The sequence below is a fragment of the Lepidochelys olivacea genome (genome assembly GCF_965140295.1).
Source record: "Lepidochelys olivacea isolate rLepOli2 genome assembly, chromosome: 7".
Lineage (NCBI taxonomy): Eukaryota > Metazoa > Chordata > Testudines > Cheloniidae > Lepidochelys > Lepidochelys olivacea.
In genome coordinates this window covers 42,562,561-42,634,649 of record NC_140417.1, presented here as the reverse complement: position 1 = coordinate 42,634,649, position 72,089 = coordinate 42,562,561, and the positions used below count along the sequence as shown (strand labels likewise).

Here is a 72,089-nt window from a genome sequence, read left to right as displayed (position 1 = left end):
CTAGATACTACAATGGGATTAGCTAGTGTGGCTGTGTGTCAGTGGGACTCCACAAGGTTCTATGCTATCATACTCTGCCTTTAAAATTTTGTTTGTATAACCATCTAAAACCATAACGTACAATTAGAGCTATAAATCAACCTGTGTAATTTATACAAAATTAGACTTCTAGAATTAAAAGCAACATACACAGATAGCTAGATCATACAGAAATACTTTGATATATATAAAAAGGGGAAATGCATTCTTACTGTCTTGTTAAGAGCTCAGATTTGTAAGGGAAACAGTACTGAAGTAATGAGGACTGAACCAACATGTTCCAAGTATTAATACTACAATGTTGGGAGTGAGTACTAAGTTTCAGAGCAGCTGCATAACAGCAGTTAATAACATGTTGGGGGTTTTTTTTAAATGTGTTTTAAATATGTGATTCTTTTTCCTGATTATGCTGAAGGTTATTTTCCTTAATTGGAAAAAAGCCTCTAAAAAGAGTCAATATCCTTTAAAGATGGTAGCATTGAACAGTAACTGTATAGTAAAGAACTACCTGGTAAGTGGCAAGAGGGTGGGAAGGAAACGGGTGGAAAGATTACATAGTAGCATTTGAGGCTTAAAAAAAAAAACAAAAACCTGATAAGCCAGGAATGTTCAAATCAACTGTATTCTAAAAATGTGCAACTCAAATTGGAATACAACTCAAAGTCATAGTTTGCTTCCTTGATGTATGATGTAATCAAAATGACATCAGTGGGAGTTTTGCCTACATGAGGTCTGTAGGAAAAAAGATGAAATATAGTAGTGTGTATAATTAGTTATACACCGAAGACACTAACCAGTTGTCTGTGTCTCAAACCACAGAAAAAACTTAGACTGTTGTATTAATTTAGATGGAAAATAGGTTATAGTAACACCTGTGGCCCTAGTTACGATCTAACATTAAACAGTGTTAAATTCCAGGGTTAGGTATACAGAGACCCCTGTTTGCTTAGTACCATGGCAAACACACTATTAAAAATCTTTTTAAGTCTTTTATTAAAGATACAGAAAGGAAGGAAAAACAGGTAAAGCATATGAAATGTAAAGTATTAAATAAGGCATTCATTTTAACAACCTCCCTTTGTTCCTTTTCCCTTTAGCAGAAGTGGGTTTTAAAAGGGAAAAACCCTTTGTTTGACAGTCTCCTAGATGGTATTAAATATGGTAACTGTCCTTTTGAGGAAAAGATGTTTGAGATGAGCTGGAGCTGTTATTGCGGCTGTTGTTAAAGTCCTTTCACCCCAGGTGGTGTTTGAAAGGCTACTGGAGCTGGTAGGGGTGATGTCGTCATCTGGCTCCCTGGGTCTGGCCAGGGCATTTCTTAGGATCAAGATGATGAAGGCCTGGGGTCCCATGGGGGTGGCAACCATGAATTGGTGAAGCTTGCTCCAGTACCCTCCCTCTACTCTTCTTTTTGTTCTTTCCTACTTTTCTCACATCATCTCTTTCTTTTAAGGACTCAGAAAGGAAATGATAGGTGGAATAGCCCAATCCCTCGTTATTTTGTCCATCAATTAGGCCTAATATTCTACACCCCAGTTCTGGTTCATCAATTTCCAGTTCCACATCTGTTTCTAACAAGCATAATTTCAACAGTCCTTGGATTATATCAACATAGTCTTTTTGGTTTAGACTAGTCCAGTTTCTCTGCCGGTTTTCTTGTACCTGTTCCCATCCACTTTTGCTGTTATACATTGTGACATTTTATGAATTTACAATTACTTTTTACAACTATCAGGGAGTAGCAGTGTTAGTCTGTATTCACAAACAACAACAACGAGTCCAGTGGCACCTTAAAGACTAACCAATTTATTTGGGCATAAGCTTTCATGGTTTTTTACCCATGAAAGCTTATGCCCAAATAAATCGGTTAGTCTTTAAGGTGCCACTGGACTTGTTTTTACAACTAAAATCATTAAGTATGTAGGCCCAATTGTCACAACATCTCTCTTCACATCTAGGTGAACTTAAACTAGACTCCTGATAACCTAAGGCACCTTTAACTTCAGTACAAACAGAAGAAATACAGTTTTAGCCATGATTAAATATTTTATAGATACACTGTAGTATAATATAGAGAAAGGGCTGATTCTCTGATAACTTCTATTGCTGTGAATCAGGAGTAACTCTACTGCTGTCACTGATGTGAGAGAGAGAGAGAATGAGGTACAAAGTACTGCTAGTACAGGGCTCAGCAACCTTCACCATGCGGCCCGTCAGGTTAATCCACTGGTGGGCCGCAAGACATCTTATTTCCATTGACCATCTGCAGGCATGGCCCCCCACAGCTCCCAGCGGCCACGATTCGCCGTTCCTGGGAACTGCGGGAAGCAGCACGGGCCGCAAGGACATAAAATCACAGACAGGTCACAAATGAAAAAGAAAAATTCACGGAATCAGTGATCTGTCCATGACTTTTACTAAAAATATCCGTGACAAAAATCTTAGCCTTAATCATAACCGATAACATCACATACTTATTCTTTTTATTCAAATAAATCAAGTCACCTTAAAATGGTGATTAAGTCATAAATTGTATACAGGAAAGAGATATATTCATTCCATAATTATCTCCAAAACAGCTATTTGGTAGTCACAGGAGTCTGTTAATAGTTGTATTAGTAATACAGAGCTCCTGCTTTATGAGAATCACAAAGAAGTTTTAAATTATTATAAATTTGACTATCACAAAAATCCCATAGGAGCTGGGGAAATTTTATTGCATCCATTTTATAGACAGGGAAACTGAGGCACAGAGGTTAAATGACTGGCCCAAGATAATTCAGAAGTCAATAACGGTCTGAAATATAGTTCTGTTCTCCTAGCCAACACAGTCTTACACTTTACACAAAATTGGGGTTGGGGTGCGGGAGAAGGTGAGGGTTCTGGATGGGGGTGTGGGCTCTGGGGTGGGGCAAGGGCTCCAGGGGGTCCACTGGGGATGAGGAGTTTGGGGTGTAGGAGGGTGCACTGGGCTGGGACCGAGGGGTTCAGAGGGCAGGAGGGAGATCAGGGCTAGGGCAAGGGTACGGGAAGGGGTGCAGGCTCCGGCTGGGGGTGCAGGCTCTGGGGTGGGGCTAGAGATGATGTGTTTGGGGTCCAGGAGGGTGCTCCAAACTGGGATTGAGGGGTTCAGAGGGTGGGAGTGGGAGATCAGGGCTGGGGCAGGGGGTTGGAGTGTGGGGAGAGGCTCAGGGGTGCAGGCTCTGGGCGGCATTTACCTCAAGCGGCTCCTAGAAGCAGCAGCACATCCTTCTCCGGCTCCTACATGCAGGTGCGGTCAGGCAGCTCTGCACACTGCCCCATCTGCAGGCACCACCCCTGCAGCTCCCATTGGGATGCCGGAGCAGGGCCATGCCGCGGTTTCTAGGAGCCACATGGAGTGGCCCCCAATCCTGCTCCCCGGCTGGAGCACCGGAGCAGGGCAAGCTCCAGACCCCACTCCCCAGCCGAGCTCGAGGGCCAGCTTAAAATGGCTGGTGGGCCAGATCCAAGCCGCAAGCCGTAGTTTGCCCACCCCTGTTCTAAAGGAAAGTTTTACAGACACAGACATAGCAGTGTTACCAGGCAGGTACCACTGGAAGCACAGCCTGTTCTGCCAATGCTAAACCACATGGCAGGGTGAGTATGAAGGTCACTGCACACTCCTTGAATTCTCTGCATCTTACAGAAACACCTCAGCTTAATAACTTTGTTTACTTTTACGGTGGATAGGCACAATAATTCGTTGAGTGTTCAACGCCCTTCCCCTGCATGGGGGAAGGGCAACGTTCTGGAGGTTGCTTTCCAGGATGCAGCGTAAAACAGGCAAGCATGCTTGGTTCACAGCATTTGGTGGGACTTGAGGGGATGGGGGGAGGATGAACTGAGTTGTTCTGTTCATTTGAGAATGAACCTTTTGTAAAGAATACCTGTAATAGCTTTTGGGGTTCATTACCAACTTAATATTTTGGTTACACTCACAAACCTGAGCAGAAACTAACACAAACCAGCTCTAGGGTAAATAAATGGAGGAGAATATCTTTTGTCTATACTTTTGGAGGGGAAAGCAGCATTTTTCTACAGTTTTTGATCAAATCAGGAAAAATTTTAAAAATACACAAACTGTATTTAGTGGCATGGAGCATATTAGGTTAAAAGGATATTTTTTTAAAGTTGTTTTCAGCTCAGAAGTGGTTTATTTTTCTGGGAGGAAGGATGAGTACAAATCTGGTTTAAAAAAAATCTATATGACAACATAGAACTTGCAGAGGGTTGATGAACAACTGAGTTATGTATGGTTAGAAGTACCTTCACTTGTAAATTGTACACTTGTTTATCGAATACAGTTAGAAAAGCTGTTGTTTATTAGTTATCTTGCAGCTTTGCACTCGCTGTTAAACATGCTATAGAGAGACTCCTACCACAATTGCTTATGCACTTTTTTAAATAGTAAGTGCACCAGACAACCTCAAATGCAAATAAAGGTGTTAGAAAAAATTAATAGACTTAACACTATTCATTTGGGACAATAGTCCTTGAAAATGCTTTCAGTGACAGAGCTATTTAAATTTAAACTAGACACCGGTGCTGGACAAATGGAGAAGATTATTTGCAAACGTTTGTGCAAATACTGAATGGCACTTTGATTTAGCAATGTGTGTTTTTCACATTTACACACATTAAATGCTCTCCATACAACTATTCGCAGAAAGTAGATGATCTAATAGTCTTCTGTTACAGGCATAATCAAGAAACTAGTTTTGGAATTAAACCAAACACAGTTCATGCAGAAGCCTAAGTAGTGGGTGAAGGCAGAGTCATCCAGTCAGAGAACATAAACTATACCATATGACTTAAGTGACCAATCATACATCTTGAAGAGCAAATTCTAACTTCTGAATGAATCATCTCTTTCAGAACCTCAAATGGCTCCTTTTGAATTCTGTTCTAAAAAACAAGGACAAAAAAAAAACAACCAGAGTATGGAGATGAAGATTACTAAAAATAGATAAGCAGGCTACCAAGACAAAGAGACACAGGAGAGACTTCCATGTAACATTCCTTTCTCCTCCCCACCACACACCCAGTAACAAATATCCACACAGGTCTTGAAAATCAGAAAAGTAAGCATACAGAAAAGTGAGCAACTAGAAGGATCTCATACTACATGAGACAGCTGCATGTCTGAAATGAGATGAGGAAGATATTCAACAGAGAGCTGGATTATGCTGCGTCCTTTAACTCTACCCTCAGACTCACTTGTAGTTTCTTGTTCACATTTAATAGGTTCAGGAGGATAACCTCAGGAAACTTGCTATAAAATATAAGGAATTACATTGTCAATATTTAGGTTTACAAGACAGACTTGGGCATTCACTCACATCCTTACTACAAACAAATACCACATTTTAAATTGCACCATAAATATTGCAATATCCCTTTAAAAAAAAAAGATGCCAACAATCTGATCTTTTGTCTCTAGGGTACATTTTATATATATATATATATACACACACACATACATATACACACACACCATATTTAAAATATACCTTTCTTTTGGTCTGATCCTGCTTAAATTCAAAGGCAAAGCTGCATTATTTCAATGAGGGCAGGATCAGGCCCAGGCCCATATACCATGATATAATATTGCTGGGTGCTGTTAAATCACTGATGTGCTCCCTCGCCCCCACCGCCACCGCAGCTATATCTCAGTGGTAGAAATTCTTATCTACGTATTATAGACCGAAATTAAAAGCTTTGCCCCAGACATTCTTTAAGTTTTGCAAGGGAGAGATGTTCAGAATTCAAACTAGGATCAAAATCAGAATGTTGCTGTTAGTCTTAAGCTCCAGTTCTGAACACCCAGATCCTAGTTTTGTATCTGAAGCACATTTATCTAGCCACAGGGTGTGAAATGCTTTGGGAGAAAACAAATGCAATATAAATACATATATTTTGCTAAGATAGTCTCTTCAATCACATCACTTCTACAATGTCTTGACAAAGCTTCAGGTCAATTTCCAAATATACCCACTTAGGCAGAAATTGGAAGTTGATGAAATACAAGGAGTTAAATCTTCATCTCAATGTATGTGAAGAAATGTTTCAGAGTAACAGCCGTGTTAGTCTGTATTCGCAAAAAGAAAAGGAGTACTTGTGGCACCATTTGTGCTGGAAATGGCCCAACTTGATCATCATACACATTGTAAGGAGAGTGATCACTTTAGATAAGCTCTTACCAGCAGGAGAGTGGGGTGTAGGGGGGTATTTTTTCATGCTTTGTGTGTATAAAAAGATCTTCTACACTTTCCACAGTATGCATCCGATGAAGTGAGCTGTAGCTCACGAAAGCTTATGCTCAAATAAATTGGTTAGTCTCTAAGGTGCCACAAGTCCTCCTTTTCTTTATGTGAAGAAAGTTAGGTGTTATACTGCCCATTCCATCCACACACTGAAATGAGATTGCTTGTATGCTGCTTACAGTAACTAAGTGACACTACTACTATTATGTTAGAGAGACCAAAATACATCCCTCAGATAGCCAGCCCAACCAGTGCTTCTAAAACAGCCCAGTATTATACGAAGTACTGCAACAGGCACATCCATGTCTTCGATTTTGCTGTTCTAGACACAAAATGCATCATTTGCTATAGGGCAAGGAGGACAAGTTGTCATCTCCCCCTCTCTCCCCCCTCCCCTTGTTTTGCCTCTCCAAGACTTTGGACATGGTCACTAGGCAATTATTGCTTTCCTAATTTTTCTCATTCATGATGGTATTTGATGAAAAAGACAATGTTCTTTAATGCTGACACCACTTCCCCTCCCCCTGAATTTTTCTGAAGTGATCCCTCTGCTTGACACAAGTTAGTCAGGCAAAGGACAGAGCAGAACTAAAACAGAATGCGATTTTATACAGCATTTATCCTACTGTGGTAACTATCACAACTGTATATACACACTAATCTGCTGATTAAATTTAGACAGGCAGAAAATTTAGACAGGCAGCTGTCAACTACCTCTGGACTACCAAGAATTGAATGTCATGCTATACATCACTGGAAAAGTAATTTTTTTTCTAGATTTGCAATGGTTATGACCTCTATGTCAAATATACTATACTAATGATCTCCATTCCAGCAAACATTTCCCACGCTCTACATTCCTCCAAAACCCAAAAATATGAAAGGAAAAAAAAGGGGGGGGCATTGGAATTAGCTATATGCTACTTCATGGGTTCTGGGGCTTTGCAATCATCCCAGACAATTTTGGGATGTCACATAAAACGTTTAACTTCATGGGTCAGTTTTTCAGTTGTCTTTTTCTTTAAAACTTTAATTTAAATCTATTCTCCTCCCCCCCCTCCCCCCAAGATTGTTAGACTGGGGTGTTTTTGTTTGTCTGTTTAAAATCAGTCAGCACCATGTTTTTCTAACTAATCCAAAGATTTTGCTAATCTATGTGTTAACAGAACCATCTCAAAGACTGCTCAATGACCATTCAAACAGATATCCAAATGAAAATCCGATTTTAAAAGTAACATATACATCAAATTACACCATTCATTCTACTGTTTTCTCTCCTTTCATCTCTTTTTCTTCCTTCCATCTTGGCACACACAAGTCAAGCATTTGAATCTATTATTGTTTAAGTTGATTCATCCAACCAGTTATATTTTGCATAGGATACGTGACAAAGCCAAAATATCCTATATTCCATGCAGAAAAATGTAATGACAACACCACTAAAAAAGCTTTTTTGGAAAGGGGTAAGTCATATGCAAATGTGATACTGTAATCTCTTGGAGAAATTGGTTATCTTTAATATCAAACTAAATACAAATTTTCCACATCCGTTGTACATGGATGTCTAATACGTGAACCCATTTAGTGCTTCACCCAATTCCAGCCATCTAGCTATAAGTAATCATGAAGCTACATCTTAAATCTGATATAAAAGGGTGTACAAAAGTTAAATAAAAGTCTTACAATACAACAGAAGCAGCTAACATTTATAGATTTGCCACTCTTTACATGCAATATCTTTCATTGGACCAACTTCAAAGATATTACCTCACCCACCTAGTCTCTCTAATATCCTGGGACTGACACACCTGCAACTATACTGCATAAAACTCTCTGCATGTATCAGTCTGTCATTCTCCATCATCTGTTCACCTAATTTGTTGTCCACAATATTGGGAAGGTAGGGTTTTATACAGTGCATATTTAAAACACTATTGTAAATTACTCACCAAGACTGTAGTCCCACCATCTTGCTCCTCTGAAATACAGAAGTAGCACTGCAGAGCAGAAAGAGATCTTTGGGCCTATCTTACACATAGTACAAAGCAAAAAGAAACGGAGTACTTGCGGCACCTTAGAGACTAACCAATTTATTTGAGCATAAGCTTTCGTGAGCTACAGCTCACTTCATTGGATGCATACTGTGGAAAGTGTAGAAGATCTTTTTATACACACAAAGCATGAAAAAATACCTCCCCCCCACCCCACTCTCCTGCTGGTAAGAGCTTATCTAAAGTGACCACTCTCCTTACAATGTGTATGATGATCAAGGTGGGCCATTTCCAATCATACACATTGTAAGGAGAGTGGTCACTTTGGATAAGCTATTACCAGCAGGAGAGTGGGTTTGTGGTGGGGGGGGGGGGTTGAGAAAACCTGGATTTGTGCGGGAAATGGTCCAACTTGATCATCATACACCCTGTAAGGAGAGTGATCACTTTAGATAAGCTATTACCAGCAGGCGAGTGGGGTGGGGGGAGGTATTTTTTCATACTTTGTGTGTATAAAAAGATCTTCTACACTTTCCACGGTATGCATCCGATGAAGTGAGCTGTAGCTCACGAAAGCTTATGCTCAAATAAATTGGTTAGTCTCTAAGGTGCCACAAGTACTCCTTTTCTTTTTGCGAATACAGACTAACACAGCTGTTACTCTGAAATAGTACAAAGAATGTGCCAGCCTAGTTTGTTTGCATGAAAAAATATAAAATACCCAGCCTCTCCCGAGTGCTTCCCCCCATTAAACTAATCTTGCTTTGCCTTCCTATCATTCATAGCCCACTGCCTCAAATTGAGAGCAGCTGACTGAAAAGGTTTAAAGTAATACTGTCAGCAGTCCCATTTTGAGACAACTGAGAGTGCTAAAGGCATTAAGTAAGACAAACAAGATCCTAACAAGTCACGAGAGGAGGGAAGCCCACATCTTTCATGTGAGGATACTTGTTTGCCAAAATCTGACAGGTCTAGAAATAAATGAAGGAAATGTAAAACTTTTCAGAGATAGTCAATGTCTGTCCCACTGCACTTACAGCAAATGAATCATTTTCCTTGTCAAAGAACAACATGCTATAGGAGTGGTCCAAAATGCTGTGGTAGCACAAGAGACAGTTTATTCCTCCAGCAACATGTGTTTTTTCTATAGGGAAATCCCCTCACCCCCCAAAACCCCCACCCCTTTTACACACAGACACACAAAATAATTTAAATAAAAGAAAGCAATAGATTCCTATTTAACCCATTTGCCACTAACAAGTTTGGCCACTTCATTAAGATGGCCTGTCTCATTATATCAGAGACATATGAAAAATATCAAGCACTTAAAGCAGTGGTCCCCAGCCTTTCTGTGGGAATAGCACATTCCTATTCCCACAAGACTGTGCAGGGCGCCATACACCTCGCCGTCAAAACGCGGCCGAGAAAGCCTGCGGTCGCACATAACGGACCCCTGACTTAAAGTGTAAGCCAACAGAAAGCCCCTGCCTATATTATACTCGTCCAATTTGCCTAGAAAACCAGTTAGCAACACAAGACTATCTTACGGATCACTAGCTCTACCTTTTGGCAAAAGGAAGGATAGCAGTTCTATTGTATTTTCCTATTCTGTCTACCAGTTGTTGGAAACCAAGCCTGCTTAATATACAAAAGAAGCAATGACAGTACTAAGTCCTACTATTTGCAAGCTTAGCACTGAACACCTTATTTGTCATACTCAGAGAATAAAATTAGGTGTGCAGGATTTGAGCCTATCTGCATTAATATAGTCAGAGCTAGTGAAATAATTTTTTCATGAATAATCTATTCAAAAATGGCAAAATTCATTGCATAACTACTTAAAAATAACTTAATTTGCTCTAATTATAGTGAACAATAGGAGCTATAAAGTACAGAGCAGCAGATTGATCACTGCTGAGTCAGGCAGCCATCATTCATGACCAGGGCACAGAAATGTGTTCTCATTGAGAGACATGAGGCACATCACTAATTTACAAATAAAAGTAACAGATAATATTAGTCTTTACCGCACTTGTTACTGTCCACTCCAGTCTTTTCCCTGAGACAAAAAACAATTACAAAATAAATTGACTCATCCATAGTTAGGAGTGGCAGACCCCCTGCCAAGGATTTAAATTTGGGATTTAGCAAATAAGTGCAAAATAAAAGAGCTCCAAACTAAATGCATTTCATATCACTTTGACAATTCTAATGGAACATTTCACCATGTACTAGTGTTCACTAGTGCAGTCTGTAAAAATCTTGCAGGATTATGTGTTTTCTGGAAACAAGAGTCACATCTGAACCACACTGAGTAAACAGATGCCTGCTTGTCTTGGTTTGGTTTGTCCTGAAGCCAAAGCCATGGATTCAGATCTGAAGATTCAAATTCTAGTCCCATTCCACAAATTCAAATGGGCTCAGATTAAATCATTTGGATTTTGTCCCTCTTTATAATTTTAAATTAAACACTAAATTTTGGTGTAGATCCTTACCCAAATCTATTGTTCATACTGCCCTCAGAACTGCCTAATCGTGAAACTAAAGTCTTAGGTTTTATTCACAGCACAGAAACTGACCCATTTCCCTGGCACAAACCCCATCATTTCAATCTTTCTGCATTTTTCTTGTTTCTGATTTGCTGTCTTTGTACAATATTGAGAACTACTGCAGTCACATCAGTTAAAAGAAATGCATGCAATCAGAAAGAAAAGAATTTCCAATGCCTGAAAAGAGATGTCAATAGGTCAAAATGCTGGTTAGTAAGAGAATCTGTATCTTGATAAGAATGTCAACCATTTTCCTTTACCTACTACGCTGACATTTTCAAAAAAATTCTAATAGATTAGTGAGAGACAATTTTCTTTTGCTCCTTTAGAGAAAGTCTTATAACTATCTTCTAGGTATTTTATTATCTACCAGGTACAAATGTAAAGCTTATGATCAGTAATTCGCTAGATCGCTCCTAGAGCTTTCTAAAATAAAAGCTAACATTGGTATCCTTCAATCCTCAGGTACAATAACAGTTTTTGAAAGATTGAGATACTAGCAAAAATATGCAGTCACTTCATTCTCAACTTCTATCAGAACTCTTATGTGTATACCATCTGGGCCCGGGGACTTTTTGTATTTTTAATTATGAGTTTGTTACATCAAATCATCTTATGACACCTCAGTTCCTGATAGTATATCATCTTATTGCCAGAAATATACATGTCCAGGGTAGAATCTCCCCAAAATCCACTGTGGCAAAGAGTGATGCAGAGAATTCAGCCATGTATTGATCTTTAAACAGTGATGGAGCAGACCCTCTGATTCTTTCGTGGGCTTCCTGCTTCTGTTATACTTAAACAAATCATTTTTGTTTTATATGTATAACTACTGGCTCTTTGAATTTCACTTTATCACTGGCTTCACTAGGTTTAAGTTTCCAAATTCTGAAGGATCTCCATGTGGCTTGAATACCCCGCCTTGCTATTTAGCTATACTTGGTTATTTCTTGCCCCTCTATCCCCTTTTGTTTAGCAGCACACATGCCTTCTAACACTATTACTGTTTCTTAAAAACAGCATCCAGGTCAAGTCTAAGATTTTTGATATGACAATGAGATGACAGACTCAGAATCATGGAGGACTTCACAAAGAGACAAACATCTTGAATTCCATCACTGTTTAAAGATCAATACATGGCTGAAATCGGCCCTTAATAAAGGTCAGTAAAATTATAAAAACTCCAAGGGCAAATAAATAAAGAAAAATACCTCCTTTCACAGTCATATGAAATATTTTAATATGGTTAACAGTACGTTTTATTGTATTTCACATTGGCATATTAATACAATTTATGATCCTCCATAGCAAATAAACAGTTTATATGGATATCTTTCATTGTTTTCTTCATTGTTTGTTCAGCACAGAAGCTTTTTAGTTACAAAAGTCAAAAACATTTTTGTTTATCAAAATGTGTAAAAATAAAAGTGTTTCATTTATAGGATGATAAAAAAAGTTGAATGTTTTAGATTTCAATTAAAGTTCCATTTTCATTAATCCAGGTCCCAAAATTTCAGACATCCTTAATTATGCACCAGGAAACCCAGGAACAAGACTCTCATTGACTGCAGTAGAAGTAGAAACAGGGATGTTATCCACACTGATCAGGATTACAGTGCTTGTTTGTGCCTTCCTTGTGCACCTTAAACTTCCATTAGAAAACAGGAGACTAGGGTACCCAAAGAAAGTATGTTAGGCTCCAGTGGTAACTTTAGGTCAACAAGGTAAACGGAAGGTCCAAATTTAGGCCTGTACTTTTGTATATATAATGAAATTTGTTGACTCAGAACAAGGTTTTTTTGGTGAGACACTCTTTGGATTTTACAGCTACAGATCAGACCACCTCAATCAATAAAATAAATAAATATCAAATAAGGTTTCAAAAGATTTTCCTGATAAACTGAGTAGCAGAATGTACATTTAAAAAAATCAGTGGTCACACAACACAGGTAAATCACTGAACCATACCACATATATGAAATCAACAAAGAACACATAGGTCTTCACACTAAAGTGAACACAGTAATCAATAAACAAGTTATTGAACCCATCATAGTTATACAGAAATCAAACGTTAAATAAATAGTTATTTCACAGGCAGGTTACAGGTAGGCAGTAACTCCTTAGCAACAAGGGAAGAAGAGAACTAAAAAGCAATGCAAAACATGCGGGGGACAAGGGAATCAAGTGGCAGGCAACTATATACAGCAATAGAGAAGGGGGACAGGCTAAAAGAGATGTGTGGAAGAATGAGGGGCAGGGATATAAAGAAGGAAGAGGGAAACACAACAGATGGGCTGGGGAAATGAAGAGAAAAGTAGCCACATGACTAACTGTTTCAAAGAGAACTAGACACATCACTTAAAGCCACTAAAAAAAAAAAATAAAAAAAAAATGTAGCTGTTGTTTTTCTAATAAGCAGTTGTGATAGATGTCATAAGCTATTATGGGATTACAAATGGGAAAGATGATCTGAAGATTATGTAACTAATAAGACTTACTCCACACAATGAAATATATAAAAAACACTGGCCAAATATATTCTGGTGAAAGCTCCAAGCAAAGAAAAAAAAATAAAGATACTGAGATATGTTCCAAAATTATTTAATCAGGCATTTTTGTATTAATGATAATTTATTATAAGTGCCAGTTTGCTCATTATGCGACAAACAGACAATCCTAGCCCTGAGAAGCTTATAGTTTCTTTTAATCTTTCAAGTCAGTTTTCCCTAATCCCATAATTAATTTTAGCTGCTCTTCTCCAAATTCCCCCATTTTGTCAACTTTCTGGTAAAGAGGTGCCCAAAACTGAAAGCAGAACTCTAGAAGCAGCCTCACCACTGTATTCAAGAGGCACCGTACTGGGACTCAGAACACACAGCTCCACCACAGACTTCCTATGTGTCTCTGAGGAAGTAACCGTCCATTACTTTCTCTAATTGTGTTGTGTTCTACATATTAGAGATTGACCTGCCAGATAGTCTTGTCATGCCTATCAGCAGTCTGTACTGCTTTAATAATATTCAGCTTTAAAACAAAAAGTGGCATACATGAACCTAATGACAATAATACATCTGGATTGTTCCCATCCTAACTAGGAAACTCAGTAGCATGCAAGCCAGTCATTTTTCTACAGAACAAAAAAGTCATAACTTGAGGCCTAAAGTCTCAGAGTGTGTGTACTGTTGAAAGTTCAAATAGTGCAGGGGGATGCTCTCTCCCGTACTAGCCTCTTCCTTTCAGAAGTTATCCTTATCACACTTCTACCTTCATTGGGGATCTCAAAAAGAAAAAAAAGTTTCTGCACTTCAGAGATGCTAAAGTAGGCTTTGGCTTTTCAAGGATTCATAACTAATTTGAGTAAGGAAATGCACCAATTCAAGTCACATCCGGTTTTAAATGCATCTGTCCCCCATTTGAAATTGAGATTAATCACATGCAGTATAAACCATTAAAGAGGGAGACTTAACAATGTGAACACAGGATATTAAAAGTAACAAATGGCATGCTAAGTCATTTCATAATAGTAGGAAATGGCAAACACATTGCAAAAGAAATGTAGAGGACAGTATCCTTATACAAGATTTGCTTAAGCATATAAGAAATGGTGTCCTCTCAGAAGGGGTAAAAGCTTTCTGGTCTCTTCCTTAAGCCATTGCTGGTCACAGAAGGGGCCATGAGGGTGAATGGTCTTTAAAATTCTGGTCCTACTCAGCATGTGTGGTGAACAGAGTGGCAGGGATAACCCTACTGTTCTAAGATACCTAGAAAGGGATCGGTCACCCAGCAATAGTGGTACAGCATTATCCTATGGCCTGTAGCATTGTGATTCCTTGAGTTTGTGTCACACAGACGCAGCTATCCACTGCAGCTGAAGCCTGCTTGGAGATTCTGTGAGGGAGCGTTGCTCAGAAGAAATGGGCTAAAAGTTTTGATGCTTATCTTGAACTTTCCAATGTTGTGGGTGCTTATCTGACCCACACCACTGACCCACTGGAGGCTCGCTGGGAAAAAATAAACATTTAAAGCGTCACAGATATAACTTGAAAACAGGTATAAAATGTACTCGTTTCCTTGGTCCTTCCCAGTAAAAGCTACATAATTCACCTGTGATTCCTATTGAGTCCAGTGAATACTCTGCCATACAAGTGCTCCTGCAGAGTCCTATCAAGCCATTTTTGGACAAAATATGAAGTCATCTTTTTATTCCTTCAACCCATCACATTCCACTGTCTAGTCTCCATGTGCTATCTTGATGAATATGAGGGCTTTAAGTCTCTATACCTTCTTCCATACTTAGCTGCAGATGTTCCACCCATAATTCCCCAAAGTGATCATTTTAAAAACCCATCCTCTTGTTGCTTCTTCATAGATGACTGCCTCTACTTGTCATTCCTCTAGTAACGGCTCAAATGTAAGCCCAGACCATTCACTGATAATTTCAGCAACTGTCACAACAAAGAAATTACACCAACTTTCGTGCAAAATAAGCAAAGAAGTAACAGGGAAAATGGATACAGTGAGGCAAAAGCTGTTGCAAGGGTACAGTTGAACAAGGTGTTAATTGTGCAGCAAGTGAATGTAACAAGAGAGAACAGATCAGGTACGGAAACAAGAAAGAATAAGAGACAATATGAACTTCAGTTATCTTTGCTGCAGCATTACAAAAGGGTATTAAACAGGCAAAGCATCCCATGTCTTCTTCTGAATCTACAGGACTTTTCTTAAGCAATTTTTTCTCTCTCTGGTGTATATCTCAAAAAAAAAAAAAAAAAAGAATCCTAAGGAAAGAAGACTTAGTACATTCACAGAATCAATGAAAATAAATTCACCCTTTGAAATCAAATCTGAATCTAAATAATTACTTTACATCCACTAATACACAAATACAAAGCCAAAAGAATCAGAAGTATTATACCAGTACAATTAATGTTCAAATAGTTATAATACTACAGTAGCTATGGCTTATAACTTCGAACAAAGACCCGGAAAAATTAGGTGAAAATGCTTTTAAATGGAGGGAAAAAACAACATTTAGTCTTTCAGTACCCTAGTCCTGTTTTGTACCCAGTATAACAAAATGCATCATGTAACATTCAAGCCATTAACAAAAAGGAAATTCTCACAGACACTGAATAGTACATAAGTGTCCAAGCCATTACAGCAAAGTTCAAAAGAAATATTTTGGGCTGACAAATTGAATGCCAGAGTTCACTGTCAATATACAAAGTACACTGAAAAAGCAATTGTGCAAAACAAGGGCAGCTATTTTAAGCATAAGGAAAGTGTCAAGATGATGAACTGTGTTAGCACAGAATCAAATCAATATTAATGGCTACTATCTGGTATTTAACTTATTTTCATTTCTTTTTTCTTTTCATTTTTCTACCCAGTCTGCTTGGCTAATCAAACTTCTATTATAAGTGAGTGGCAAATGCATGATTCTATGCTACATCAATTATTATGACTTTATTGTGACATATTGGGATTCAGCTGATCCCAGAAGACTGCACTGATGCCTTGGAAGCAATTAATTTTTGATTGATCTAACTCACTCCAGTACTGCATGTAAAATGTTCAGAGACATTTGAATAATTCTATTATATGTAGGAGATGACTGCATGAAGATCATTTGAAATTAATTGCAGTTATTTTCAGTAAATGTAATTCACTATTCTAGTTCTATTGTGGTAACAGTTATGTAATTGGTTTATGGAGTAAACTAATGAAATAAAGGAACTTTGACTAATCTGAAAGGGGGAGAGAGAAAGTCAGACCATGGCATTTTATATTTCATTTAAGGAATGAATGCTTTTGTGGTTACTTAAATTCTTTAGAAGTTATTGTTTGTGTGAAATTTACAATACTTGAGTTAAGTTGGCAAGCTTCTTACATTTTATTCATAACTTGCTATTATTTCTGCATTTGAAATGGTAACAAATATGGTAACCAACTCTCCTTAGAATATCTTTGTGTGAATTTTAGAAGCCTGCCATTATAGTATTGTTATAAATACTGCAATCTGTCACTGCACATTAAGCCACTTTATGTTAAACTTTTCAGCTCTCCAGCTAGAGATCCAGAATTGTCTGTCATGCGTATCCATATACTTATTCTCAAAGATTCCAAAAGATAGTGCTTCTGTGCAATAGCTGCTCCTCGTGATATACCAACAAAGCAGAAATAATTAATGTATTTATTATTCAAACACTATTGATTTCTGAAGAGGTAAATTTCACTCTGGTTTTGTCTCTGGAGGCAAACACCAAGGTCTCTAAGCCCTACCCTAGAGAATTGCTGCCAAAAAACAAAAACAAAACAAAAAAAGCCACTGAAGTCTTCTGTCCATTTAACAAGTTGAATAAGGGTTGTGGTTCTCAAAAAGCAAAGGCAAAAGTTAGGATACACATGGCAGAGTCCTTTACAGAGCCCTGTTTACCTTAAGGATTACTATGCAAGGGGCAGTAGAGATGAATGTGATTACAGAATAACAATCATTTTTGGGAAACCATTGTGCTGCACTGGAACATACAGCCTAATACCTAGCCTAACTATTCAGATCCAATAAGGCCTAACAAATGGCAAAGTATGTACTGTGACAAAGTTCTGATCTTCTACACTTTCCACGGTATGCATCCGATGAAGTGAGCTGTAGCTCACGAAAGCTTATGCTCAAATAAATTGGTTAGTCTCTAAGGTGCCACAAGTACTCCTTTTCTTTTTGCGAATACAGACTAACATGGCTGTTACTCTGAAACCTGCTCTACCTTGGTCGGTCTTGCGCTTATTGGCGGATTTGCTTGCCTTGGAGCTTCACGGCAGCCCTCAGCTTGGCCGTTTTTCTGAACCCACAGTCCAGGTTGACTTCTCCTGTGTCTGACCAGGAGTTGGGAAGATTTGGGGGGGAACCCGGGCCCACCCTCTGCTCTGGGTTCCAGCCCAGGGCCCTGTGCAATGCAGCTGTCTAGAGTGCCTCCTGGAACAGCTGTGTGACAGCTACAACTCCCTGGGCTACTTCCCCATGGCCTCCTCCCAACACCTTCTTTATCCCCACCATAGGACCTTCCTCCTGGTGTCTGATAATGCTTGTACACCTCAGTCTTCCAACAGTCCATATTCTCACTCTCAGTTCCTACTGCCTCTTGCTTCCAGCTCCTCACACGCACACCACAAACTGAAGTGAGCTGCTTTTTAAAACCCAGGTGCCCTGATTAGCCTGCCTTAATTGATTCTAGCAGCTTCTTGATTGGCTGCAGGTGTTCTAATCAGCCTGTCTCAATTGTCTCTTAATTGTAAAAGGTGGGACAGTATATGGGTTGGCTTAAATGGAAGGATGTCGAAACTTTAGGCAAAAATTTTGAGTGTGGCCACAATGTGACCTTATCTTTAGTGAACACGGTGTAAGGAGGCTTAGCCATCAGTGCCCCCATTTCGCTGACCTGTCTAGCAGAGGTAATCACTACCAAAAACACCACTTTCATGGATATATGAATGAAGGAACAAGTTGCTAAAGGTTCAAAAGGTACTCTGGGGAGAAATTTGAGTACAAATTTCAAGTCCCATGGAGGTGTAGATTGTTGAACTTCCAGGTACATGTTTTGTACACCAGTAAGGAAGGGTCTAGTGCAGGGGTGGGCAAACTTTTTGGCCTGAGGGCCACATCGGGGTTGCAAAATGGCATGGAGGGCCGGGTAGGGAAGGCTGTGCCTCCGCAAACAGCCTGGCCCCCCGCCCCCTATCCACCCCCTCCCACTTCCTCCCTCAGAACTCCCGACCCATCCAACCCCCCCCATCCCCTAACCACCCCCCCAGATTCCACTCCTATCCAACCCCCCCGCTCCCTGTCCCCTGACTGCCCCAACCCCTATGCACACCCCCGCCCCCCGACAGGCATCCCAGGAACCCTGACCCATCCAACCCCCCCCCCTTGTCCCCTGACTGCCTCCTCCCAGGACCACCGTCCCTGACTGCCCCCTTCCGGGACCCCACCCCCTATCCAACTCCCCCGCTCCGTCCCCCCCTCCTGGGACCCCCCAAACCCCCGCTCCCTGTCTCCTGACCGCCCCTGCCCCCCCAAACCTCTGCCCCGTCCAACTGCCCCGTCCCCTGACTGCCCCCCGGGACCTCCTGACCCTTATCCAACCCCCACCCCCTTACCATGCCACTCAAAGCAGCAGGACAGACTTATTGGAAAGTCTGGGAGATGGGCGGGCACAAGCTGTGCTGCCCAAACAGCGGCGTAACTACAGGGAAAGGGGACAGCCACGGAGAGGCCGGATGTGAGCCTCCCTGGCCAGGAGCTCAGAGGCCGGGCAGGACGGTCCCGCGGGCTGGATGTGGTCCACGGGCCGTAGTTTGCCCACCTCTGGTCTAGTGATTGGATGAGCAAAGACTGATGTTCCCTCCACCTTGTGGTGAAAGGCTATAATAGCCACTAAGTATACAATATAAGAGCTTATATATGAGCCTGATTCTTTGAGTTTCAGTATGTAATTCAGTATGGTCGGTAAAGGTGCTGTAACAGCATTAACTTGTTTTTGTTGGCACCATAGTAAGAATCTCTTCCATTTTTGGAGGTAAATATTGAGAGTGGTGGATTGCCTGCTATTTAATACTATGTTTCACTCATTCCAAACAGGCTAATTCATCGTGTTGGAACCACAAAGGAGCCATGCTGAGATGGAGTTTCTCCAGATTCGGGTGGAGAGTTCAGCCTCCATTCTGTAAGAGGAGATTCGCCTACAAGGAAAGAGCTCGGGGAGCACATACTGTCAGGCGCAACAGGTAAGGGAACAAGTCTGTCTGGGCCATGTTGGAACAAATTAGTATGATATGGACCTTGTCGGTCCGTATCTTGTGAATGACTCACGAGATTAGAGGTATTGGTGGGAATGCATACAGGAGTGATGTGTCCCATGAGATGAGGAATGCATCCCCTAGTGACTTGGATGCTAGTCCTCCCCTGGAACAGAAAAGTAAGCATTTATGGCTCGTTGCAGATGCAAACAGATCTACAGATGGATAGCTCCATTTCTGGAATAATCAACTGGAGGACACTGTCATGTATTTCCCATTCGTGTTCCTCAGACAAATGTCTGCTTAGCGTGTCTGCCATTTTATTCTGTCACCCCAGGAGGTAACATGCTGAGACGGTTATGTTGTGGTGACTGCACCAGTTCCACAGTTTCAGGACCTCAGTGCACAGTGAATGGGAGTGAGCTCCTCCTTGGTGCTTGATACAGAACATGCATGCTGGTGTTGATTGTGGTCCCTGAGAGGTAGGTTAAATGGACTTCTTAAAATCATCTTGAGAAGGAGATCTCTATCATGCTGTCCCTGGCTTTCAGGTTACTACAATGGGCAAATTTTTGAGGGATATACATCTCCCCCAAACAACGAACGGCTATCAGAGACTGGCATTGCCTCATGGCAAGAGTCCCAGCGTTTAAACCCAGGCAAGCCAGGCATCGCGGTTAATAAAAATTTCCCAATTGGGGGAGGGGGGGAGAATTTTTATTTTTATTTTGGGGGGAAGAAACAATACCTAACTACAAAAAATGAGACTTACTAAATTACAACTGTGACAGGTTCGGTCACAGAGACCCCCTTGGGACTGTCACCTGATGTGCTGAAACTACCTCTGAGCCCATTTGCTCTGATGGTTTGTGACTCCAGAACCCCATCTTGTTGAGCCAGACATGCTAGCCTGCTGCAACACAGACCCAGGGTCTGAACTACACCCCCAAGCCTGCAGACTTAACTGAAAACAGCTCAGCAAGTACTCCTGTCTCCAGCACCCAGCTCCCAATGGGATTGGAACCCCAAATAAACCCATTTTACTCTGTATAAAGCTGATACAGGGTAAACTCAAATTGTCTGCCCCCTATAACATTGATAGAGAGATAGGCACAGCTGTTTGCTCCCCCAGATATTAATCACGTATTCTGGGTTTACTAGTAAACAAAAGTGATTTTATTAAGTATAAAAAGTAGGATTTAAGTGGTTTCAAGTAATAAACAACAGAATAAAGTTAGTTACCAAGCAAAATAAAACAAATCATGCAAATCTAAACCTAATACATTTAAGAAACTGAATACAGGTAAATCTTGCCTTCAGAGGTGTTCCAATAAGCTTCTTTCACAGACTAGACTCCTTCTTAGTCTGGGCCTGATCCTTTCCCCTGGTACAGTCCTTGTCAGCTCCAGCTCAGGTGGTAACTAGGGGATTTCTCATGACTGGCAGCCTCCTTTGTTCTGTTCCACCCCCTTTTATAGCTTTGGCACAAGGCGGGAATCTTTTGTCTCTCTTGATCCCCCACCCCTCCTTCTAAATGGAAAAGCACCAGGTTTCAGATGGATTCCAGTTCAGGTGACATGATCACGTCACTGCAAGACCTCCTTCTTCATTACCTAGTAGCTGGAAGCATGTATATAGGAAGGCTTGCAGGTAAACAAACCCATTCACAGTTAATGGATTCTGAAGCACCCTTAATGGCTTCCACTTAACATGTTTACATCAGTAATACAAGTTTATATTTTATTCTCCTAACTCCAGACATCAAAATACTATATGCAAAAAAACAGGATGAACACATTCAGGAGATCATAAGCTTTGTAACGATACCTTACAAGAGACCTTTTGCAGGAAGCATATTCCAGTTACATCATATTCACACTTATAAACATATTTCCATAAAACATATGGAGTGCAATGTCATAACAACTAATCTAATTATTTCTCTAGATAAAAACAAAGAGGCACTCCCACTGAACTCCGTCTGCAGCCAAGGATGGTTGAGAAGGAACTGAATGAATCAGGTTGTGCACGAGCTACATGAGATGCCAACAGCACCACAAGAAGACTACTGCACACGTGCGCCCCAGCTGAGCACTGCTACTGAAAATCTCCAGTCTGCAGCGCAGGGACGCACCGACACCTGAAGTGGAGCACCCACAGGGATACTACTCAAAGAAGAACAGCTACCTACCTGGCAGTAGAGTTGAGAAGATTAGTTTTCTGTATACTATCTTATACTGCCACCTATCACCATACTATTGAGATCTTTCCACATAAAATTAATAGCAACTGCAAAAATCTCTAGTGGACTTCATGGAGTCTCTACAGGGTCAAATCCCTGTTTGGGGGTAATTTGGAGGGGTAAGGAGGAGTTGACAAGGTTTAGAAATTAAAAGGGTGCTTATATTGTGACCATCAATGCTTCAAACATTCAAGGCAATATAAAAATGCTGCGTCTTTTTTATTAAAAGGAGTACTTGTGGCACCTTAGAGACTAACCAATTTATTTGAGCCTAAGCTTTCGTGAGCTACAGCTCCGATGAAGTGAGCTGTAGCTCACGAAAGCTTATGCTCAAATAAATTGGTTAGTCTCTAAGGTGCCACAAGTACTCCTTTTCTTTTTGCGAATACAGACTAACACGGCTGTTACTCTGAAACCTATTTTTGTTTACAAATTAGATGCTTAGAATGCAAAAGCAGCTTTTGAAAAAATTAAAAACTGACAGTGTAAGTTTTCTATTACAGTACAGTAGTGCCTACAGGCCCAAATGAGCCTGGTGCCCCATTGTGGTTTACACATAGTAACGATAGTCCCGGTCCTAACCAGCATATAATGTGTCATTATTATTTCTGTTAGTGCTAGGTAATAGTACACTATAGAAAAATACAGGAGTGTCACAGCCTGTTCAGACTAGCAGTTTGTTCTGTAGCAAAGGCAAGTGTTAGGGTAAACTTATTTAATAGTATTACAACAAAAATCCAAGCAATGTAATGAATTCCAGTTACATTAAACAAGGTTCTTTAACCTTTCAACAAATATCAGTAAGAGATGGCAGAAAACTATGCAAACTAAAGAGCTGTAGTCTAGCACCAGGCCTGAAGAAGAGCCTCAGCTAGCCACCAGAGAAGGAGAAAAGGTGGCAGAGTAAAGACGAAAAACCTCAGATTTTATAGACTAACTGAAATAACTCCACCTCATGTTTGAGCATTTTATCCAAAACTTGTTTCCTAGAGCGTTTGGCTAGGAGGAATCTAGCCAATGCAATCTATGGAACAACTCTAAAAGGTATCGTTACTAGCAACTCAGCTCTGAAGTTTTTTTTTTTTTCCACTCCAGTGTTCACTGTATTACTAGTGCCAATAACTATGTTCTCCACAAAACAGATGTGGAGTCATGACCTCTTTACTTTTCCAGGCTGGACACCCTGCCAGCAATGAGTACTCTACTGACAAAGCAACATTATGTTCAGCTGCACTATTTTTCCATCTAATTCACAGCTGCAGGAAAATCTAAACCACCAGCCGAAGTAATTTACAAAATTATTAGGCTAACAGTTTTAAGCATCATATTTCAATCCAGGTGACAATCAACTTTCTTTTGGGAAAGTGTGTTTGCTTAGCACCTAGTGGCTAAGTTATATCATTTTTAGAGTTCATATTTCAGCACTAGATCAGAAGAGAAATACTAATATGTCATACAAATCATGAGCTGGAGTTTACACCAGCAATGGGTAAATCACCTTTTAAAAAAAAGATAACTGACTTTGCTTTTATTTTAATCTATAAATGGATAAACAGGCTACCCCCTTCTGAAAAACAGGAGCTAGAACCACTGTCACCTTAGCAAAAATGAAGGGGCAATGGCAAACTGAAAGCTTGACCCTGAACTACCGAACAAATATTCCAGTTAGCTAGCGGATGAATGTGAAGGTGCAGGATGGCATCCTACAGACCCAGAGCACAAAGAAACTCCTCTTAGGTTCACCCCCTGGATCACAGAACAAAGGGACTGGAGGAAAATATGAACAGTTAAGGTTGTTAAGGTCCAGCATGGGGTGGAAACAAAACAACTTCAGCTATAATTGGGAATCAGCAAAGAAATTCATCAAGTGACTTGCCAGTATCTCCTAGGTCACCATCTACACAAATTCAAAGAGGGAGGCGGAGGAAAGAAATTCACCAGTACAGAAAACTGAGTGAAGAACTACTTCCATGTAGCTGCCACGTAGCTGCCGTCGGGTAAATTTCAGGGTAGAGATTTTGCAGGCCCATGAGAAATCATTTTATGGTGGGAGAGTCTGTGGATGACAGGAGGACATGCAGAGTAGGTAAGGATACGACTGTCTGGGCCAAGATGTATGACCCGTGCATTATCGTCTATGATCTTCCGAAGAACCCTGTGTAGCAGAGGGATTGGTGGGAAGGCATACAGGAGAGAACTGTTCCATGGGATGAGGAACATGTCTGCTAGGGGTGCAGTCCCGAGTCCTGCTCTGGAGCAAAACAGGTGACATTTTCGATTCTGGGTTGTGGCAAAGAGGTTTATTGATGGGGTGCCCCAGAGGGAGAAGAGCTGTGGAAGTACTGCGGGGTGCAGTTCCCATTCATGTTCTGTCCAAAAGTGACTGCTGAGTGCGTCGGCAGTAGTATTGTGGCAGCCCAGTAGGTATGAGGCAATGATTTGTATTTGATGTTGTGTGCACCAATTCCATAGTCAGATGGCTTCTATGCATAGGGAATGTGATCAGGCTCCCCCTTGTCTGTTGATGTAAAACATACATGCTATGTTGTTTGTTAAGACCCGAATAGATTTGTTCTTTATGAGGTGAAGAAAGTGAAGGCGTGCTCGTTGCACTGCTCTGAGCTCTAAGAGATTTATGTGTAGGCACATCTCTGATGTGGACCACCAGCCTTGTGCCCTGTGTCCCCCTAGATGCGTTCCCCAGCCGATTAGGGAAGCGTCCGTGGTGAGTGTGAGCATTGGGGATCATTGCTGGAAGGGAATGCCTGTGCAGAGGTTTTCTGGTCTTGTCCACCAGTGTAGGGAAGCTAGAACATTGGGAGGAGGAGGAGGAGGAGTTAGCAGCATCCCTAAGGTGTGTCTGTTGGGTTTGAAGTTGGAGTTGAGCCAGCTCTGAAGACATCTCATGTGTAGCCTGGCGTGCTGGACCACGAAGGTGGTGGCTGCCATGTGACCAAGGAGCTGTATGCAGATTCTTGCCTGTGTCCTGGGACGAAGAGACAGCGTGCGTATCAGCTGTGTGATAGCGAGGAATCTGCGATTTGGGAGTGAGGCTCTGCTTCGGATTGAGTCCAGATGAGCTCCAATTAACTCGATCTGTTGTGTAGGCATCAGGGTGTCCAGACGTTTATCTGGAGGCCTAGGCTGTGAAAGAGTGAGATGGCAAAATGGGTAACTTGAAGTGTCTCGCCATAGGAGTTGCCCTTGATGAGGCAATTGTCCAGGTAGGGTAAAAGCATGATTCCATGTCTGTGGAGGTGAACCACGAACATGGCTAGAGTCTTGGCGCTGTGGAGAGTCAGAAAGGAAAAACTCTGTGTTGAAAATGGTTGTGACTGATTGTGAATCGTAGGAAGCGTCTGTGAGCTGGTTGAATTGGTATATGAAAATAAGCTTTCTGTAGGTCAAGGGCTGTGAACCAGTCCCCTTGATCCAGTGCATCCAGTCCAGTGATCCAGTCCAGTCCCCTTGATAATGTACCCAGTGTGACCATCTTGAATTTTTGTATCCTCACGAATTTGTTCAGTCGGCGTAGGTCCAGTATAGGCCTCCATCCCCCGGTCTTTTTCTGGGTCAGAAAGTAATGGGGGTAGAACCCTTTACCTCGATGTTGTGTCAGCAGTTTCCACTGCGCCTAGCTGTAGAAGGTGAGCCACTTCTACGCGAAGTGCTCGTGAGAGGAAGAGGGACAGGGAAGGGTAGGATATAAAGGGGATAGAGTAACTGGACTGAACTGTTTTGAGGACCCAGCGGTCCTGTGTAATCCGCTGCCAGGCATGTTGGAAACACGGGAGGTGGTGGCCAAACGGCCAAGTAGGTGGTGAATTCAAGGGGAGGTCCTGCAGACCCTCAACCAATGTTTCAAAATTGTTGTTTATTCCTCGGTGGGTGGGAGGTGGTTGTTTGAGCTTGATTTTGTCTGCGCTTAGGTGGTCTACTGCGACTCCTCGTTATGTCATATGATTTGGGTTGAGGCTAATAATACTGTTGTGTGCGTGGTCTTTGGTAGGGTTGGTATTGTTGTCGCCTGGGAAAAGATGGGTGAATGCCTAGGGTGCGCAGTGTCACTCTAGAACCTTTCATGGTGTGGAGGGAAGATCTTTAGTGGTGTGGTGTAGGGATGCCAGATGCAGAGAGCCATGAAGATTTGCACATAAACACAGCAGTTGCAGTAGTACAGGCTGCTGTGTCTAGAGCTGCTTGTAGGGCCGTTCTAGAAATTAATTGGTCCTCAACCAGGATTGATTTGAAGTCTGCTCTCCTGCCCTCTGGAATGTAGAAGGCAAATTTGAAATGTTTATTGTAATTATCAAAATCATAGCTGGCAAGGAGGGCAGAATAATTCGCAATTCTGAATTGTAAAGTGGAGGACGTGTAAACCTTGCAACCAAAGAAATCAAGGCATTTAAAGTCCTTGTCTTGCGGAGTGGGCCGATATTGCAGCTGTTTTGTCCGTTGTGCAACTGCATCCATGACAGGAGAGTTCGGTTGTGGATGAGAACATAGGAAGTCAGCATCATTAGTGGGAACATAGTATTTACATTCAGCCTTTTGCAAGTTGGTAATAAAGAAGCTGGAGTCTGCCAGAGAGTGTCAGCTGGCTCCAAGAGTGCCTCGTTTATGGGGAGCGCGATCTTTGAGGGTGCAGAGGGTTGAAGGATTCTGAGGAGTTTGTGTTGTGTTTCCTGAACCACTTCCAAAGGGGATGTCTTGACGGAGTGCCACCCTCTTGAAAAGTTCTTGAAATTGTTTACAGTCATCCACGTTCTGTGGAGGCAGAGGGAAGAGGGCTCCGTCTGGAGCTGATGGAGAGTCAGGGGTCGGTGAGCCAGGATTTGGTCCGTAGCTCATGTTCTCAGGAGGGGGCTCAGAGGAGATCAAGGCAGAGAAGGAGGTAGTGGTTTGGTAGAAGAGGTCTGAGGGTGAGTGGTAGGAGGATGTGGCCAAGGGTACCACTGACACCAAGGCATAGGGTAGGAGAACCCAGGTGCCATCCGCGGAGGGGTGAAGTAGGGAAACAGACTGGTGGTTGTAAGCCATGCCCTGAGGCGGAAAAGGTTCCGGTGGAGAAGGAGAGGCAGGTGGGGAGAACTCCACCTGCTGCTGTACATCAGTAAAGGTATCAGTATCAGTATCAGAATACTGCTGTACATCAGGTTCGCTATCAGTAAAGGTAGCCAGTTCAGGTGGGGAGAGCGGCTGTTCAAAAAATGAGCCCTGTGTGTCCAGGAGTGGGGAGTTAGGCTCAGGTGGTACTGAGAGGTCACCTTGAGTGAGAAACTGTTGCTCCTGCTCCCTGGGCTGCGCGGAGCCTGAACTGTGCTCTAGCGCATTGTCAATTGAAAGCCTCACTGGTGCCCCGGGGTGTGTGGAGCAGCCCTGCAGGGGGTCCGCTGCTGGTGCCGGGGCGCGAGGCAGGCTCGGTGCCGACTTTCTTCCCGGCACTGGGGCAGAGCGCGCAGTCCTCACTGCGGCTATTTTTAGCGCTGAAGCGCTCGGGGCCGCGGAAGCCTTCCCAGCACAGCTGAGGCGCTGTGACAGCCTGAGCCACCCACATTCTGCGCTGTCAATACAGAGGGTAAGGATCTCGCGGGAGACCCTGTACTCTTGTTAAAGTTTCTCCTCGGAGACTGTTGGGCTTCTTGCATCTGCTACAGAGAGGGTGAAGCCATGCTCCCAATTAGCTCTGATCTGGCCGGGGAGAGTGAGGGAGAGGGTTTAACTTTCCCCGTCTCCGAAGGCAGCTGCAGAGATTTTTCCATTAGTAACATTTTAAGCCGCAGGTCCCTGTTGCGACGAGCTCTGGTCTTGAGGCTTGCACAGTGAAGGCATTTTGCAGGGACGTGTGTTTCGCCAAGGCACTTCACACATCGTGAGTGCCCATGAGATCTTGGCATGGAGTCCTGACTGGAAACACACTTCTTGAATCCTGAAGCCCTTGGCATATTGAATTAGAAATGGTAGGGGAAAGTGTCTCAGCAGGAGACAAGCCTGAGGCAATAAGTGGTTTTTTGTTTGTTTTTAAACTAAGTAACTAAACTATGTAACTATTCTAAAGAAAGGGAAACAACTGGGATGTAACTAATAACTATTTCTATGTTCTTTGTTACTGTTTCCTACAGAGACCAGGGAAGAGAGGCAGCACTGCCCCGAGTCCCGTCTTCAGCCAAGGACGGTTGAGAAGGAACTGAGGAGGGTGCGGGATGCATGCACTCAGGAAGATTCCAACAAGACGGGAGATACCAACTGAGTGAGTACATCCTGACCAGGCACTGCTACTGAAGATCTCCGATCAACGGCGCCGGGATGCACCGTCACCTACAGTGGAGCACCCCCAGGGACAGCACTCAAAGAAGAAAAATTGGTTATTAAATCACTTTGTCCACATAACAAAAAGACTGGGCAACTTTACACTTGACCCAAGGAGCATGTTGCAATAGAAAGGGGAGATGCATCCTCTCAAGAGTAAATTTGCCTTTTGTCACTGTGCAATCAGTACTTGTCATACTCCCTTTGTTCAACCCTGCCTTACTCACAATTTTTAGTACATTCCCAAAGGCCATCACTGCACCCCAGATACAAATAATTAAGACAAAAAGAGATGGTATGACGATTTCAAGAATCTATGTAAAACTTACGAATCACTATTTGATTTTATTAAGTCTGTATCCTTGTCTTATGACTGTCTTTTACTGTGTTCTGCCTCAGATTCATTGTGCTAAAGAGAATGGGAGTGGTACCTGCTTGTCTACCCAAGCTCCTGGTACCAGCTCCTCTCTGCACCCCACTGCCCTTCAGCCCCCCCCCCAGCCATTCCACAACCCTCCTGCTCCTCTCTGCATCCCACTGCCCTTCAGCCCCCCCAGCCATGCCACCCTCACCCCCAGCTCCTCTCTGCCCTTCAGCCCCCCAGCCATGCCACCCTCACCCCCAGCTCCTCTCTGCCCTTCAGCCCCCCCAGCCATTCCACAACCGTCTTGCTCCTCTCTGCATCCCACTGCCCTTCAGCCCCCACAGCCAGTCCACAACCCTCCTGCTCCTCTCTGCATCCCACTGCCCTTCAGTCCCCCCAGACGTGCCACCCTCACCCCAGCTCCTCTCTGCCCTTCAGCCCCCCCAGCCATGCCACCACTACTACAACCACCCTCCTGCTCCTCTCTGCACCCCACTGCCCTTTGCATGCCCCCCCCACCTCCTCATGCCTCACGTGCCCTGCCATGGCTGAAGGGTCATGGCTCCTTGGGACTGTTCCACTGAGACCAAGAGTAGAGCGTGCAGCTCGCTGCTGAGCCAAGCCCGCAGCTCGACTCTCTGCTGGCGGGAGGCAGGAAATGCAGGGTTTAAAATTCTGATGCCAGCTGTGGCATATAGCTGAGAAGGCAGCACCCCTACCGCTTTCCACAAGCATAGGCCACATTCTACCAGCCTCTGGCTGAAGTGCTGCACGTTGCAACTCAGCCCTATAGATCTCCAACCCCACGTGTTCACCGCTCATGATGCTGTGGAGGAGCCTGATTCCGGAGGCTGGTTTAAGATTAATTATGATTTAAAATAAGCTTTTTTTTTGGGAGGTGGGGGGGGTGTTTTCTGGTTTCTATCCTATCTAAGGTACAGTGTATACCACTTAATAGCAATCCTGATGTTAACAGCTTTCACTTAATAGCAGCACTTTGCTTAGAAACGACCTGGCCCCTTGACTTCAATGTTAATGGAACTCGGATATTGGCAACAGGCATGATACTTCATAGCAACTTATTTTTGGAAGAAAGTCCTTGGCCACAGGCAGGTTTTCAGGGCTGCACTCATGCAAGGAAGCGCTGGAACATGTCCTCCCTGGCTGCAGGCCTGCTGCAAACTTAGCTGTGACCAGAAACCAACTTCCCACACGGGAGGTAAGGGGCTGGGGCACCCACATCCCCACCAAATTTGGAGCCCTTGCCAGAGTCCTAGCACTGCAGACTGGAAGCGGAGGCTGTAGGCAGGGCAGCAGCAGAGAGAGAGAGAGACAGAGACTGCAGCCTGGATGCTAGGGCTTTCCACAGGGAGTAGGGGCACTGAGACCCCACGGAGCTACATGCTACCTCAGGCTCTTCCTATCTTCTCTGGACTGCACCAGGGGCCCAGACTCAGCACATTCCAATGTTTCCTTCCCTAGCTGCAAAGTGCAACAAATGTAAAGGGTCTGGCTCAACAAAATAACTTACAAACCAAACAGAACAAGAACCTTTTTAAAGAAAAAAGGACTGAGGTAGTAGAGGCTCTGCTTTGCACATGGTAGAGTAAATTATTCCAATGCAAAGTGAATGCAAAGTAGATATGCAACTTCCAAAACCAAAATCACAGGCTTTTACATCAGCTGCACAAGTCTAAATGACTACATGGAGTGTAAGGCAGGGAAAGTGAGTGCCCACAAGTGTGTGGTTTGCATTACTACCCCAACTGGTGACCGAGTCTGGATGGACTTCATATTTAGCAATGCAACTGTAAGAAGTGTTACTACTTCAGTCATTTCTTGAAAATCACAACTTTATCGCTACTGTAACTCTATTGACACCATCTGCCATTATAAACAAGGTACTGACAACCATTTATGCCAGAGTATATGAATGACATGTTAACTATATATTTCATTCAATCTTTCTGAAGCTTGAGTTCAGCAAAACCTTAAACTTTAATCTCCTAAGGCTCCTGGATTATCTAAAGAATATGGTCTTAAATAGTGAAGGATTTTACATTTATAGAAATCACATTCCTGAAATTGCATTAGGCCATTCTCCCCAAGCACCTGAATTAAAGCTTTTGCGAGGTCTATAGCAGTCCAGAACGAAAGTGCATCCTTAGCCCAGCAATGCCTGCCCTTTATACTCTCAGTAGATGTCCACAGAAATGTAAATGATAAAGGCAAGAAGAATAAGCTTTTCAGGTGTAGAATGAACCGGATTCCTTGAATAGTCTGTGGTCATTACACCAACACTCTTAGCAGAAGGGTCAATGTGTGTCATGATTTCTTGAATCATGATCTGGAAAAAAAAATTGTTCAAATACTGTCTAGAGTAGAGGCAGCATGATCTAGTGAACAGGACATTGGACTAGGACTTCGGAGAGAAGTTCTACTCCCCAGCTCTGCTACTGGCCTTCTTTATGATCCTTGGAGAGTCACTTTACCTCTGTGCCACCATCTCCCGTCCTACCCCGTGTGACAGATGTGATGAAATAACATGGAACTAATCACTGAATCTGAAAGTTCCAAGATCAGTTCAAACACCATTCAGCTTTAGCTAATATTCTATTTACAATGTACAAAAATAAGAGCACTAGCACAAAGACCCATACCAGATAATACTCACACACAATTAGTGCCTCTATTATTCACACTGAAACACGCATTCTGGAACATACGGTCAATCTGTAGAAAAAAATTATTAAAAAAGGCCTCTATACCTTGTGATTTATACCTATTCTACACCAAAAGCCTACTTTCCTGCAAAGATATTTCAATGCTGCACTAATCACCTGTTCTTAACTGCATATATTTATAAGTTAAGTGGTTGCACTACTTCTTTTGATACAACATTCATCTGTATACATATCTCCTTGCATCATTTTCATCAATCTCCATACCAAATTATAAATTTGGATGTTTACCTACCAGAAAATATCACTTAAAACACACAGTATAAAAATATATTAAATATTATGAACCTGCCCTGCCTTCAGGACATACATTTTTCATGACAAGTACGGCTCTATATTACTTTTTAGGTATTCCTACTGTATTTGAATTATCATTATCATTTATTATTTGATCACCAAGTGTGCTTAACACTGTACAAATAGAACATTGTGTTCACAAAGGCACTTGCTGTCCAGTCAAGAAAAGCAAACACTAAATAGATGTAATTGTTTAATCAACGGTATTTAGGGGAATTTAAAAAAAAAAAAAAGAACAAAGTGTTCCTGGCAGCCCTGTATGAACAACCAGCAGGACTCTCCTTGGATCACACAGCCCTATTCCCCACCCTGAAAGCCAATTTGTGCACTAACAGCAGCTATTTCAGTGAAATTTAAATGTCAATACAATGCACTGTGTAAGAAAAGAAAATGATACAAAAAGTGGGCAGCATTTGATACAAAATTTAAAGACAATTTCTGTCCATTTATCTTGAAGATTATTAAAATCCTTAATGTGACTTCTGTAATATTGCTGATTAGGTACAAAAATGAGGTAGCGCTTCATTGATGAATCCATTTATTCCATTAATATTATACGGCTCTGATATGCCATGATTTTTCAGTTAAAAATGAATACTAAGTAGTGGAACTGATTGCACTGAAGTAATTGAGCACTGACTGATGATGCAAATCAATATTATGAATTTTTCCGCCTTAATTTCACATTCTTGTAAACAACATATTTCCTGCTATCCTTGAGATTTAATTAGCAAATGAGATATTTATAATATTAAGGACTAATTCATCTGCATACATATGTCAGAAAGGAGAGAGTCTGGCAATTTAACTATGTGCACAGTCATAGGAATAATATTTAGCCTGCATCTGACTGGCTCAGAAGGTTAATTCCCAACAGTTTCAGGCTTTCAGATGTTACTTATATAAGGACAAATCTTGATCACTTTCATCACAATACATGATTTCATTGGGAGCAAGAGAAGCAGGATCTGACCTGCTATGGGTAAAACAAACACTAGAAAACAGAGTTTCAAATTTGGGAATCAGTCCTGCTCCTTTAGTCATCAGGAACAGGACTGGGCTCTACACAAAATAGATTCCTGTATAATCCAACTGAAACATGTCAGCAACCGCAAATCCTTAAAGTATGTAAACTCATTATGAGTTATGTAAATCAAGGTGACTTTACATAAGACTCTTGCTAAAAACATTAAGCATGGATTCAATTTTTTAAAAAATTCTAATATTTTCGTAACTAAAAATAAGTCCAAGTTACAAATCCATGAAGTTAGGCAGAAGCAAAGGGGAAAACAGAGCAAATATGCTCACCATGCTTCTCACAGGAATACTACAAAACGTATTTTCCCATTAAATTCCATGGGAAAAGTTATAAAAGTTTCCAAGTCTGCGGGGTGACTTCATGTGTGAAAATGGATTCATTTGTATAACAGTACCTAGATATCTCAACTACATTCAGGTCTTCTTCGTGTTCGGTATTATACATAAATATAAGAAACTGTAAGCTCTTTGGCATATGCACTAAGACAAAAAAAGTAAAAAAATTTAATAGTATCCTTATTTTACACTCTTAGAACGCAACAACTGCTTAACCTCATTCCTCTCAGTGCAATCTGACATCAGCACACAACATAATTATTCTATTTTCAGAAGAGAAAGAGGCAAACTAGCCCTCCTCCAGGCTCAGCCTCAGGTCTTTGCAGCATATCTGCAAAATAATTTGAGCCTCTCTAAAGTCAAGGAACCAAAGACATAGGCTTTATGAGCAGCTCCACAACAGGATCCACAACAGGGGGACTGAAACTACGTTGCGGCACCTGGTTGAAATTTTAATCACTATTTTTGCAACAAAAAATTTATACAGGAAAGTTATGAACAACATTCACATTAAAGCCTGCAAAAATCGAGGAACTGAGGCAGGCAGTTTCAAGGGCCTACACTTCCTATCTCTCAGCCTCACAGTTTCTTACTATTTTCTCACATTTTTAACGTAAAAAGGAATATATTCCAAGCCTGTAACTGAGCAACAGTTTATTGAACCATATTAATATTTTCCTGAAGGCAACTGGCTGATTACTATTAATCTATTCTACTCTATCCTATCCCCATCTACACCCCACAATATTTTTTCCCACATCAGAACCTATGAAAGTTAGTGTTATTTAAAAAGACTGAACAAAGAATCAGAGTTGCAAATCATATGGTCTTTAGCCAGGGTATGGACCAGATGACCTAATTTTTTAAATTTCTGAAAATCTATGAAATAGATACAGTATTATAAAAAGACAAGAATAACTGATCAATGCTGATTGACAAAATTAAATTAGACCCTCTCTGATTTGGTCATCAATAGTGGTTAAACCTGCAGTAATTATTTACAGTCAGGACCTGAATCACTTAACTGGGAGGCAAGACATGTTCAATTGTTAAAAAGAACCTTCCAAGGCCTTTCCAGTAGGTAATCAAAGCAACAATTCTTTTTAAGAAAATTACTCAGAATTTCAACTACAAACTGTATACTACTTATTTTAGACAAAATTGTTAGAAATAGCACATCATCTCTCCTGAACAACGTTAAGGTCTCCCACCCTCATCTCATCAATGGGAAAATGGTTAGTAGCAAAGGTAAAATGCCAGATATGAAGAAAAGCTTTTGTGGCACACTGGAGAAGGCAGGCAAGATTAGGGTAAAAAACGTATTCATACTTCTAAAGCATCTTATATCAGAGGTACTCAGAACACTTTACATAAACACAAATTTTTCAGACTTCACAATACTCCATGATGTAGTTATAGTTCACTTTATGGACTAGGATGCTGAAAACACAGTGAAGTCACAAGTCATACAACAATAAAATGACAGTGCCTGGAATAGAATCTGGAAGTCTGACTCCTGTCTTGTGCTTTTAGATGATGAAGTAATACCCGAAGGTAATAAAACTCTACAAATATGTAACAAAATGGGAAAGATCTAGACATTCTGCAATCCAAGGCCCGGTACTCCACAATGTATTTGTAGGTTTCAGAGTAACAGCCGTGTTAGTCTGTATTCGCAAAAAAAAAAAAGGAGTACTTGTGGCACCTTAGAGACTAACCAATTTATTTGAGCATGAGCTTTGTATTTGTATTTGTATTTGTAATAAACTAGAAGCCACGAAAAAAGTTGTAAGAGAATAGAGAGGGAAAAACAAACAAAAATAAGCCAAACCTATTCAAATGGACACATTTAAATGAAACTGTTGCATTCATTTTAATCAGAAGAACTTTGTACCCAGACAGACAGAAGCAGCAGAGCATCAGGCTACTACCACCTTCCAGCTAAGAATTGAAAACACCACCACCAACATAAGGAAAGACCCTGTGCACCCAAGTTTCTGCAAAAATATATTTTTAGGTCTGTAAAGGTCTCTCTCTCTCTCTCAAATCCATGACATTTTGCTGAAGTATTTTTATGGTATATACTACTTTATTACAAGCCAAATCCTGACCTCTTACAGAAAAACCTCCAGAGGAAAACAAAATAATTTAGTAAACCCTGAGAGTTCAAACTGGTGCAGCTGGAGATAGTGTCAGAAGGAGTTCCTTTCCTGAAAAGGGATTGGGATGAGGCTCATTGCCTTCAAACCCTCTGCTATTCCAATGAATCATTGGGAAGCATCAGGGATTTCAGAACAACTAAATGGAGGACCAAGAAATCCACACATTGCTCCCCAGACTTCTTCCTACTGGCAGCACAGCCTTATTAGCAGATCATCTACTCCTGCCTCTCACCCATACCATAAGATTACCATCTCACCCTCAAGGGATGGAGGGTCAACAGCAAGGGCCAGGTACTTGTGATATTTAGGCCCCAGTTCAAAGCCCATTTAAGCGTGTGCTGAACAGAAGCTGGATTTCAACAAAGGACTTAAACATGTGCTTGAAGTTAAGCATAGTGCTTAATAATGCTTTACTTAATCAGGGTGTCAACTGTGACAGGCTCAGCTTTAACTGTTGCAGGAATTTTATAAACAAACCTGGGATAACATGCATGTCAAAGTGTATCCTGGCCAAGTCTTCCAAAGCACAATTAGCCAAAAATGTGTGCTTTTGCACAATTGACGGTTATTGACATTTTCACATATCTTTCTCTAGAAGTGGAGATGACAATTTGGACTCTATAGCTTAGTTCTGAGCTTGTGTTCTTGTAGTTTTGAGTTAAGTTCATAACATTACCATACTGGATTTTACACAACTCCACAGCATCTCAGACAACTAACAATTAAAAATTCAGTAAGAACCACACACTGTACATGCACCAGCACATATTTTTCATCACTTGACTTTTTTGATCTGTCCAAACTTAGCAAAATGAATGTTGATCATTAAAAACCTGCCACTTATGAAATCTGAAATTTCAGAGTTCAGTTCTTAGAAGTATGCTAAATGTGTTTTAAGCTTCATTAGTATTTCTCTAATTCCAAAGCCTCCAGTTTTCAACAACAAAAAAGTCACATATGGGTTAAGGTTAACCCTGGAGTCTATCCATGGCAACTATTCAGAAAGTTGTGAGCAAGTGAAAAGATAAGCTTCATTGTTAGATGGAAGGTTATATATATTATATATAATACAACACACACACACACAAGCCATTTTGGTCATCCAGACATTTGGGACATATTTCACACATGTGAATTATGAGGGAATATTTTTATTTAAATTTTTGTTTGCACTAGTATTTATAAATTAACTAAAAATAAAGATAAAATAAAAGTTATAGAATTTAAGTTTAACTCTACTGACCTTCTGGACTTTGGGAAATTTCAGCTGTGACTTGCACCCAGGAGAAAGAACAGAGAGGGGCTTACATTTTGCAGAACTTCCTTCCAAAATACAATATTGTGTACTTTAGTAAACACTGAAGTACATTTTTGGCATACTAGTCAATACCCTGGTAAGTAAACAGTATGTAGAAAAACAAGCACTCTTGCACAATCCACATGCATATGTATACAAGTTTGTGCATTCCATTTATTTGTTTATAACATAAAATGTCTGAAGTTTTCTGTTCCAAATTGTTTCATGTTTCCCAACATTAGTAAGTCAATTTCTTTGTACTGGATAATGTTGTTTCTGTATACTATTAAGTTACTATTAGTTCATGCTCTACTGTCCAGCGTTGTTCTCCTTGAACACAGTATATATATATATTTTTTTTCTTAATAATTAAGTGTGGCATCACTTACTTGGAAGGGTCATTCATCCATTTTAATATTTGATAGTTGTGTAAAAGTGGGTAAAGTCTAATTCTTTAACACCATCACACTTAGTAGTCCCATTTGTAACAATGGGAGCATCCCACAAGGAAGATTTGCAAGGAAATCTTGCACTTACAAGGAAGTGTAAGTCCTAGTTATTTCATTCTGCTAAAAAACAAAGTTAGGCAATACTGTTATGAAGGAAAAAGCTTTGATAAGAATGACAAGGAGAATTACCTGGTTCAGGGTTGGTATAATTTATGTTGGAAGCTTTTATGAGTTTAAATTATTTGAAAATGGAAATAGTATCTGGTTGCCAAATATTTCCATTTCAGCTACACAGTGTAAAACTTATCCTGTGCATATTTAATATATAAAATATACCTTTGTAGCAAACATAAAAATACATAATTATTCCGTACATGATCATTTTAAGTTTCTTTCTTGGTATATTGTGACAGGAACTGAGTTCTAACAAAGTTAATCATCTTGGTCTCTGTGAAGAATATAGTGATAAGTGTTGCTGCAAAGCACAGAGCTCCCACAGTGATGTGAATCAGCCTTGCAAGCCAGCCTTTATCACAGCACAAGAATACCTACAAAGAAAACAAAGTAATCAAGCAGTTGTAGAAAGATTACTCATGGAGAGGTGGATGCTCTGCATCAATGACAAGTAGGCTCTAATACTTCTCTTGACCACAATACCAGTACTACTGAGGTGGTCATCCGGCTGCCAGTCTCAGGCAAGGAAATCAGATAGATTTGGCTAGCATAATTTGAACCTACAAAATATTATAGCTAATAATGGCCCTATTAATATTTTTAGAATACAATTTCTATGAAAATAAACAAACATTTGGTATATACCTGATCATTGTAGAAGTTATATGCCATCATATACCATTCACTATGCACACATGAAGCTAATTGATATACTTAGGAAAACTATTTTCTTGTTATGTGTTGAGATTAAGGCTACACATTCCTTCATTTCTGCAACCATATATCCACCTATGTTTAAAAGACGGACGTATTGGAAATCTGGGGGAAAACGGTTACCTACTTTTTGTTAACTGTTATTCTTCGAGATGTGTTGCTCATGTCAATTCCATTCTAGGTGTGTGTGTGCCCACATGCACAGTCACTGGAGATTTTTGCATTCGCGGTATCCATAGGGTTGGCAGTGATGCCCCCTTGAGTGCTGCGCTCATGTGTTGGCACATCAGGCGCCACCAGCCCTATGCCCTCTCAGTTCCTTCTTGCTGACAACTCCGACAGAGGGGCAGGAAGGTGGGTAACGGAATGGACATGAGCAACACAATCTCAAAGAACACCAGATATGAAAGGTGGGTAAGTAACCATTTTTTCTTCGAGTGCTTGCTCATGTCGACTCCATTCAAGGTGACTCACAAGCAGTATCTATGGAGGTGGACTCGGAGTTCGTGGTCGTACAGCTTGCAATACTGGTCCACCAAAGGCAGCATTGTAACAGTAGCAGATACAGGCACTAATGCAAGATGAGATTCTCTGGGTCAACACCGGACAACCTTTCATCCTGTCAGCCACTGCGACAAATAACTGTGGTGACTTATGAAAAGACTGGGTCCTCTCAATGTAGAAAGCTAGTGCCCTTCTGATGTCCAGAGAGTGCAACCTGTGCTTCCTCCTCTGACTTATGAGGTTTAGGGAAGACGACAGGTAAGAATATGTCCTGAGTCATATGAAACTGCGAAACAACCTTGCGTTGGAAGGCCAGATGTGGTCACAGTTGAACCTTGTTGTTGTAGACCGTGAAGGGTGGCTCCGAGGCAAGTGCCCTAATCTCGGAGACCCTGTGGGCAGACGTTATTACCACCAAGAAAGTGACCTTTCAGGAGAGGAGGGAGCAAGAAGCCAGAAGCTAGAAGGGGGCTCCCGTGGCCCGCAACAGCACAAGATTTAGGTCCCACAGAGGAACAGGGTCTCTGGTGCGAGAGCCCTTGAGGACCCTAGCAATCATGTCATGGGCAAAAACCGACCTGCTCTTGATCGGAGGATGAAAGGCCAAAATATCGGCCAAGTGGACCTTAACAGATGAAAGAGAGAGACCCTGGAGTTTAAGATGCAGGAGATAATCCAGGATTAACTGCAGTGAGGCCTTCTCGGGGTCAAATACCTTTATCTGAAGTCCAGCATGTAAACCGTTTCCATTTGGCCATGTAGGTTGCTCTGGTAGAGGGCTTTCTGCTACCCAGCAGGACCTGCTGGACACCAGCCGAGCATATCTGCTCATCTGTATTCAACCATGCAGCAGCCAGGCCGTCAGGTGCAGCACCCTCAGTTTTAGCTGTAACAGTCTGCCATGGTTCTGAGACAACAGGGCTGGCTGGAGCAGTAGCTGTAACAGGGCAGCCACCGAGAGGTCCAGCAACATACCAAACCAGTGCTGGTGCAGCCAAGATGACACTATCAGGATTACTTTTCCTCTGTCCTGCTTGATCTTCATGAGGTTAACTAGAGATCTTCTAGATCAACGGCACTGGAGGGAAGGCGTACTTCAGAGCCCCCGACTGCGGGAGCAGAAAAGCGTCTGACAGAGAGCCTCTGTCAGTCCCCCGAATCGAACAGAAAGTGAGACACTTTCTATTGTGCCTGGATGCAAACAAGTCCACCTGGGGAGTTTCCCACCTTTGGAAAATTATGCTGACTAGCTCCGGAGGGAGCAACCACACGTGGCAAGACGAGAAGGTCCTGCTGAGGCGATCTGCCAAAATGTTTCTCGTCCCAGGGAGGTGTGCGGCCACGAGATGAATGGCAAGCTGAACAAATGTTCCAGACCCTGAGGGCTTCTTGGCAAAGAGCTGAGGACCAGGCTCCACCTTGCTTGTTGATATAGAACATAGCAGAAGTATTGCCCATCAGGACTTGAACCACCCTGCCTTTTATATGAGGCAGAAAATCTTGACAGGCCAAGCATACTGCTCTGAGCTCCCTGACATTTATATGTAAGGAGCGATCGCAACTTGACCAATGACCTTACATACCAAGAATGCCCAGGTGGGCTCCTCACCCCAGATCCAAACCAGGATAACTGATGGGGCCACAAAGGGGACTCCCTCCAACACCGAAGCGGGGTACAACCACCAGCGAGCGACGACAATATGTGGTCCAGAACCTTGACTACTTTGTCTATGTTGTGCCTGCTGGGGACACAGACCGACACCAGTCACGCCTGTAGGGGCCTGAGACGGAGCCGTGTATGCCAGACCACATAAGTGCAATCTGCCACATGGCCCAACAGCCTCAAGTACGTGAGAGTGGTGGTGAGAGAGTGGTCTTGCATATATGAGATTAGGTTTGACATAGCACAGAATCAGGCTTCAGGGAGGAAGGCCGTGGCCTGAGTAGGGTCAAGGACCACTCCTATAAACATTATGCGCTGCACCAGAACTAACATCGATTTTTTTCTCATTTATGAATAGACCTAGATTGTGATATGTGGAGCAAATCAAATCAAGGTGCCGCCACACCTGATGTGGAGACCAGCCCTTGATCAGCCAGACATTGAGGCATGGGTAAATGTGAACACTGCAAACACCTCAGGTAAGCGGCCACTGGCGCCATGCACTTTGTAAATATTGTCGGGGCTGATGAGAGACCAAAGGACAGTGCCGTGAATTGGAGATGGTGCTGGCCCAACACAAAACAGAGGAACTGTCTGTGTCCTGGGAAAATGGAAATGTGTCATTAAAGTCGAGGGCAGTACACCTGGATCCAGGGAAGCGACGATGGAGGCCACGGAGGGCATGTGAAATTTCAACTTCTTGAGATGTTTGTTGCTTGATGCTTGTTGAGGTGAGGCAGGTCCAGGATGAGTCTTGGGCCCCCTTTTGCTTTCGGGATTAGGAAATATTGGGAATAGAATCCTTTTCCCTTCACATCCCGAGGGACCTCCTCAACCAGTCCCAACATTAGGAGGTTTTCCCACCTCCTGAGCGAGGAGTTGCTCATGAGAAGGGCCCCTAAAGAGAGACAGGGAAGGGATGTGGGGGAGCAGTCGAGAACTGTAGGGTGTGGCCAAGGATATTGTGTTGAGCATCCAACAGTCAGATGCCACTCGTGACCATGTCAATCGAAAGAGGCACAGGCAGTTGAGGAAAGAACAGGAGGGTAGATCCAAGTACTTGATTGGGTCGCTGTACTAGGTCGCACCTTCAAAACGCCTGTCTCTGGACCCCATGTGTTCCAAAGGTCTGGGTTGAGTCGGGTTGAGCCTGGGTGATAGAGATCTGTGCTAAGGTGATCATAGGCGGGAGGCTGGCTGGTATCAGGAGTGTGGGGACCTGTGCGTCGGTTCCGTTGATCTGTGTCTCATGGAAGGAGAGTGCGGCGCCAGGGACCTGTGCCTTCAAGCCGGCGACTGATGTCCTAGGCTGTGGGGACAGGAGTGAATGCCTGTGATTCAGGGACCAAAGGTGCTCCCCTACCCTTTGGGGAGGTTCCATGATTGGCTTGTCATTGTGCCGTAGGGCCTTAGTCACTGCCAGCACCTGGCGTGGCATTTGCTGTACTAGTAGGCCCACCAGGTCTTTGGCCTAGAAGTCAGGATCCTCTACCGCTCCTGAGTTTCGGATCCTTGGCTGGGCTAGGGGGTCCAACCGTAGCATGTAACTTTGGGGCGTGCATGTGGCCTGAACTTGGTCTTTTGCCCAGAGCCCCCTTCCCCTCCTTTGACGGTGCCAGGGAGCCCTTTTTCTTTGGACACTTCTTGGGCACCGGCGAGGGGGGGAAATCAGTGCTGGGAGGACCCCAATGCCAGCAGGGCCGTCACACCAATGCCAAGGTGCTTGGAGCGAAATCCGGTGGGGAGGGCTCTGATGTCAGGCGCAGCATGGTCTCCATCAGGAGGGCTCTCAAGTGGATGTCCCTCTCCTTTTGGGTTCTGGGATGAAAGTTTTTGCAAATCCTGCACTTATTCTTTATATGGGATTCTCCCAAGCACTTCAAACAGCTGCTGGGAGGATCACCGAGAGGCATCGGCCTGTTGCACAATGAACATAGATTAAAGCCCGGAGAACAGAGCATAACCCGCTCCAGGGTGAAGTTCCAGCTGGTACTCTAACCACTAAACTAAACACTTATTTAAAGTGTACCTACAAACTATATAGAAAGGGAATAACAATGGGCTATTAAGAACTGCTAACACTCTTGCTGTGCAAGACAAGGTGATCCGACCAACCTCTCGGGCAGTAAGAAAGAACAGAGGGCATAGGGTGGCGGTGCCTAATATACCAACACATGAACACGGCACTCAAGGGGGCACCAGAGCTGACCCTGCAGTTGGTAAAAATCTCTGATGACTGTGTACATGGGCGTGCACATGCCTAGAATGGAATTGACATGAGCAAGCACTCGAAGAAGAATCTCCCTTTCCAATATAAGCTCTAGCTTCTACCCCTCAGAGCCATGGGATATTCGACTTAATTCATGTAATCGTTGCCACAGAAAATCTTAAGCTGCAGGACTGAACCTTGCCCATCTTCTACCCTAGGTAGGTGTAAATGGGGGAGGAATGCCACATACTGGTGAGGGGGTGCCGGGGCAGGGGCAAAAAAGAGGGAACATTTTTGTGGCAAGTTTTTTTTTTTTATTGATTGCTGTTTGAAGCTGTTGGGAGATTGGAGATATTGAAATAAGATCCATGAAGATTGATTAGTAAGCAGAGAACAGATGGTATGGGAAAAAACAGCATGATTCATTAATCTATCAGACCCCTGCCACGTGGCATTGATAGATATTCTGTACATACACACACACACACACACACCACTATGTATGGTAATACCCATGTGATAAATTGCATTTATCATCATGCACCTTTGTCTCATATACATATATACCATATAATCAGCCTTGCAAAATTGTAATAGCATTTTATTAGCCTATGCTCATACTCTACTTGCATGTCCTTTAGTTTTTTTATTATCAGAATCTCACTAATTATATTTTCTAATTACTTGACATGAGCAAACTTTTACAAGAATGATAGTGAAATCTGAGAAACACTCACCTCTGAAAAAACAGTGACTACTCCACTTATAATATAAACAAAAATTAGTGATGGCGAGAGTAGCAGCCCTTTCAAAGGTCTGTAAGAGCTCTCTTTGAAGTAATTGTAGATATAGTGAATGCTGTGTGCTATTCGAATACTCATATTGAAGCAGTTTGCAAGGATAAAGCCTACACTGCCTTGCCACTGAGTCAAGAAATAGGAGACGCACAAGAATGTGAAGGACAAGGCCAGCATAACAAAATTGAACCTAAAGGAAAAAAGAGAAACAAGTTAAGCAATGTTTCAGAGGAGCAGCCGTGTTAGTCTGTATTCGCAAAAAGAAAAGGAGTACTTGTGGCACCTTAAGAGACATCCAATGAAGTGAGCTATAGCTCACGAAAGCTTATGCTCAAATAAATTTGTTAGTCTCTGAGTTAAGCAGTGTATGCAGTGAAAATATTTATCCATTATCACCCATGTCAGCAAGAGTCCCACAATTTTTTCCCCCTAAAAGAAGAAACCAAATTATGGTTAATTTTGAACATAAACAGTAGGGTAGGGATCAAATTAAGAGGTGTTCATAAAAACGGCTCGCTGAAGGGTGTGGAGGAAAACAAAGGAAGAGCCACATTAAGTGTGAGATTTTTATTTTTAATAGTGAACTATACATTTCTGATTTCTCTTACCAGATTTGACTAATTAAGCTTGCAAAATCTGAAGATTTCTACCCTATATTATAAATTCTTAACAAGAGGCACATTCGTAAACTTCTGTAAACCTTGGTTAAAAATTTTACTTCACTTACAAATCAGCACTTTGAAAAGATCATGCAAGTCAGCTGGTTCAGTCTAAAATCTCTCTCGGTATATGAAAAGCAAGAGTGCAAAAGTCTTGTAACAGGGAGTTGTTGCACGCTGCTGAATAAAGGCCTGTTGCTAGTTTTAGTAAGGCCAGCAGTCTGTTAGCCTTTATAAATAGAGAGGGTGAAGGAAGTTGGGAGATGAAGCCCACCTCTTAATAGAACAGAACAAGGTTCTGACTTAAAAAAACAAAGCCAGATGGTCATTAAAACTTAATATATAACTGTATAGTTATAGCCTACTTAGTTTTTTAAAATAGCCAATATTGGGAAAGGGCTATAGTCTAAATAAAAACACTTTTGGCAAGAAATATTAATCTATTTTAATTTGAACTAAAGTGCAGTAGTAATTTTTAATATGGCACAGTTCAATATTATATACACACACACCCCACTCTTTGCATGTGTGTAACATCTACTAATTTTCAGCAAGCACTTATGCATGTCTTCCGGATTGCTGGACATGTGGTTACTCCAACATGAAGTATATGTGCAATCAGTGTGCAGAGAGCTATACCAACCATTTTGCCCCTACAGAAACTTAGATGAAAATTTACTTCACTTGATCCAACTTCTATTTCTTTATAGTATCCATAGAAAAATATCCAGTTGATACATGATCATCCTGAATTGCAACAAGTTTATTAGTTGAAAGTCACACCCAGAAAGACAGCTAAAATAGATGTGAACTAATAACTAATTCAGGAAAATAGGGATTAATTCAACATTACAGCCCTAGTCTAAAAGACTACAGTGAATAACTTCAAGGCAGCATTAGTACAGCTGATAATGACAAGTTCTGCTGTCTTCCATTATATGAACACTCTGCAGCTGTTGTATTTCCCAATTAAGCACAGATCATGAATCTGCAGCCTTAAAATGCATTGTACATCTGACAAAAACTGAAAATTTAAAATGAGACGCAATTAATATAGCACTTTTTCAAATCAACAGAAAATAATTATACCATGACAGCAATTATTCTGCCATAAGGTTGTGGTTAAAACGCAGTGTATGCTGCCATATTTTTGCCTAGATTGCCAAAAAGACATGATAGGCATACAGTCTCACGAAAGCAGGCAATTATCACAAAATGTGTTAAAAGTTAGCTTTAAAATCTAATAATAGTAACTAATTTTAAAGTTTCAATTTTGGGGATTCTTTTGATGAAGTGAAATAAAAAGTTCACAATTGGAAAATTAAACTTTTAATTAAATTGACATTTAAAATGGATCAGTGGCTCAGACATTCAAACCTGTAAAGTCTGATAATTTAATCTAATAAAGACTTTGGTCAAAACAGTATACATGTTTAAAATATAAATGTGAAAACTTTCTCAGTGCCAAGTCACATGACATACAAACCTGTTTCCTCAAGGCAGGATGTTTGCCAATCCAAAAATAGTCTTATGAATATTCTTATATTACTATGCTATTTTGGCAGTCCTCTTATATTGATAACTATGTCACTTTTAAACTCACCAATATGCCGCAGAAATTGAGCTGATGGGGGCGGGGGGGGAGGGGGGAGTTGACACTAGGTTTTCCATGAAAGAGTCCTTTGACAAACTTTTGACAAAACTTGAAGTTCAATGAGTTTTATGTATATTATTTAATAAGACAGCTATTTCATGATGTATTATAAAAACCCTGGACCAAATTAACTGATATACTGCCTAATACTCTGTCTTTTGTGCTGCCAAATATTTATGTTCACTTGCCTAGAATTAATAAGGTAATAAGACATGGTGTACAATACAGTATTTAGTGCTTATATATTTTTCTTTAAAGGAGAGTCAAATCTATAATTGAGATTGGCAAATTCTTTATAGTGAAACCCTCTCCTTGAAAAAGTTTGGAACCAAAAATTTTTTTCTAGTGCCACTTAACAGTGACCAAAGCTGGTAGTCATAAGCATTATGCATCAACCCTTCTCCCAGTCAACTAAAACAGCCTCTGCTGCACATCAGCACAGATTTCAGAAAAATAGGAAATAATTAGCAATTAAAATAGTCAACGAAATATGAGAAAATATAGACAGGAAATTTCATTCATTCAGAAAAATACTTGAGATGGAATATTTTTATAACTGAAATTTTTAAATTAGATGTATTACTAAAGCAATATATTTTATAATAAAAAATATTGCTATTATTGGAAGATACTTTTAAAACTACTCAATGTGCACATGTATGGAAACTAAGGTTTAGGATTTTTTTTCCCCCTCAAATATTTTCTTCCATTTCATACTTTGACTAGATATGTATTCTGTGTATATAACGTCCAAATTTATATGTGCCCAAGTTATCCAACTAATTTATATTTAGGCTGCTAAATAAGTAGCCTGTTTTTCAGAGGTGCTGAGAAGCTATGAACACCCTTTAACCTCAAAGGGAGGAGTGGGTGCTGGCTGCAAAGCGTAAATCAAGTTACTTACTGAAACACATACGTATGGATTTAGGTATGTAACCTTAGGAACCAGAGTCTAAACATTTTGATCATATTTATATTAGTTGAGAATGTATCACTGCTTTAGAACTGGCACTGAAGATGTGAAAATCAAAACTGAAGCTTAAGTGGTGAAACAACAGTGTGTAAAAAGGCACCTGAATTTCAGAAGTGTTTTTCCCACCCCGCTCTCCTCCCCTTAAGCCTTCCCTCTAGGTACAGATGCACTGTAGACTGACAGTCACACCTGCAGCAAATTTGCTTTTCGGGAACACTTTAGGGGCTATTAATGGATCCACAAACCTTCTTGCCTACCTGTCTACCTCCTCTTTGCACATAGAAGCAAATGCAAAACATTCTGTTACTCCATTGACAGCAAGTAGGAGGACATATAAAGAATAGCAGCGCAGGAGACCAGGACCTAAAAAACAATAAAACAATAAATGAACCAATATTCTTATAATGAAGCCTCATGTATATACTTCTTATATCTACTGGTGCTCAAAGATCAACCCCACAAATGTTTTCAATGATGATTTTACCATTACAGCTACTTTCAAGTTCAATCTGTAATCTAAATTACACAGGCATGTTCCTATCAATACCATTACAAGAAAATGAGTAGACTAAACAAAAAGCCAAGGACATCACTTGTAGCTCAGATCTTTTTTTCCCCCATAGTCAAAAGGATATTTTAATAGTTGAGATTTCTTTAAGAAAGACAAAAACTTGTTAAATCCAGCATTGTCTATTGTAGAGGATTTAGGGAATAAGTCTGAGGCTAATTCTCAAGAGGTGGAAGCAAGGGAGAAGATATATACTCCAGCCCGGATATATTGTCATAAGAAACAGATAGCAACTGTGCTAAACTGGGAGTTACATGAATATTTTTAATGGGACATAGGTGATTTATAAAGGAGTTAAAAATTCTACACCTAGTTTTGGAAACTGGTTTAATGTCCTTTAAAAAAGAAAGATTCCCACGTGAACTTGTAAAGGTGAGAAAATTACAAAATGGCAGCTAACATTTCAGTTTGCTTTGGTAGCAAAAAATGAATGTTGGCAAATGAACTCATATCCCAAAAAACAGACTTAATTGATCAGGGTTATTACACTGTGCACTATCCCTCTGTCTCAGTTCTGAGGAGTAACTTCCTGAGCAGCCACGGTACAGCACATATCTTTAAGGTGAAGAGAAAGTCTTCAACTCTATGCAGATGCACATACAGGCAATCAAAGTCAGGCTACAAGCACGCAAGAAAAAAGGGAAATGAAATAATTTAACACAACTGACAGATACTCAAGGAAAATCAGGGTAGATACAAAAGTCAGCATGTCACATTTAGGAATTCACCTTCATAGGACCCAATCCTGTGAATATACTTGAGAGTGACTTAACACACGAGTAGTCCTCCTGAAGTGAAGAGGCTAATACCTTAAGTACAGTTAATGTTTGATAGATTGGGCCCACAGTGAGTAACAGCTGTTTTCATTTCCCCCTTTACATTTTAGAGGGGGAAATAGGATAGCAAGTGATGCAAGCAAGGGGATAGAAAATGCTCTCTTGATAAAAAGAGCTAACTGCTGCTAATCTATAACAACCCACTTTCAGAAATTTCATTTTCCTGAAATTAATAAAAATCTAAGAGGATTAGTGATAAAATATGTACTCAGAACAGATGTATTGACAACTGATGCATGTCATGTTTCTTTATTGCTAAAAATTCTCTATAAAAACCAATGTGGGCTTCCAAACATGCATCTTAATCTGTCAAGAGTCCAAAGTTCTTGAGGAACAGGTGGTAATATTTAAGTCCTTATATTTATTGCTCACCCTCTTTGATTGTATTTTGCACCATACTATCAAATTGCAGATTAAAGGACAGCAGAAGCAACAGCAATTGTTACAAGCCTATGTCCGGCCTACCCCCTTAAAGATAAGTAACAAGGGTCTTCATGGAGCTACAATGTCTCTCAAATTAATTATCTTGAAATTGAATAAAGTAATTGCAACTTTCTTCCTGTTATTCAGTTAGTGGTATTCAAAGGACAATGTTTCACACTATAAAGCTCCTATATATTCCATGTAATAAATTGTGTTGTAAGGTTTTCCATTTTCCTTGTAATTTTTCAGTATTAAAGATATAAGTGTTTGTCAGTCAGAATATTAATATCTTATTGTGGCACTGTCAGTGTCTCCAGATTGAAGTGAAATGTCTCAGGAAGGCTGACCCTTTAACTGAAATTGCGCCCAGCCTCAACTGACAGATCAGCTGCCTCCCAACTGAGAGAAATCAGCTAGGGATCAGGCAATTATAAAACCTAACAAGTAGCTCAGCTGGGAAGAGATCTGCCAGGAGTGGGGAGGCTCTGGCAGTAAACCCATGGATAGGGTGGGGGAAGGAAAGTTACAGGAAGCAGGTTGGCACCTGTATCAGGCACTGGAGCAGGGTGACTCTCAGGCAAGTGGCCAATAGATAGCCAACATGTAGGGAATGCATAGGCTCCTCCAGCAGATCCCAGATTAGGGGCAGGGATAGTTGATGTGTTGATTTTGTGTTAGGTAGAAGAAAGCCAGGAGAAAAAGGACTTGTACCAGTCTCTAGGAGTAGTGTCAGTTCTTCTGGGCTACGAAGAAAAGCCAACAGCCTATAGAAATTATTTTCCAGTTGTACGTTTTACCCTTTAACATGTAAAGCTGCACTGAAACTGTTAAATCTTAAACCCAAATCACCCCCAGTGAATACTACTGAGACAGTGATTACTGTTTTGAATAATCTAACAGCTTTGAATAATACATATAACGATTGCCACAGACCTGCATCATAATTTTATAGATTTACAAATAGTATGCTCAGTACAGAAGCAGTTTTCAAATAAATGTTTTTGCTAGTCTTAAAAAAAAAAAAAAAAGCCACACACAAGACACAAACACACCCTTCTTTGTTTTGTTGACAGCTCTGATACTTTTATCACAAGTCTCATAATACTTGGTGTTTTCCTCAACCTTTGGCTCCTGGAATCATGTAATTAAGCAAGCATCTCAGCTTTCCATGTTTAAAAATAAAGAAGTTTGTAGCCCTCTTGGTTGCAAAGCAAGCCTTCAGAACATGACCCTAAAGATTCAGAAGCTGGAAAACCAATAAAAAGAACCCACAATATCTTTTTTGTTGGGACTGTGGAAGATTGACTCATGATTTTTGCTCTCTTGGGGTTGGTAATACTGCATTATGGAATAACCAAACACACATTACCTTTTAAAGTAACTTTCAACCATGGGAAATCTTGAAAAAAATTATGTGATCACTAATTAAACTCTCCAGCAGATTAAAACTGAAGATAACTACTTAGAGCTTGAATACTAAAAACCAAATTCTGGACTCAAATAGACAAAACTAACCCACAGGCCTCCACGGGAGCTGGATATGTATGCACAAGGGAGGAATTTGGCTCTAAATCCCTGTCAAATGTGATTTGAAATGAAGGATAACAACAATAGGTTATAATGGAAACCTACAGCTGCACTGATGAACTGGACACACACAAAACTGTATATAAAATGCATCTGTAACACCACTCTCATAAAGATATCCATTATTATAAACATACCAGTTAATTGCTACATAAATCTGAAAATGCAACACATGGAATGCCCCCCTCCCAAAGGATTACCCTGCAAAAAGAATAAAATAGAACCCTACAAATTATTAGCTTCAAATCTGTCTAGAGCCAAATGTAATTACATAGTGCTTCTAAGCAATGGTCTATCTTCCATGGCAGTTCTCAACGGCTACCTGGCAAGTTGGTTCCCTAGTGCCGTTAAATTCTGAAATTAGGGGTGTATAACTGAACAAACGGATGTAGCAGATTATCCAAAGTGAGGTCAGTGCAGGATACTGTAGACAGCAATGCAGAAACTCATGCACAAGCAGATAGAAGTGCTTTTCTACTTATCAGACAATTTTGCTCGACTGACAACATGTGATTTGTAAAATAACTCAATAAATCTGCATCTTCTGTTCAGAAAGACTTCTAAAACTGGCAAAAAGTGATTAGTTACCTGATCCCGAACTGAGCATTGAACCTCCATAAATATCCAGAGCCAGTTGAGAATAGGCGTAGCCAAAAACTGTAATGCTCAGGCCAACCAGAAGCACGAGTTTTAACAATGACTCTAACACTGCTGCAGCCATTGCAATATCATCCTAGGGAAAGAATTTTATAATCTACATGAATCAGAAGCTACAGAATTCTGCAGTTTATTTTCATGGACATTTTCACAAAGAATTACTTTAAAAAAGAAGAGCATTTTTCTACTGCTTTAGAGAGATGGTAAAGGTTTCTTTAAGTTTTTAGAGTGGTAGCCGTGTTAGTCTGTATCAGCAAAAAAAAAAAAAAAAAAGAAGTACTTTTTTCCCCCTACTGTTACACCTTCTTGTCAACTGTTTGAAATGGTTTCAGAGTAGCAGCCGTGTTAGTCTGTATTCGCAAAAAGAAAAGGAGTATTAGTGGCACCTCAGAGACTAACCAATTTATTTGAGCATAAGCTTTCGTGAGCTACAGCTCACGAAAGCTTATGCTCAAATAAATTGGTTAGTCTTTATTTGAGCATAAGCTTTCGTGAGCTACAGCTCACGAAAGCTTATGCTCAAATAAATTGGTTAGTCTCTAAGGTGCCACTAGTACGCCTTTTCTTTTTGAAATGGGCCATCCTGATTATCACTACAAAAGTTTTTTTTCTCCTGCTGCTAATAGCCCACCTTAATTAATTGGTCTCACTACAGTTGGTATGGCAACATCCATTTTTTCATGTTCTCTGTGTGTATATATATCTTCCTACTGTATTTTCCACTGCACGTATCCGATGAAGTGGGTTTTAGCCCATGAAAGCTTATGCCCAAAAAAATGTTAGTCTCCAAGGTGCCACAAGTACTCCTCGTTTTTTTTTTTTGTTAAGTTTTGAGTTATCCCTATACATTTTGTGTACAAACATACACTTTTAATCTTAACATACTTGTCATCTACCTGGCGTTTTATATGTTCAAAGCTCTATACATTACATTAAGCCTCACTGAATTAGTGGTAAACTGAGAAGGGCAAAGTATTTTCCCAAGGCCACAGTGATTGAGTGGCAGAGGTACAATTTTTACTGCTGTGCAGGAACACAGCATTTGCCATACCAGAACAGTCTGTTAACTCTAGTGTCCCTTCCGTAACACTGGCCTATATTAGATAAGTGACAGAAATGTGAAAATTTATAAGGCGCTTGGCCAATTATACAATACTGAACATGAGAAAATATACATTTGTTACCCCATGCACCAATCAACCAATGCCCTGAAGCAAGAGATTTTATTAACCCTGTTTTATCATGTGTACCAACAAGTACTACTGAAAATAAAATATCCAATTAAACTATTTGTAAATTCCAGAGGCTGAACTTTATATTTTATGAAGTATTCCTTACATAGACTTGCATCTATAATTCACTTCCCACTTCCCTTGTTGTACTGTTATTTACCACCATGAAAAGGCAGTACAAGGCAGTTTTTACTATGCACTTCATAATCTCAAATAGCTCAGTTATAGTCCCATCTGATTATTCTCTTTTCAAAACTGAAAAAAAACCCTATTTTTTTAGTGTAGTAAGTGGCAATACAACTATATAGTACTTGTTGAGTTCCATATATTTTCAAAGCATTACACAAAGTAACTAGGAGCATTTTTGTCAGTTAACCTAGAATAAGACAACCTAAATGGGGTGTGTGCAAATGAGTTGGGTAAGGTTTATGTAAAACTATTTCGCAGTGTATTAACATTGAAGCGAACATTCTGGGAAATACCATACTATGGAGTTTTGTTCCCTTTATTCATTTTTACTTAAGAACATAAGAGTGGCCATTCTGGGCCAGACCAATGCTTCATCTATCCCAGCATCCTGTCTTCCCATAGTGGTCAGTGCCAGATGCTTAAGAGGGAATGAACAGAGCAGAGTAATAATTGAATGGTCCACCCCCTTTCATCCAGTCACAGCTTCTGGAACACCTAGAGCATTCCTGACCATAACAGCCACTGATGGACCTATCTAATTATTTTTTGAGCCCAGTTATACTTTTGGCCTTCACAGCATCCCCTGGCAATGAGTTTAACACTTTGATTGAGCATTGTGTGAAGAAATACTTGTGTTTTAAACCTATGCCTATTAATTTCATCGGGTGACCCCTAGTTCTTGTGGTAAATGAAGGGGTAAATAACACTTCCTTATTCACTTTCTCCATTCCATTTGTGATTTTATAGACCTCTATCACATTCCCGTCCCCTCCACCCCCATCTCTTTTCGAAGCTGAAAAGTTCCAGTCTTTTTTCTCTCTGCTCACATCGAAGCTGTTCCATACCCATGATCATTTTTGTTGCCCTCCTCTGTACTTTTCCAAAAATTCTAATGTATCTTTTTTTGAGATGGGATGACCTATTAGCATTTTACCAGTTGGTTTATTTTAATACTCTTTCACCCCTCTCCAATCCTTCTTTATTTTCTATTTCACTTCTTTTTACAACTCTGATCCTCCAAAAAAACATTCTTAGTCATGATCCTGCAAAAAAAAAACTTGATTAGATTTGGCACCCTAATTAACCAAAATGGATTAAGAAATTTGACAGTGCAGATGTCTGTGTTCTGACTTCTACAGTCTTTGAGGAACACACTTTTGCAATGACTTTCCCACCCTTTCCCTTCCCCTAAATATTGAAGGAAAAAAACTTACTCCCTGTAGGAGCTAGTAGATTTTTATGATTAATTCTTTACTTATTTTAAAGCACAGTTCTATAGCAGATGTTTACTCATTTAGAATTACACTTAACCTACTTGTTTCTGTAGCTTTACATCCATCCCTCTTTCCAGCACCTTAGCAAAGAAAATGTAAAAACTCTCCTCTACTGGCAAAAAGATAAATCTAGCCACCAGAGAACCAAGGTTATTCACTATGTCATACACACCTTAAACAAAACAAAAACAGAGAAACAATATATTAACTTTTATAAAATATTTTATTTTCAGCTTCCTAGTTCTAGATCTTAAAAAGTTATGTGCACACAAGCTCCTTTTGAGCTGACATTTCTGGTGAATGGTCATAAAACAAACAGCACTTTGTCTCTCCATATATAGTAGAACACTTTTAAAAGAAGCAGTATTCCGATCCATAAGGATTTTGGACCTAAACACATTGATAGCAGTAAGCCGCTGGAATTGCAAATCTCACCTTTGGACAGAAAGTCAAGTTTGAGTGAAACTTAATTTATGTGCAAATGCCCCTCAAATTACATTAACATTAGCAGGAGATGATTGTAGGAAAAAGTCGTTGAGATGAGGTCAGTAGACACCGCAGAACAAATGTTGTTTCACTGAATGGGTACAATATCAGGACTTCAGGAACTCAAAAAAAGGGAATAGCCATCTTCAAATGCAAGGCCTTTTTTTGTTTTCATTCAAATGGAAGAATTTTATATAAGCTACCAGAATGACACTCTACAGCACTCTTCTAACAATTCTACCACCAATCAGAAGTTGAGTAGGGTCCAATCTTGCAAAAACTACTGTTCATTACTACAACATGACTACTCACAGTGTATTAAGTACATACATAACTCTTTTCAGGACCATGACCTATGAATGAAATAATGGTCCTAGATAGTTTCCCAACCCTGGGAAAAATACAGTGTTACACTAATGCAAGAGCATTGATTATTTTTAAATTTGAGTTGCTGGTGCCTTGGAATAACAAGCAGAGAAATAAAATGCAATAAATGCACACATTCAAAGAGAGAAGTGAAAACCATTTTTAAAAAGTGCTAAGTAAGATACACTGCAAAATGTGCAATGTTCTTTCCTTCTCAATTACTATGGGAAAAATTTTCATCAAGAGAAACATAAAATTAAAGCCTTTGATCATAAACTACCAACATCTTCTCTCTCTACATCTCGCACTTCCCCATCATATCAGTACAAAGTCATTAAGGCTTTGAGATCATCTCTGAAGTTTCAAAATATCTTTTCAATGTGGTGTCTTAATTTCAAAGTTTTATGTAAAAGCATAAACCAAATTAAGTTTGTTACCACTTGGTAATATATCATGCTTACCCTGGTCTCCAAAATTTAGCACATTCAAAAAAGTCATCACGTATCTTTCACCTGTAAATTCAAAACAAAGAAATTAACAACAATGAATGTTAGTACCCATATCCTTTTCCAGTTTTTATTCATATACTTGTAGCAGGCAATGTTGTGAGGAAGCCAAATGAAAAGGTAAAAAATCTTCAAGAATGGCTATTAATTACACCGTAGGCCTGGCATGAATTGAAGTCAATGGGAATTGTAGGTGGAAGCAGCTCTGAAAGTCAAGCCCAAAGTGTTGAGTTAGACAGCTAGAAATAGAAACAACAAAATCTGTGGACACTTTAAGAACACTTTGTCTTCACTGATCAGTAAAGAAATCTATCATGTTTAATGCATCCCAGAAATCAACAGCAATGCGACGAATATAAAAGTTTCAGAATGGTTCCAAAATGGATCAGACATGACCCAGCTTTCTCAAGCTCCAGATTAACCATAAAATACAATAATTAGTATGTATCACCAGCATCTGTATTTTGCAATGATCCATCTTTTAAGACTTACTTCCTCTTCTCAGTGCAGGAGATGCTGGACTCTCATATTATTGTATACACAGGAGACTTTAACCAGGAAAAAGGCAAGAAAATGATGAATAAAGAGCAACCTGAACTGGAACAACGTAAATGACGTTCCGGACTTGCTCAATGTTTAAATTTATTTCTACTGCTACAGAAAACCCTAAAGCTATGTCTACACTGCAATGCAAACCCAGGGTTCAAACTCAGGCTCAAGCCTAACCCCCCTTTCATCCACACACAAATCATGCTAAAACCAGAGCTCGGACTCAGGGTCCCAAGACCCCACAGGGGTGGAGGGTCCGAGCCTAAGTCAAGCCAGGACCCAGGCTTCAAGCCCTATTGCTTTGCAGTGCAGACGCAGCCAAAATGGACTTGTACTCTCGGAGTCCACCAAAAAGTATCCCACAGGCCGACTTTCTTTGTCCTCTAAACAGTCAAGTTTATCCATACTGCACTATGAACAAAGGGGGAAAGCAGCCACAAGTTCAGAGGGCACTAGGAAATCTGGGATTGCATAGTTGGACTTGGGCCAGTATAATGCAGTGTTTGTTAACCTAAGGTTTGAGCATCCACACGAATATGTAAGCCCCAGGTTAACAAACCAGGGTCTGCTAATTTGACTTCTCCTAACCCTGGGTTTACATTGTGGCATATACATCCCCAAATCTCGTATCGATACTTAATTTGTGAACACTGTTAAGATGAAACATTTAAGAGTGTGTGAGAAAACATAATCCTTAAATTGATTCTGTTCCATACATTCCACTCTTCATGATTTGTTGAGTTCATTTTCTTACATAAAGCATCTGGTTTTTGAGTGTGCTTGTTTTTAAAGAGACAAAATGTGGAGTGGGCAAATATCAGCTACAACTGATGGGCAAACTCACGTTCATTAATGTTAGAACAAATCTGAAAAAGTCTCCAAGGCCAAAAGGCTCATATGCTGAACCAGTACAGCACAGAGGCTCTACCACAGTGGAGTTCTCATGCTTTACTATAATATACATTAAAAAAATGCTAAAAATTTACTGTGACATATCAGGGCACAATCCAGGCTAGTGTGGGGGGAGGGGCATGTCACCCCTGCCCTGCAACCTTGGGTGCCTTACAATTAAGGGTAAAATTATGTCATGGGGTTACGAAAGTCATGGAATCCATGACTTCCAGCGACCTTCGTGCTGCTGGCAGCAGGAGACCCCACAGCAGCCCATCCTTTATGGGCAGCAGAGGACCCTCTTGCAGCTGCCCAGCAGCTGTGGGTGGCGGGACTCACCACAACTGACTAGCCGCTGCCATTGGCGGCAACCCCTGAGCTGCCCAGTTACCACTGTTAGCAGGGGTCCCCCCTGCAGCAGCTCAGCCACCGCGAGCAGCTGAAGCCCCCTCTGTAGCTTCCTGCCGCTGGCAGCAGAGTAACCTTGGAGCTGATATGGGGCCACAGGCCGGGGGTGTGGAGGGAGGGCACGCAGCTCCCAGCCTCCAGCAGCAGAGGGACCCCAGGGCTGCTCAGCCCACCCCTAAGGCTCCCCAGCCTCCGTCGCTGGCAGGGGCCCCCCCCACAGCTCCTCTGCCACAGCAGGCGGCAGGGGAATTCCCCCTTCCCCACCCCGCAGCTCCCAGCACTGGGCAACGGAGTCCTTGCAGCTCTCAGGTGCTGCAGCGGGGAGGGGGCAGGGTGCTGGACCCTCCTCTCCCCCCATTTTGTCAGGGATGTTTTAGTAAAAGTCAGGGACAGGTCACAGCTCCTGTGATTTTTTTTTTTTTTTGGTCCGTGACCTGTCCCTGACTTTTACTAAAAATATCCATGATAAAAATCGTAGCCTTACTTACAATGCCTTGCTGTCGTAGCTCCCACCTGGGCCCCTCAGCCATCCCGCAGGCAAGTTACATACTGAGTGTCTGTGCATAACTGAAGTCTGCCAGCTACACCCTGGCTCTCACCAGCCTTGGTTATACTGCAGGGTGACTCCAACACACCCACAGTCCCAGATCATCCCTCCGGAAATGACTGTCCTGCATTGCCCCACCGTCTCCAGGACAGTACAAATATAGTTAATCTATTATTCCTTTAAAGGAATCATGTGCCATCTTATTACCTTAAATAGTTACCCAGACCCTCCAACCTAAACACACTGGATTATATTAAACAGTAAAACTACAAAGAAGTAATGAGGCATAAAAGTCAGTAATGGTTACAAGAAAAATAAAAATAAAATACTTACTTGCTTCTACTTAAGAAACTAACATAGTTGCAAAGAAAAAAAAACTTTCTAAGCACATGCTTCCAACAAGATTACTGACCAAATTCTTCAGGTCAGGACCACCACTACCACCCCACCCCTCACCCTCCAGAGTCCAACGGCTGTTTTCTTTTGCCTTTTTAGGTGTGGTGCCAGAGAATTACAGTGAAAGAGAGGAAGAGGTCTTGGAGCATCTGCCCCTTCTTTTATTGTCCTGTTCTCCTTTGAGAAGCATTTCCAGATGGAAGCAAGGTGACGGGCAATCCAGCGAAGAAAAGAATGCTTTTTTGCTAAGATGTAGGTTTTTGTCCTTACCCCCTTCCTTGCCAAAGAAAGGTCACTTAGCAGGTAATGGTTCATCAGCCTTGTTGACACCTGACTGGCATCCGCTTCCCTTTGTCTCTGAGGAATTGATTTAGCCACTCCCCAAACATTTGGGAAACATACTTCAGTCATGATTTCAGCTTATGTTCATAACTTCACATATAATGTTGCTATATGCATTTTGCCATATTATTGATCAGCAAGTTATGGATTTTTAAAAGAATACCTTATAAGGCATACCTTGCACAAACATTGTCCCAATAGTGTAGGGTGTATATAGGGATGTAGATGTACAGGGATATATTCAGTCACACTTACCCTTACAGATTTCATGCAGCCAAAAAATGTTCTGCTCAGCTCTACTGGAAAAAGCGCGGAAAACAAGGCTGGGCCACCAATATACTGATGACTCCTTTCCTATTGCGGGTGTCAGTATCACAACCACACTACTACTAGTCTTCCGTGATTCTTTTCAACCAGATGTTATCTGTGGTTTCTTGCTATCTAATTGACAGCCAAACAAGCAACACCAAGGTCTTTCCAACCATGGACAGGCATGACAAGGGCACATAATACTCACCCTCTGTCAACATCTGTTTCAAGAAAGATTGTTTAAAGAAGCTCCAAGTCAACCTAGCCTCTTTCCAGTCTACCACAGTCTGCAAGAAAGAAATACGTACTGTGATTTAACCATTGGAGTTGATTTTGAGAATCAGAATTGCAAGATAATATGTGAATACACTGCTTAATCCTCATTGGAGGGGGGCCATGCTGTGGCTTCTGGGAGCCGCGTACAGTGGCCCCGACCCTGTTCCCTGGCTGGAGAGCCGGAGTGGGGCAAGCTCCAGACACTGCTCCCCAGCAGGAGCTCGAAGGCCAGGTTAAGACAGCTGGCGGGCTGGATCCAGCCCACAGGCCATAGTTTGCCCACCCCTGGAGTGGGTCGTTCTCAATAAAGTTCTGCCTTGGATGCAACTGGGAAAGGCTGAAAGAAGGGAGAACACAGTGCTGCTGTAGGAGCATTAGTAAGCATGGAGAAAGTGATTTGATGATCATGCTTCCCATATTTAGGAGTGGGAGAGAATAAGATCTACATCTAATTGGAATGGCATGCAAGTGCTCCAAGTCCTAGGAAGCAAACTATTAATATTTAAATGCCTCTCTAGTTAAGAGGGGAATGCCTAGTGCAGTAATTGTGAACAATGAAAGGTTTAATATATTGAGATTTGTGGCCAAATCATCCCTGGTTAACTAAATCACAGCCAAAGGACAAGGTGGAGCAAAGATTCCCACTCTGAGGTCTTATGTTGACAGAGCAGACAAACCCTCCTTTGGTTCCCTTTTGCTTAACTGTGAATGCATTTTTTAAAATAGTGATTTATTTAATTCTTGAGATGAGAAACACTATTTCTGTTAATGCTCTAGATTAGAGAGATACAGTGGGTGAAATAATATCTTTTACTGGACCAACTTCTGTTGGTGAAAGAGCCAAGCTTTTGAGCTTACACAGAGCTCTTCTTCAGCCCAGAGCTGAACAGAAATTGCTCCAATAAAAGATATTACCTCATCCACCTTGTCTCTATAATATCCTGGGACCAACACAGCTACAGTAACATTGCGAACTGCGTTCTATATTGTTTACGAGCACTTTTTGTTAGTAATAACAGATTTAGCTGTGCCTTAGAGCTCATCAGGTGAAGCAGCATGAAATGGTTTGTAATAATCATGACTGACATGAAAAGTTTAGTTAGTGTCCATAGCTCATACTACTGTCAGATTTACTGGCAGTGCCATTTTAGGCTAAAAGTTAATGGGTGTTATTTTACATTCCATTGACTTCTTGAATACATATGCAGGGTTTAAAGCAAACAAGGCTTTCTACAAAATTTTTCACAGGATGTGCACAAAGTGCAGTCAGCAAAAGGTCACTACTTCACCCTTTTGCATAAAACTGGATGCCAAAACCCCCCAAACCACTGCAACTTACTATGGCAACTGTAGACTTTTTCCTCCTTCTCTTCCTTTCTCCTGTTTAGTGCCTGCCAAGTTGGCTCATCTGCTTCAGACTCAGCTGCTGCTTTTATGCAAGGCCGTGCTGCCACCACCACTTGGAATATGAGCACCTGCAGCCTCACTGGGGAGACAGGAGCACACACCAACTGCTGAGTCCACCCTCTAAATTTCTGCGATTTTTTCTGACAGCAGGAAGATAGAAGCAGGCACCTGTGCATGCAGGTCTCATGCATGGTGTGGCTAGTAGTGGACAGCAGCATCATTTTGGACAGCATTTTGGGGGGTGGAGGGGAAGACCCAGCAGCTGGTGCAACTTCTGCCTCCCTGCTGAGTTGGCAGCTGTTCATATGCACCAAAGGACAGCAGTGCTGCCTCAAATAAAAACAGCCACTGAGCCTGTAGCAGGTAAGCCACCTTGGGAGGCAGGTGGACACCGAGCAGGAGACAGGAAGAGAGCACGGAAGAAGTCTGCAGCAGCCAGAGTAAACTGCAGCAGTTCGGGAGTGGACTCAACAGCCAGTTTTATGAAAGGCAAGACTGCCACCACTGCACTGAGCGCCAGACCAGTGAGCACATGTGCCCACTTCTGCCTCCCAGCTGTTGGAAAAATTTGAGCATTGGGCAAATTTTGCCCAGTCCATTAAATCACGATTTTCCTCAGGATCCTATCTATGAAGAGAATGGAACATTTTTTGCTGAATAAGGGATTCTGAAAATTTCAGAGTTCAGTATTTTCCAAAAAATATTGGGTAGAAAACTCCACGGCATAATAGTGAGATTATCATTCCTTTATGAGAGAAACTAACCTGCTTGGAATTTAATCATAAATGCTCATTCTATTCATTGTTACATGCAGCTACATTCTTATTAAAGGTCTATGCAAAAAACACTAGAAAATATATTTCAGTGAAACAATCCTGCATTGAAGAAATTAACTAGTTAATAACTGATCTCATTTCTCACTTCAATAAATAGTGCTTAAGAAGCTTGGGGGAATCAGAGCGTTGACCACAGAGTGAGGTGGTGGCCATGTGTTAAATAGTAATAAAAGCTTTATTAATACAAAAAGAGAACCATTACAAGAATAATTTACCCAACTTGTTTGTTCTTGCTCAACTGTTTCCTCTGCAAGGAGGCTACATCCTGCAAAGTCACACTTAAGAGGGTATTAGTCAAGTAGTTTCTCCTTATTCAGCAAAACCAAATTTGAAATTCCCTCAGTCATGAAAGACTACAATGTTAAAAACTTTAAGCTCTGCAATTTACCTGATCCTCAGTCAAGTTGGGTAACAGATCTGTCATTCTAGAAACTGGAAAAGATTTCTTTGTTGCTTCAGGAGAACCCAAAAACTTCATGAAATACATTATATAGCACAGCACCAGAATACTGGTGTATAAAAGCTGAAAGAAAAGATATGAAACATAATATAAACTACAAACTACATACTAGGATTCCCAGCTAAATAATAATTGGATACCTCACAATTATTCTGAATTGTCAAATAGTAGACTGAGTGAAGGAATAGTTTAAAAAAAAATGTTCTAAACCAAATTACTACTATCACTAGTCACCTTAACACAAAAATCCCATAATTTTTTTTTTTTTTTAAATCAGCACATTTTAACATTACTGGCCCCAATCTGTGTCACTCCACCCTAAAATTGGTTATGTTTGCACTGCAACAAAATATTTTCAGCATGGCTGCAGCTGACCCAGGTCAATTGATTCAGGCTCGCAGGGTTCAGGCTGAAGGGCTAAAACAGGGGTGGCCAACCTGTGGTTCCAGAGCCACATGCGGCTCTTCAGAAGTTAATATGTGGCTCCTTGTGTAGGTACTGACTCCGGGGCTGGAGCTACAGGCGCCAACTTTCCAGTGTGCCGGGGGGTGCTCACTGCTCAATCCCAGCTCTGCCATAGGCTCTGCCGCCACTCCACACCTTCCCGCCCTCTCCCCTGAGCCTGCCATGCCCTTGCTCCTCCCCCTCCACCCCAGAGCCTCCTGCTTGCCACGAAATCGCTGATCGGGAGGTGCAGGGAGGACGGGGGAGATGCTGATCAGCAGGGCTACCGATGGGTGGGAGAGTTGGTGGGGGCTGCTGACGTATTACTGTGGCTCTCTGGCAATGTACATTGGTAAATTCTGGCTCCTTCTCAGGCTGGCCACCCCTGGGCTAAAAAGTGCAGTGTAGATGTTTGGAGCCAAAGCTCTGAGACCCCAGAAGTTTTTCACTGCACTGTTTTCCTCTTCTGTCGTCCAATTCATTTGTCCTAGTTAGTAGATATCTAATTATAAAGCTTTAATTAATTCACAGAATATATTTTATTGATCTGTCCCACAAGCACGTACATAGGGAGAAGAGGTTTATAAATTATTCAAAACAATTGAAATTTGCAGCCAAATTATACTAATGTCTGTAAAAGGGGGACCTAAATGGAAGGATTGATAGCAACTACAGTGACAGACAGCATTAATATTATGTAACACCACAGGTATGCACTACATTTTGCAGAAAAATTAAAGGCAGGGTATTTGCAATCTAAGGGCCTGATCTTACAAATTCTTACTGTGAAGTAGAGTTTTGCAGGATTAGACCCTAAATTAAAAGGGGTTATGAAGACAAAAATATATAATTGCTTCAGTTTGTTATGCCCTAAAGTAAGGTGTTCAAGCATGTACTTAACAGAGGAACAGCTGTCTTTCAAATCCTGATTCAGTCCATAGATTATTTCACCATCCACACAACTGCTATGATTATAAATCAGTCTGATGAAGTCTTGGGGGCAGGTCTGTTATGTTCCTACAGTGCCTAGCACAACAGGCTCAGGCCTTTAAATACTTGTTATTTTTCTGTAGTGTGGTAGTGCTTAGTCTGCACAAAGGCTCTCTTAGGTTGGAATAAATTCTCAAATCTTAAATGCCAGTTATTAAAGTTATTACATATAAACATTGATCTATTTGGTCATATTTATCATTGAAATTCTTTGCTTAAGAACTCAAGATCTTATTTCCATACGCATTTCTCTTCTGATCTTTACTACAATAAGCGGGAAAAAAATCAAAACATATTTGTTGAACTGGTACACACATCATCATCTCCTGTTGCAAACAGTAGGAATTCAAAGTAACAAATTCAATGATTAAGCATACCAATCATTAGCATGTATAAGTGAATTAGAAATAATAAGAGAATAATAAGTGTCCATATTTGGATAATGTGCATGCATACATAAAACCTGATGCGTGTTTCCGTTAGCACTAAACTGGGTCAGTCACAATGCTAAGTGTGTAGTAGACATCAATATACAAGAACAGTATTCTGTACAATATTGCAGAAGCATCTTCCTCTTACTTTCAGAATTAGTTAATTGGCTAAATCCAAGAGGCAGCAGCAAACAGACGTTTGGTGAATCACAAATATACAGTAGAGAACACAGAGAAAAAAAACTTACCTGAGCCAAAGAAAAAATGTGAAGTCCCCATTGTGGATACAGAACTACTAAAATAACTGTCAAAATGCATTTGGAGACTATTGAAAGACTTTCAGCAATTACCTAAAGGAAAAAAAAAAAAAAAACACATTCACTGCCAACTACATCAGCCAGAAGACCTGAAGTGTGCACAAACTGCATATTCACTTATTATGTATGTACATTTAAAAACATGTGTTAAATATTAGGTATCAGACTTTCAAAGCCAAAGGGATCTCATCACACTAGTCTTTAACTTCATTCAGAGTTATTTCAGAGTAACAGCTGTGTTAGTCTTTATTCGCAAAAAGAAAAGGAGTACTTGTGGCACCTTAGAGACTAACCAATTTATTTGAGCATAAGCTTTCGTGAGCTACAGCTCACTTCATCGGATGTGAACTCACGAAAGCTTATGCTCAAATAAATTGGTTAGTCTCTAAGGTGCCACAAGTACTCCCATTCAGAGTTCTGTGATTAAATACCCCAGTCATCTTTGACTACTTCAATCAAGACTTTCTCCATCATTGTCCAATATATGTATGTATAGTGCTCATTTTACTAACCTTAAGCCTTATAAACAAATGTGCTTGTGCCAAAACCCAGAATGGTTCTCCTAGAAGTTCAACCACTGCAGAAAGACCAAATGCAACTACTCCAATCTTATAGTAAGGAACTGTGTTAGGATCAGGAACTTCAAGTAACCGTAGCCAGATCCAGCCCAGGAACAGTGACCAACAAACCCCCAAAGGAACTCTAAAATAAAGTCAAATAAGTTGTTTTTCTGAGTTACAGAGGTGCTTGTCTAAATGGCAAAAAACAAATTAAATTAAGTGATCACATATTGCAAGCCAGAGAGGAAGGAAATGTGCAGTTTTCACTTTGCTATATAAAATTAAAATATTTGAATTGATACTACAGGATACAAGTATTCATATTTAATTTCTTTGTGGTGATTATATTTACATAAATACTTTAAACATTCTAATAGAAAAAGTTCAAACCATTACCACCCACTTTTTAACTGCTTCCCCCATCCCCCCCCAAAAAAAACCCTGCGCACCACTGCTGTTGTTTTAAAAAGATCTCTAACAAACTCCTTTGACTTCTTTTTATAGGCCTACCCCACTCAGTGCCTCTTCAAGTGCATCACATAAGAGGCTGCAGACAACTTCCTCACCTCTAGGGGACCACTTGCATGGTTGTAAGACATACCCTTCTTTCTGAAAAGGCCAGTCTTCAGTAAGGATATAGAAAGACATACTAAATCTTTTAATAAGTTACAAAATACTAATGATGACTGCATTATGCTGCTCATAAAGTAACAGTATAGAAATAGGAGTTACTGTACAATTTATCTTGCCCTATGATAACCCAGACTGGAAACAAAGCCATAGCAAAAGCCCCTGGAACACACAAATAAGTAGGAAATACTGCTTTCTCTTGGAGATTTAGCATTAACAGTTACAACCACAGCAAATCATCATTACTAGCACAATTTCAATTATGGATGACTACACTAATTATTTATTTAATACAAATAGAAGCCTTCTTATTTATCTGCTTTACCATATCTGAAATAAGTATTTGTAATTAAATTTAAGCAATATGAACAGTAACAAGATTTTTACACCACCTAGTACAACAGCGCCCTGACTGGCTGGTTTCAGCTACTACCGCTATGTAAGTTAAACAATAATAAAATTAATACTAAATAAAGGCTTGTCTACAGGAACACTTTGTTTACAACAAGCTGGGGCACACTAAGTGTTCATGTGGACCCTGCTGACATGCACTAACAGTTCCTTAGTGTGCTTTGATCTACTCCCATTTCAAAGCAGGGCCCATAAAGTACACTAAGGAACTGTCAGTGCATGTCAGCAAGGTTCACATGGACACTTTGTACACAGCAGGCTCGTGATCGGCTAGATTCACACCCCAGCTTGCCATGAACTAAATGTTTGCATAGACAAACCTGTAGAATCTAACACACTTTGGCTTCTAGGCATTTTGGCTAGACACCTAGTTTTGCGTCTTCCACAGCTGAAAACATAAGCAAACCTCTGATCTTATCTAAACATGGCAGTTTTGTGGGTGAGGGGAGGACAAAGTGTTTCTCTGATTTCTCATTCTCCTATTCACACTTCCACTCCAAGGTCCTGTACCAGACCTACTAAGCAAAAGCTGTACTCTGCTTCCTCCAGGAGCAGGCAGTTTTAGTACTTAATTAGCCTCTAAAGTAACCGAAGATAGCCATGCCCTCAGGGGCCACCCACAATGCTTTTGCAGTGCTCCAAACCCCAAAGAAATTTGGAATCAAGCTCTAGATCCAAACTTGGATCCGCCACATAAATTAAAACCTTCATTTTCAGTTTTACTTCTCCCCACTGGGAGAAGATAGGCAAACACATATGACAGAAGTTAGTCACAAAGCTTAAGGCACTATGAGAAGGCGTTCAGGTAGTATGGTGATGAATGCTGTATAAGAACCTCTAGTTCTAATACTTTTGAAGTACATGTTCCTAAATAATCAAATTTTCCCTTGTGTGTATCTTGACTACAGAATTTACTTCCCTAGTATAGCTCCAAAAGAGGCCAAGGCCATGGATACTAAGAGCATAGAATAAACAATAATACTTAACTCAACTCTCATACAGCACTTTTCGTCAGTAGATCTCAAAACACTTTTAACCCCATTTAATCTAATGCCTTGAAACTTTGTCTTGAGGCTGCAACTGAGGAGATCATAATTTGCTACTTCCTCGAACAGTAGACTAGTTAGGTAAATACATATTTTCATCTTTACATGTGCTCAGACATCTGGCAATGAATACTTTTATAAACATAGACTGGAATAAATAAGAATCTCAAAAGGAAACTTACGTTAGCCACAAAAGATTAATAGTTTTGGTCCAATTTCGCTTTGTGCTGCCACTCAAACAAGCCCTACGGAATGCCTCTCTGGCTAAGAAGACAACTGTAGAATAAAGCAGTGTTAGCCTAAAGAAAGGTGATAAAAAGATAAAGTGATTCTTTTGAGGGCTTGTCTTCATGTACAGCACTACAGCGGCTAAACTGACGTTTAAAAACTAAACTGACAAAGTCACTTTACCTATAAACATAGTTTAAATACCATGAAGCAAAAACTTATTTCTAATAGATGATCTTATAATAAAAATCGTGCATAATAGAGGGTTGATGAATTTGCCCCCAACGGGGGAAGATGTGGTGTCATGATATAAGATTTAATACAGATAGAGGCAAATTGTATTTTTTTCCCCCTCACGTGGTAAATTGTTAACATACAGTTCTCCTGACGGGCAGGAAAAGAATAAGAGTAAAGCAGCGTTTTTCAAATGGATGCTCCAACCTTTACCAGGTAAGGTTTAAGCAAGTCCCATGGAAGTTGGAAGGAATACCCTACCCAATTTGCTTAAGATTTGCAAAAACCCACACCAGGTACCTGTATGTTCAACATTGAGTATTAAGAACCTAGTAGTCAGCTACTCATTCATAACTTCAAAACTGAACATTATCAAGCTACTCTTATCACAAAATTACAGGCACACCATTGTATAGTTCAAAATTCAGACAGAAATGTTTCTAATGACACTGGAAACAGTTCTAAACATTTCACTTAGTCATCCTGCTTGTCCATGAGGCAGAAAGCAAAATGGATTGATATACTTCCATTGCTCAGATTTAGAGAATTCCAACAAGCGAACAGCATAAAATACCAAGAAGTACTTTGTTAAAGGTTTTTTTCTGAAGTGTTACTCGCAACATGGGTAAGAATTTGTTTTTAAATACAAGGCATATAATCTTACTTCAAGCCTTTAAAGTGTACTGACACCAGCATCTTCATTATGCTACCATGCACCCACTTTTTAAAAACCTTGCATTATGGAAAGCCTGGGTACTTCATTTGTATTTAGAAAAGGAACAACATGACAAACTTCTATATTGGAATCATTCACCATCAATTCTATTCTTCATTACCTTACATTCACAAGACCAATCATTTCTTTTGATACATAGCGGAGAGTAAATGCATTTAAGCCAAAAGTAATCACCCGAAACAATATCTGTGAAGAAAACACACAAAACAAGTTGCATTAGATACTTTCAAATATGGACCAATATCAATCTTAACAAGGAACCAAATCCTGTGCAGAGCCAAGCATCTTCTGAAAGGTACTGAATTCTTTCAGCTCCTACTGAAGTTGATGAGGATATGTGCTCAACTCAGAGGAGATGTCCAGTATCTCACAGGATTAACCCCATAGACAATTATTTTTACTATTTGCTATCTAAATCAATGGTTCTCAACTAGGGTACGATACGTCAATTCATCTACATCATTGTTTCTCAACACGGGGGTTGTGACTCCACAATGGGGTCACGGGACAGGTTTGGGGCACCACAAGTGCAGTGCCAGTGTTAGAGGGTGGCAAGCAGGGCTCTTGCCCAGGGCCCTATGCCACAGGAGACCTTGAGAAGCTAAATTACATGCTTCAGCCTGGGTGGCAGCGCTTGGGCCTCAGACTCCTGAAAGGCACACAGTAGTCTGCAAAGGTTGAGAACCACCCATACAGCATCAATTTACCTAGAAATAATTGAAATTAGAAACAACTCACATGCTAAATGCATTGTTAGTCTGGAAAATAAAAATTACTTATAGGGAACATGGAGGTGCAATGGCACCTTAAGTATACTGTAGGCACAAACTTACTAACCAAGGAAGAAAGCATTTTCTCCGCTTCACAGATGAAGTGGATTGCAAAAGATGACTACAGCAGGTCTATGGCAGAGCTAAAAGACCCTAGTTCTCCTGACTCCTGATCAGTGACCATGATGCTATCTATTAAGCTTTTGTCTTACGTTGCTTAATTGTGTCCTCTCACCAGTAACCTATTATGGGACAGGGTACAAGCCTTGAGACTGCCTGCCGAACAGCTTTGTTTTCATCTGTAACAGACCCAGCAATAAGTAGGAACTCAAAACAGCAGCCAGTGGGCACTGCAGGAAGCCAAGCACAAATGACACAAGAGAGAACCTGCAAAAGTCAAGAAGGCGAACCTCAGTTATGAAAATAACCGAGCCAGAGAAAGGGATGGGAATAGGAGAGGACGACTGAACCTAGCTGGTCTCCGTGCGCGGTCAATTGTCACGACACGCGATGGCGACACGCAGGAGGCTGGCCGCCGGCAGCCCCCGCTCGGAGGAGTCGCTCTTACACCGCAGAGGAGATTCCCTCCTTCCACGCCAAGGCGGGGAGCGGGAGCCGCGTCGCCGCGGGCGTGGGGGGGCACGCAGCAGAGGAGCCGTGAGGGGGACATGAAGCGTCCGGGTACCTGCAGCAAGGCGCTGGAGGAGGCCAGCCGGGTGGTCTCGCTCAGCACGTCCTGGGAGCCCATGGCTCGCGCCCCCGACGCACCAGGGGGAGACGGAGGCTCAGCGCCCGGACCCCCGGCTGCCACGCGTGGGAGCCGCTCTCAGCCTCCGCTGCGGCGCCATCCCGCTCCCAGCCCGGCGTCGGTCTCCCCCGGCGAGAAGCAGGAAGTCATGGCACTGCCGAATTGTCGCGCATCGATCCCGTCAGCCGGGGCGGAGCGTGGGGCTCTGGCCGCGGGGCCGCTTCCTCAGGCCTCCCCCACCGCAACGCAAGGCGGGGACAAGGCGAGGCGCCGAGCCACTTCCTCGCTCCAGCCCAAACCCTGGCAAGGAGACGTCTCCCCCGCCTCCACACACACACGCAGGCCCGCCCTTTTAGGGGACACGAAGACAAGCTCCCGCCCTAACCATGAGAAGAGACAAGGGGAGCCACACAACCGCCCCCCGGCATTACACGGGATAAGAAGGAAACCCTTATACACAACTCCCCCTGACCCCTGTAGGGAACATGAAAAAAACCTCCCAACACACGTCCTAACTCTCAAAGAGAGACGCCAACTCACACCCAGCTCTTGCCCGAACTCTTCGGGCGGGAGGGGGAGGGGGGGGGGCAAATTTTTTGGCTCATGAAGGTAGGGCTGGGGTGCGGGAGGGAGTGCAGAGTGTGGCAGGGGGCTCAGGGCAGGGGGTTGAGGTGCTGGCTCCAGCCCGGCATCGCTTATCTGGAGCGGCCCCTGGGTGGTGGTGGTAGTGGCACGCAGCAGGGCGAAGACAGGCTCCCTGTCTGCCCTAGCGCCGCACCACTCCGGGAAACAGCCGGCCCCTGGGGCAGGGCGGGCAGATGGCTCCACGCGCTGCCCTCGCCTGTGGGTACCGCCCCGGAAGCTCCCATTGGTCGCAGTTCCACGTTGCTGGCCAATGGGAGCTGCGGGGGCGGTGCCTGCAGGCAACACACGGAGCACTCTGAAACCCCGTTCCTCCAGGGGCCGCAGGGACAGGGGGTCAGCGGCTTCCGAGAGTGCCCCGCGGCCGCAGCTTGTCCTCCTCTGTCTTGGGGGAAAGGAAAACATTCATATAGGTCCCCCAACCCCTATGGAGTCAAGGCAAACCAGCGCTCTTCCAGACCTTCTAATGGACCAGGAGAGACATCCTTCACAGACATACAGCTCCCCCAAACTCTACCCTGCTCCCCCAAACTCTACCCTTATCTGGAACAAGGAAAGGCAGCTCCCCAAACGCCAACTCTTAAAGGCAGCATAGAGACACCTTTCACACACACTCCTCTCCCTTTGGGTGTTGTACTTTGATTCTGTCCTGAAGTGAAGACTTTGGCTGTTTGATGAGACACATTCTCACTGATAACTATTTCTAACGTTTCCTCGTGCAGCTGTCTCTGTTAAGAGGTGCACCTGGCAACTATCCAAGAGCTCAGACCCACCAATGTATCACTCAGGCTGATCTCAAAACAGCTGGTTGCCAGTGTAAAGTTCTGAGTCACTTTCACTCAGACACTTAGTTTTTAGATGCCCATAATGTCAAAATAGATAACTTTTGTGTACTTCACCAAAGCAACAAACAGCCATGGGTATAACTCAACACCTGCTAAGGCCCAAATGTGGAATGTAATGTGACGCAAGATCCAAAAAAATGAGGAACACACAAATCATGCATGCAGGAAAATTAATTATTTGGAGGGCATTCCTTTAGCGTAAATAGCAATTTGTGTTTATTATGTAAATAATTTTCAACAAAAAAACTGAAGATACAGAAATTTGTATGGAACATAGGGAACTTTGGGAGTAAAATGAATCACGTTCCTCAAAATGATGGAGATTTGAGATTTGGCCACATGCAAATCAAGAGGCTATTCTTAACTGTTGGTGACTCTCCTGTTTCTGTAAACCTGCTGAAGAGAAGTTATTTGCAGTAAATTATATGAAATTACTTCTGTTAAGATGACACCAAAGATGATACAGTTAACCACTGCGGTGGTTTTCTCTTGGGTTCCTAGCATAAAATGCACTTCCTATATTGCTATCTGTGTCTGCATTTTTAATGTACCTATGTGCATAATTTCTAGGCATTATGTTTCTGTTAATGTTACCTCTCATTCTAACAGCTCTGAGCAGACTCATTCTCTATTAAATTCTTTTATTGACACCCATCATTGTAGTATCTGAGTGCTTTGGTTATTTTCTGCAAGAATGTCTTTACATGAAAAGTTGGGTTTTGCTATGTGATAACAATGTGACAAGACCAGACTCTGGCTCATTGTTATCACTGCAGTAAGCATGTACTGAATATGCTCCCTTTGCAGTGCCAATATTCCAGTGGTATGTTCCTGTCACATTAACTGGATTGTGTCCAATCGTACATTGGCACTTCACTATGTTGTGCTCTAACATTGCACAGGGGCAGCAGCAAAATGGTTAACAGTATTTAGGACTCCATTTCAGCCAGATACACATATATAGCCCCTAAGCCAACGAAAGGCTTATGGAGTGAAAAGCAGTCCACACCAATTACTAAGCTTAAGTAATTTAAAGCTTTAATAAGAAAATTTTATGCCATTATCAAGCATAAAGCATAAGTGAAACAGATAGCGCAAGATAGAATAACAATCAGTTACTGAGTCCTGGGGTGCAGGTAGGCTGTTTCTGTCATCATCAGCTCCATGCTGGTCTGATCTGGTGGGTGTCCTGCATTGCTCTACCCTCCCTTTTATAAACACACATCCTTTATACCTTGTCTCATAATATCATGCAAGGACAAATTATTAAAACTACCTTATCTATAATCATTCTATTCCAAATATAATTGCATACACACATCATAATAGCTCTCATACATTTTTACTTAGCTTGCTAAAACTCTAATTGGTACCTCCTTATATATCTTTTGTAACCATTGCTACCTTCCTCCTTACTCAGTCTAGCTGTCATTTCATTACTTTCATGTGTTCCATTGTCTTTTACAACAGTTGTCTTATTCTTACTTATTTGCTTCTTTTGGCCTTGGAGTTGCTCGTTGGTTAGCCCTGTCCAGTCAGTGTCCATCCTCCCTAATCTGTTTTACTAGGGAGAGCTGCACCTGGCTAGTAAATCACAAATTTGTCTGGTTTTGCTCCATCATCTACACAGACCAAGAATCAACTGTAGATAAGACAGCTTTCTGGTTTTTTACAAGCTTTGAAGTTGTTTTACCAGAGTTTTGAGAGCTGTGTCAACAAGACACACAGAGAGCAGAAAAATCTCTTCTTTATTTTCTTATAACACTATTAAATATATAATCTCTACTTCTCTACCACTATTTAATATACATTTATCTAACAGTTCATTATATATTTCTTTACAGGCTAGTTGCATCTATGCTGTGTTAACTTTATGGATTATGGAGGGACAATTACGTATGTCAAATGTATTGGTACTCAAATATCTTTAAATAAGCAACATTTCCCCAGCCTTTTAATCAGTTATTTATATATTCCAACCCTCCCCACAAATGTAATTGTGCCAAATTTCATGAGCATAAGATACTTCAAATGCTTCATAGAATAAAGGATCATCTGTATATGTGCTCTGCTTCCACACTCTGCTTTTTTCATGTTTTTTCTGACTGGCTGGAGCTCATGTATGTGTTCCCCACAAAAGACAGAATAATTGGCAAATCAGTTTGGCAAGAGCATGCTGACCCTTTAAGGGCAGGTGCAGTCCAGCATTCCTGTTTTTGGCCTTAGTCTTTTAAGCATGGGCATTCTGGGAACACAGCAGAATATGAAAGC

General features: G+C 41.4%; 1 protein-coding gene across 1 annotated transcript; it reads right to left on the bottom strand.

Moving 5' to 3' along the window:
• Positions 1 to 36,296: 36,296 nt before the first annotated feature.
• On the bottom strand, positions 36,297 to 68,818 carry RFT1 (RFT1 glycolipid translocator homolog). Its single transcript, XM_084634995.1, has 13 exons — positions 68,269 to 68,818; positions 66,914 to 66,999; positions 65,798 to 65,914; positions 63,481 to 63,670; positions 62,900 to 63,001; positions 60,715 to 60,849; positions 58,016 to 58,094; positions 54,321 to 54,371; positions 53,049 to 53,179; positions 50,244 to 50,388; positions 46,499 to 46,604; positions 42,896 to 43,145; positions 36,297 to 37,442 (listed from the first exon to the last, which is right to left on the bottom strand). The coding sequence occupies exons 1-13, from the start codon at positions 68,329 to 68,331 to the stop codon at positions 37,278 to 37,280; spliced, it is 1,620 nt and encodes a 539-aa protein (XP_084491121.1). The 5' UTR covers positions 68,332 to 68,818; the 3' UTR covers positions 36,297 to 37,277.
• Between the last annotated feature and the right edge of the window lie 3,271 nt (positions 68,819 to 72,089).

Bases quoted from the DNA above. Each gene is read 5' to 3' on its own strand.
- RFT1 (XM_084634995.1), bottom strand. From the start codon at position 68,331: ATGGGCTCCCAGGACGTGCTGAGCGAGACCACCCGGCTGGCCTCCTCC. The intron at 67,000-68,268 runs GTACCCGGACGC...TTTTCTTCACAG, and splicing joins CCTCCAGCGCCTTGCTGCAG to ATATTGTTTCGGGTGATTAC. The intron at 63,002-63,480 runs GTTAGTAAAATG...TTTTTCCTTTAG, and splicing joins ATTTGTTTATAAGGCTTAAG to GTAATTGCTGAAAGTCTTTC.